Raw genomic sequence first — 72,089 nt, 5'->3', positions numbered from 1 at the left:
CGTCGCGCGGCAGGGCAAGGCTGAGGAGATAGTGACATACTTAGGTATACGTTGCGGCTGTACTGTACTATTAGTTACGGTCGTTGCGACCACAGTGCATCATAGTACACACGCTGTCGGACGTCCAGCAGCAGCTAGGCTGAGCGAACGGCGGTACTCGACGCGAACCCCACAAACAGCCGGTCGTCAAGTGTGAGCGATGCCTTACTTGAGATGCGTGCATGTGGCTAGCTGTGCGTAAGTTTCATTTATAGTCTTAGTCGCGCAGAGAAATCGGCGAGTATCAGGATCGCGCTTTGCACATTCACTTCTCAGCTAGTGGGTATAAAGAATTTGTTTACGAATACTGTGAATTGGAAGCGCCCAGCAGATTTTTGGGCTGCAGTTGCCACTAGGGAAGAGACACACCTGTCCGACGACAACGTTGGCCTTCTCAAGGTATCACTACCGTTGGAAACTGCCTGCGGCAGCCCACCATTTCCCTCATGTTAGCAAGTCTGGTACGGCTACGTGTCGGCTTCAGTGGCGTAGCGTGCGGATATCGGCCCGGTGGAGCGGCGTAGTGAAAACACGCATAGTGAAGAGCTCGATTAGGCCATATATCTGGTGATCTTAGCCTGCGCTGACATCGGATCACCCTTAGCGTGTTAATTCCATCGAAATGCGATCGTCGTGGCTGGGTTAAGCACATACTGCGGGTCAGAGAGCCGAGCGTCTATAATAATTATTGAGCCATTGCGGCGGGGACGTTTTCACGCAGCCGCACAGGAAACGTTACTGCGAATTTCGTCACAAAAATAAGCAGATAAGATTTTCAGGCACCAATGACAATGCAATAAAAAGTGTATCCAGATGCCCACTGTCAGCAACAGGTTAGCTTTCACGCTGATGGCATTTAATGTGCCCTGAATTAGACATAACACGCTGTATGCACATTTAACCGCATGCAGAGTGTCACTTTGTTGTGGCAGATGTATTACCTCGTTAAAATAAAAAAATACTGTCGGTATTATTCTCCTTGGTTTCCGAGCAGGTTGCATAAAAACACATTTTATAAAAGTAGCAACATTGCTCGTCTGATGCAGGTACACATCACACCACAATGTCACAAGTGACACAAAATTTGTCAGGTACAGCATAGTTCCTTTGCTACTGTTTACCAGTTTTGCACTTACAATAGCTTCCGGCACTTTCTTTCAGTGCAGCAAGATGCCTCAGAGGAGAGAAGGGTGAAGAGGTCGGCTAGAGAAATGTCTTCACATATACTATTTGACGCTCAGGAAGTAAAGGAACAGACATGAAGAGTGAATATGATATATGATGCCTAATTACAATGAGCTAGGCGCAGTATAGAAACCATATTCTTGAAGAAATTGTCATTGAATGTAGCATTCATGCACACATTAGCCAGTGCACAAAGCCCGAACCTGTCTCTGAGTGAAGCAAGGGAGCCAGAGGGGGAAACAAGCGTGACTTTAAGGACACCGTAAGTAAAAAGTAACAGCAACAAAAAAAAAAGCAGAAGCATGCACAGGGACAATTTTAAATGAAAAGAGGCATGAATTGCAAGGCTGATGTGGCCTGCAGCACACTATTTTTAGGAGAGACAGCAACGCAATCGGGTGGTGTTCTGAATTTTTTGGCAAAGGTTCATTAATGCCAGGCGATAATACTGGATGATTTGTATTGGCTTTGCCATCCCCTGTGTGCTCTTCCAGCAATGCATCATGTCCAACGTGCAACTGTCTAACATCCACTCTCTACACTCTGACTCAGACATGATCAAATGAACCTCACCTTAATACTGGCATAAATATGGGAATAAAGCATGGAATTTACTTTTTCGATATTTTGATTGCATATCATTGGAAAACTAAATGTGATGGCTTGTTTAAATGAGCGTATGATTTGCAGCTAGTGTATCTTGTATGCATGGTTTTTCCAACAGGTTGCAGTACAGCTTCTGTCCTTTATTTTGGCAAAACATACACACTTTAAGAGACCTGCTACTCACATAACACATTCCCTGTAGCTTTAAACAGCTCGTCGATGACTAACAATTGGTGTATCATTTGCTTTCGGTACTTTTTGTCATTTTTTTACATGCACCTGGCATGAAGCCTTGATTATAAGAAAAACTGAAAATTACAATATACAAAACAATACAAAATTTCTTTACAGTACTCCCCACTCTACAATACACAGCCTAAAATGAAAGGCTGTCACACATTCAAGTAATTACAGTATTGTTGTACTTGTACAGCTCATCGCCATATCTGAAAGGTGGCACGGCCTTGGAGACCAAAGCAGAGAAATTAGTTATACAAAGCAAGGGAACACAAGATAGGGTCAAAAACCCATTCTCCAAGTGTTTGGCCCAAGATAACCCCAGCACCAGCAAAGCAGGCACCCACTGTTTTACCAATGAGTACCCAACACCACTGAGGATTGGTCCCCAAATGCTCAAACCACTAGGCTGCAACTACAGTCAAGGGATGTTATGCGCTTTGCAGTATTACCAGTATCGAATATTATGGAACTCAACGTCATTTAAATGATAGCCGGCACCTGGGACAGAGCAAGTATTCTCTGATTCTGTTATGGACAGGGCAAAGGTAGTTATAGTGTGTGTAAGAATGATTTTACCTGTGCATAAATGCCTGCCACACCTAGAATACTCCCTTTATGCAGTCTACCAAAAAGCAGAAATTTTTGTCTCAGGAAGAAAACCCTCAAGCATTATTTCAGCAAATTACTCAATGTTACGACTATCAGGCAAACCAGCACAGCACCGGAAAACGTCATGCTCTAAAAACAATTGTGGGGACACGCAAACTCAGCATTTACCGCTATGACACAACAGCTTTTATGGCTCCTGTCTGCAGACTCTCGTTCTTGTGAATCGACTTTGCTACTGCTAACACCTAGTCTTTATTATACAATACATATCAGCAGTGTATACCTGTAAGTTATCCAATTATGTGGAAGACCACTTGTCTAGATACCTATAAAGCCCACTCTAACCAAGCTGTACGGATGCTATTCCATGGCCTAAGGGTTGCCTTTGTTATTACGCAAAGATCCTGCAAGGTTTATCACCTCACACATTCATCTCAAAGGTGAAGCCAGAGACGTCACATTGAGTACTCGGCCATGTCGCCTGTCTGAAATGTGCCCAAGATTTTCCACTCACAACGTCGCTTTTTTGTGCAGAAGAGAGGCTTTAACGTTGCTGCATCAAAAAAAAAAGGAAGAAGCCAATGGCTGAACATCTACGCTACATTAGGCTCTGCTGACTCACAAGACATTTGATCACAGTGCCAACAGCCAAGTTATAGATGCAGCTGTGGCAGAGGCTGTACCACAGAAACAACAGATGAATGTGGTGAATATAAAATGAAATCGCTTTGTTCACAAATTGTTGAATACATCATGAAAAAGAATGGCTCACTTATGGATAGTATGACGTCTACTGTGTTCAATAGGATTGTACCTTCAGGAAGTTATCTTTTGAATGCAATCTTAAGAATATATTGTGGTGTTCAATTTAGGCTGTACACATAGCAGACGTGCAAAATATGGAACACATTCTGAGGGATAAATGCAGAGAGGATTGCTGAAGCTGATATAATAGGAAAGCATAGGGATACTAGATAACGTAGAAAACAAATGTGACAATAGGATAGGTGTAAGTGAAACTAGTGCAGCTGTCACTTATGAGAGCAAATAGTTATACAACTCAGTACTAGCACAATGGTACAAAATGTTGAAAAGTGATGATGAAACAAAAGTGTCCTTGAAAGTGCTTCTGCATAAATGAAATGAAAGTGACTGGCATAAAATGTATGCCCCTTTTTTAAAACTCTCAATTTAAAGCTCACAAAGAACAATAAAGATAAGGCTACAAAAGCAACTAACAGAAAACAAAATAATGAAGCAGTTATACCCAGCTACTACAATCATTCGATAAACATCTCGAGTGACGAAGCCATGCTCCAGTGGCTTAGAGCATGAAAATGTGAGCTTTACCAACCCTCTTTTAGCAATAATGTGAGTGCCGGAGCCCGAAGGGCATGTGGCAGCAGCAAGAATGTGTCAAGAAGCAACTGGTCGAGATAGCAGCCTCATAATAGGGGTATGGAAGGTCTACACACAACGCTATCATGGAGGGAGATATTTCATGGAACAAGATATGTTGCAATGCACAAAAGGAGCGAAGCATTTTGTAGAGCTGCAGTAAAAAATTTATGAAGGACAATCTTATCAAAAAGTTTTTATTTCATTCCTGCGCTTGTGCATCATTATTGTGACTATGGGTTACATAGTGTAACATGAAATGTCAAGCAATTTGTCTCGTACACAAATGAATGCATTCTTTCCCCTACGAAGCCACCTTCAAGAACTTTTGCCACTGGGTGCACATGTACAATATCACCTAGTAACAAAACAGAAGTAAATAGTTGCCTCGTAAAAAACGTGAAGAATACAAAAATGTTCATTGATAGCCGAGCCACACAAATGATGCAGAGGTTAAACAGGTTATCTAGGATCTTGCTTAAAATCACCAAAAAGCGTCAGTAATTGCCGTGAAAAGTGAAAATGGTAAATGTTGCAAAAATGGAATCTAAAATCACCAAAATCGGTCGACAAGTTGCCAGGGGTCTCATTTTTCGTGCATACAACAATAAAAAACAATAACCACCAAATAGATGCACAAATTGTCCTAGGGAAAACTAGTTGATCGCTGTTCATCTACATTCAGCATATGAAGGAAGCAATATAAAACAAGCATAAAGGCAACCAAATACAAAGAAGCACAGCTCGCTTCACTCAGTTTGTGGAAAAACACAGTGGGCACCTCACGTTTCACCCTAGTAGCACACAAGATAGGTGTAACGAAATGGACTATGCTATATGTTAAAAGACTGCAGACACATCCACCAGGGTGCGCGTATGTCAAATATTCTCACTGAAGTAGTACATCGCAGACTGCCTGCTTGCCACAAACACCAAAGTGAATTGTGAAGTATTGGTGCACGCACGTTCTACTCAGAATGGCACTTCTGGAGGTAGAAAGAGAACGTTTTTGTACCTTCCTGTGTTTCATTGGCATGAAGCGCTTAATAAAATGCACACTGAATTTAAGCAGAACACAAAAAAGCAAAGTATACAACAAAGCATGACAGCTCTTAGCGAGGGCCACAGCGCTTGTAGAAGAATACACTCAGTATGTCTACATATTGTAGACAAAACATTATAGCACCAAATAAAGCTGAACTTGGTTCTTGCACATGCTATCAACAAAATGTATATCAAAGAGATAGTTATATCCCAAAACCGCAGAAAAAATTAAGACTTGGACAGCTTTTCAGCAGTACGCTATCGAACATGAAGCAGTAAGAATGTGCACGTTGCTCACTTGTGGCATATATCAAAATCATGACAACGAGTGCAAATCTCATGTCATCATCATCATCATCAGCCTGATTATACCCACCGCAGGGCGAAGGCCTCTCCAATATTTCTCCACTTAACCCGGTTCTGTGCTAGCTGCATCCACTTGACCCCTGCGAACTTCTTAATCTCATCCGCCCACCTAGCTTTCTGCCGCTCCCTGCTACGCTTTCTTTCCCTTGGAATCCAGTTTGTTACCCAATGCGACCATTGGTTATCCTCTCTTCGCACTACATGTCCCGCCCATGTCCATTCCTTCTTCTTAATTTCCACTAGAATGTCGGTAACTTGAGTTATTTCTCTGACCCACTCTGCACGCTTTCTTTCTCTTAATGTTACCCCTACCATTTTTCGTTCCATAGCCCTCTGGGTTGTCCTCAACTTAAGTAGAACTCTCTTGGCTAGCCTCCACGTTTCAGCCCCATCGGTGAGTACAGGCAAGATGCAACTGTTGTATACTTTCTTAAGTATACAACAGTTGTCTTAAGCGATACCGGTAAGCTGCTAGTCATAATCTGCGAGTGCTTGCCAAATGCGCTCCATCCCAATCTTATTCTTCTTGTTATTTCCTTTTCATGGTCCGGATCTGCGGTTACTACCTGTCCTAAGTAGACATATTCGCCTGCTACTTCCAGTATTTCCCTACCTAATGTAAACTGCTGTTCCTTCCCGAGGCTGTTGAACATTACCTTAGCTTTCTGCATATTGATTTTCAAGCCTACCTTTCTACTTTTTCTGTCTAGGTCATCAATCATTATTTGCAGTTCATCCCCCGAGTTGCTTAGCAAGCCAATGTCATCAGCAAATCGCAGATTACTAAGGTATTCTCCATCTACCCTTATCCCTAACTGCTCCCATTCCAAGTCTCTGAATACTTCCTCTAAACAAGCTGTAAATAGTACTGGAGAGATTGTGTCTCCTTGCCTAACACCTTTCTTTATGGGAATTTTGATACTTTCTTTATGCAGAACTATGGTTGCTTGCAGCCACTATATATATCTTCCAGCACTTTCACGTACGGCTCGTCTACCCTCTAATTTCGCAATGCCTGCATCACCGCCGAGGTTTCAACTGAGTCAAATGCTCTTTCGTAATCAATGAATGCTATGTATGAGGGCTGGTTATATTCCGAGCATTTTTCTATCACCTGATTGATGGTATGGATATGATCGATAGCAGAGTACCGTTTCCGAAACCCTGCTTGGTCCTTTGCTTGATTGAAGTCTAAGGTTGTCCTGATTCGATTAGCGATTACCTTAGTATATACCTTATACGTAACAGACAGTAATCTGATTGGTCTGTAATTTTTAAGGTCCTTAGAGTCCCCTTTCTTGTGAATGAGGATAATGTTTGCATTCTTCCATGGTTCCGGTACCGTCGATGACACCAGGCACTGCGTATACAGGGTGGCCAGTTTTTCTAGCACGATATCCCCCCCGTCCTTCAGCAAATCTGTAGTTATCTGATCCTCTCCAGCTGATTTCCCCCTTTTCATAGTTGCTAGTGCTTTCTTGACCTCGTCCTTCCTCACTGGTGGAACGTCTGACAGTTTTTCCCTACCACCAATCTCATTACGGTCCTGACTACTTTGGCTACTGTAGAGATCTGTACAGAACTCCTCGGCTACTTTGACTATCTTGTCCATATTAGTGATGACGCTGTCCGCCTTGTCCTTTCCCAGACGGCCACTGACGTCCGACAGACAACCGAACTCGGCCGCAACTCGGCGGCCGATTGCGCGGACATCCGCCGCAATTCCGGCGTACGTACGAAAGCGGATGGTCGAATCCGTTCGCCCAGCGGACAGCCGCCGTACGTCCGCCACTGGATTTGCTTTTACACAGCTATGATATATTTTGTAGTCGTCGTGCTCGTCTGAACTGCGTATAAATCAGTAATGCCGTCAAGTCTGCATTATATAATGCCAGAGCGAATCGATGCGATAGAAAGCGTTTCCATTAAAGTGTTTTTATTTTTTGCTTGTTTTATCGTTGAATTCTTCCATCAAAATTTTTTTATTAAAAGTTAAATGACCATTAAATATTTTTCTATCATGATGCTTCGGTAAAATTTTAATCAGTGGCTGAATAGACGCAGCAAGCAGCAAGCTCAAAAAGAACGAAACCGAACCTATCGTCAAAAATATCTGAAATGAGCCAATCCAATCCACCTGACAAGTTGAAGTTTAGTCATGGAAGATGGCTTCACGTTTCCGTGTTCTGCATTTTCTGCACAGTTACAAATACCTACGGCTGTAATGCACTGCTAGCATTGTTTTTGCTGTGGCTTGGTGCGGCTGGCACACTTTGTTCACCCGCCGATTCCAAAGTAAGTATTTCACCGAACTTTTGTTTCTTTAGTGGAACTTTTCGATGCACCGATGGTGCTGAGCTTTTGGGTAAGGAAACAGCTCTGTACAGCAGCCCAACGGTCGAGTGTTTTAGGCGAGACTGACAGGATGGCTCCGCGCCGACTAAATAAAGTGCAGCCTCAAGTCTGAGGGCCATCTATCTCGGCATTACTGGACGCTGCGCCAGTAAGCCGCGCAACTTCTCTGTCTCTGATAAGGAGTGCCTGCCCGAGCTTTAAAGGAGTTAATTTGTTAACCATGCGCAACGTGCTGAGTTGTAAAAACTATACGAGAAAACTTTTGCACTCAAGCCTATCGTGCGACATGCCTACACTTGTGAAAACGTCGCCTTTTTTTTTTTTTAATGGACAGCCGCTGGTCTTTCTCTCTTGAGCTTTACGGCAACTACAGTTTCTAGAAGGAACGGCTGTAGGTACTAAATAACTAAAGGTTTAGTACTCTTCTTCAGCTTTGACAAACCAGGACAGCACCTTGCGCATGTTGGTTATGCATGTGGGACCGAACCGCGCAGAACAACCGGACAAGAAGATGAGAGAAAAAAAAAAGTCAGCACTTGTCTTTTTCTTGACCCGTTGTTCTGCGCTGTTCTGGCACGAATTTGACATACCGCCGCCGCGATACAGTTGGGCTGTGAGCTCTGGTGCCTGCAACACCTTTTATGTAAAACAGGCATACTGGGAGCCCATGCAAGCCGCGGGCTCACGCAAAAGTGAGATGAAAACAAAATTGTCGTTGCTTTGTCCTTACAGATATTCAAAGGCTCCTCAGAACTTCACTGCATTATTGACAGCGAGATAATGCCAAAGCTACACTAGAGCCATGCAGCACCTTAAGGTGCATGATACTGAGCTTATGTCTCGCACTGAAAGCTCTTACCATGTTCTTAGATTATCATATTAAAGTAGCTTTAAACCCATGCTTGTTAATACTGTGATAGCCATAAATTGAATCTAGGGCATCATGGTCACATACAAGGCTTCTGATAATCGCTGGTCACATGATGTGGGCTATAGCAGAAACCTGTACCTGGTCATCTTACAAGCATTTGTGCAATTGATTCTTTTAATGTGTTGTAAATGTTTTTGTGTTCTGTTTTTGTATGGGAATGCTTTCCTTATTGAAGGCTAACATTTGGCTTGCTACAGCAAAACCTGTACCTAGTCATCCTAAAAACAGCACCGGAGTAGGTGCTTTTAGTGTGTTGTAAAAGTATTTGTGTTCTGCTTCTGTATGGCAATGCTTTTCTCGTTGAAGACTCGCATGAGGCTTCCAAAAATTTTTCAGATGCCATTTGTGTAGCCGATTTCGTAGGCCAACAGGAAGCAGCACTTTGAGCATGGAAAACTGTCATCCACGGGGAAAAAACAGCAACATCCCTTTGCATTCTCATTTCTTTGGTATGGCTAAAAGTGAGTATTGTATCATTATCTATATTATTAATATTGAATCGTGATTGTCAGTGTTGAAGTTGTTTGAGCGTGATGATTTTAAACACACAGGACATCCCTTCGACATTAAGGTTTTAGCTTGTTTACATGTAGGATGTAGAACTGGTTTCAACAAACTTTATGCAGCAAATTCTTTTTACATTGTCCACCATGTTACTTTTTGTCATTGTCCATTGAAGTAAATAACCAGTATTTTACGTTTACACAGTCGTCCACTCTTAGCTTGAATGGGAATGTGTGGCATGCAGTTTGCAAAATAGCAATGCATCCGTCACAGCCATGCATCAAGGCTAAGTGGCTTGTGCGTAGAGGGACCAGCCGCTCCAGCTTCACGTCATCTGCCTCTTTGCTCCGGTGTGCAGACGTGCATTGAGGCAAAGTGGTTTATGTGTAGAGAAACCAGGAGCTTCTTTGTCACATCTGGCTGTTTGTCACGGTGTGCAGATGCGCATCGAGGCAAAATGGCTGATGTGTAGAGGGACCAGGAGCTGCTGCTTAACGTTCTTTGCCTCTTTACTACAGTGCACAGCCGTGCATTGATGCTAAGTGGCTTGTGCATGGAGGGCCCAGGAGCTGCAGCTTCACGTCTGCCTCTTCGCTCAGGTACGCAGGTGCGTATTGAGGCAAAATGGTTTATGCATAGAGGAACCAGGAGCTGTGTGGCGTAGTCTGTATATTTGCTATGGTGCGTATCGAAGTACAATGGGGGGGCTCATGTGTAAAGGTACCATGAGCTGCTGTGTCATGTCGTCTGCCTCTTTACTATGGTGCGCAGGCATGCATCAAGGCAAAGTGGCTTATGCCTAGAAGGACCAGAAGCTGTTGCTTCACATCTGCTATGATGCGCAGCTGCGTATTGTGGGTGGTGGTGGAAAACATTTCCATCAGATACAAATACAGGAGGTTACTCACTAGCTTACCCTGAAGGGGCTTGTCCTGATAAAAACAAGGGCTCCCTAGTTTGGGACCCCAGTGGTGGTAGAGGGACTAGAGGCTGGTACTTCACGCTGTCTGCCTCTTCGCTACGGTGTGCGGCTGCGATGGATGCAGTGGCATCTCAAAAAGTGCATGCCACGCACTCGCATGTTCAGCCTGAGTGACGACTGTGTACCTGCTATAGCTTTGTTATTAATAGAATAAACCTAGGCCAAGTTGGACAAATTATAGCTCACTTCATATGTGGTCAGCAAAGAAAAGCCACTCCAGAAAATCTGATGCATTTACTGTCATAGGATTCTTATTCGTATACATGCTACTGACAAGTCAGATTCTTCACCCTCAGAAATGCCAGAAAAACAACCAAGGGTGTGTCTGTAATAGTCTAGCTTGCTCTTTCTCTGCAGACTTGAGTCAGATGTGTGTTCCATTGCTGTGGGTGGGAGAGGTGTGAATCTTTGATTTTAAGCTTGCAACAGGTATGTTATTGTAGTTTAAAGGCAAAACGGTACTAATAATCGTAGCCCCCCGTGGCCTTTATCCCCTTTTAATAGTGTTGCTAGACACTGAATTATTTATTTACTCTGCACTGTTTCTGTCTATTTAATGTGCGGAGATGTACGTATATTTATATGACTTGGAGTTGTCGACTTTGCACTTAGAAACATTGTAGCGTTATCTGATGTCTTGCTTTCATTTCTTTAATGATTTCTGTAAGGGATCGGTGGGTATGCTAGGCACCATTATTAGTCTGCTCTTTTTGGGTCACCTGTTCAATGCCCAGCTGCGACCGTCTCCCACTTGCCCTCGGACAGGAGGTGGAGAGACGCGCAGAGAGAGGCAGCTACAGCAGCTACAGTGCTTAACGGAAACGTAGGCAGAGAGGGAAAGAAGTCCCCTCTTCCGAGGACTTTGCTGTCGCACTCGAAGACGCGGGACAGGCAGTTTGTTCTCATTGCTGTGTCATGTAGGGGGCTCGTTTTTATTTAAGGAGCTTTACGAACAGTATACAACTAAGGGGTCCTTAGTACTAAGCGTACTAAGGGGTCCTTAGTACGCTGACTGGACCCATCACCCCGAGGCAGCGCAGCTTTGAAACGAGCACCTCTTTTGGAAGAACTGCTTATCGTTCAAAGAAAAAAACACTGTCAGATTGAAGGGTGTAAGGCCCTCTTCCTTGTTGGGGAGCCCATAAAAGTGACAATTATTCAGTGCAGGCGCGCTGAGTGGGGTCTCGTTGAGGATTCCAACCCTGGATGTCAACAATGGTGGGAGATGGCGGCGTTGAAAAAGGGCAAGTGTGTAACAGTGACGGTATGATGCGGAGCGGGAGGATGTGGGTTGGCTCTTCTGATGTGATCCGCAATGGTGCTGACTCGGACGCCAATAATTGCAATAATTGCCCTGTAAAAGGAGCCGCCAAGGGTGCAAGCTTTGGGCAATGGTTGCGCACGTGGGACACCGTTTTGATGGGTTCTAATTTTTTTTTTCTTTTTTTATTTCCTAGGGGAGAGAGTTTGGCATGTGACCTAGTCAGCCAATCATTTCGAGGTCCATTCTCTAAATTCCGTTTGTTGTGAAACGAATTTGTTGTCCCTTTTGCATTGCTTGTATTACGGAGAGGGTGAAGAACCTTATGAAAGTGGAAAGACATGCCAAAATGTTTGTTAGCCAGTCATGTATGAGTTCGTTGTCATTGGGGATGAGAAATGTGGGCGGAGTCCCGAAGTTAATGAAACAGCCCCGCGGCCTGGAGAACTCGTTCTGAGCTAGATTTTGATCTCTTTCCTCTTCAGCATAGATCATGGTCATTGTTTCACCTGTTGTAAATACGTACATTCATGTATAAAGTTTTCAGTTCATCGTCCTCTCCGTGTGCAAGTTGTTGTGGCCGGATGCAGTAAATTCACTATTTTCATTTCTATATAACATGCCTTTGTGAAGATGGTGAGCTCTTTTGTCCAATCCTGTAAGAGAGCAGCAAAGCGCTCCCAAATCTTCCACAAAACTGTGTGATATCTTTAATTCTAACTGCGGCTTGGTGTCACTCAAAACATGTAGTTGAGGTAGATTTCTTCCCCCCCCCCCCCCTCTTTTTGTTCGTTCAAATGAGGACCAGCGGACACTAACTCTTGCTTTTGTAATGCCCTAGGCCCCACCTTAAGGTAGTACTCCAATGTCAATACCATTTTTATAGCTATGGCTGTCCAACAGCACTAATGCCTTTTATACACTTCTTTTACTAATCTCTTACCCAAGTGGTGGCTTATACTGCGGGGGCGAAAGTCTCTGGACAGTATGTCTGGAGATTTTGGACTAGAATCGCGATGTAAACGAATTGTGACCTTATTTCTCTCGCACACATGAAAGAACTAACGTTTAACTTTCACATCGACAATTATGGTCCGAGTTTCCTGGTCGATGTGAAAGTTATGTGCTTTGAGGGCAGTTTGTGTAGTCCACACAATTTTGTCCCCGATATTACATAGGGGCAAATTAGGCGCCTTTAAGGGGCAGTTTCTTTGGCGCCCACTACCTTCCCCATAAAAAAGCTACAGTGTTTCTTGTGAGCAGCTGGCTGCATTTATAAAGACCATTATTTTTTTGTAATTTGTTGTATGTATGTATGTATAACTTTATTAGGGAGCCGGCAAATGACGGGTTAAAGCGTCGTGACGCTGGCCAAGCGTCTACCCGGGGTTAATGCGTAGTCGAGAAATCCATGACATACATGCACAGCTGGTTGCCAGAATTATGCAACCATATTTCAGTAACTAACATCCATGCTGCATGCTGCCGGTAATACATCAGGAGCTTGTGGTGGTCAGCTTTTTGTGTTTTGTGTAACTGTAAGCCTTGCTATTGTAATGTCACATATAGCGCTGTGGGTAAACAAATAACTTTACTTTTAACTCTTGTAGAAGCATGAACACTGCGCAATCACTGCGGCGGGCTATGCTTCCACATTGGGCTTTAGCCACATGTCAAATGTCTATCTTTATTCTGTTGCAGCAGCTTGCAAGTTATCAGATAAGTTACTTCGTCGCAGCTGCTCTAAGGAGACGCTTTCTAGACGCTTGTAGCCTAGATGTTGATGTCGATATACCCCTGACACGCCCAGGGAATGTCTTCGGTAGAGGGTACATGGAAACCAGCGAAATGTGCAGTTTACAGAACAAAAAGGTAACAATTTTAAATGATGTTATTATTGATGACTTCTTTTCAGAGCAGGAACAATGACTTTAGAAATCTGCCCGTTAAACCGCTCAAAATGCAGGTTTCTGCTGCCAATGCGTACCTGTGTAATACTGCAATGCTCTGGCTGTGCTTTATGTTCATATACAGCATCCTTTATGCTTAGTTTCTCTGCATGTGCACTCCATGTCTTGGGCATTGCTGAGGGCGCATAGCAGCAAGCACAACATGCCATGTTTGGTCAGAGTGGCATGTTCAAAGAGATGACATAAAAACATTAAAATACTGAATGCCAGGTTCTGATCAAACTACGTTTGTATCTTGTTATTCTGCATGGGTTTTGCTGTAGTTATATGACCTTTCTATATAGTATGTGACAGTTCTGAATGGAGATGCATGCGTACAGTGCCATCTGGAAAAAGCAATTGAGAGAAATTGGCAGTTGCCCTTGGAGATGTGTAATCAAAGTTCAGCACAGATAACTTGAATTTCATTTTCCCTTCTATTGCAGGAGGAGCCCAACCTGCTCTTTCCATCTTAGGCCTGAAAGACCAGCAACAGCTGATCTAGCAAATGCACAGGATAGTAACTGCTCCCGGAATCCCGGCCTGCGGAGGCCGCCCACAGAGAACTCGATCATCTCCTCGCTAATTCCGAAATATTAGGTTTCAATAAATACCTTTTCCTCCACCACCTCCCCAAGGGAAGAGCTGTCACGGCCAAGGATAATTAAAAAAAATTATTCAAGTAGATTCTTAATACTCCAGTAGGCCTGCATTTTACCATGCCATTCCTTAACATCGATGTTTTTTTAGTGTAGACTATTTATGCATGCAGTTTTTGCAATAAAGCCAAAAAAATGCTTTTTTTACAACCTCGTATGCTGGTATACCTATGCACTTCGCATGTTTTCAGGAATGGTGCATTTGTGTAATGCTCAGCTAGCATATGTGCCTCTGATGGAAGTTTTAATTGCACACTGCTGTTCAATGCTTTGTGTGTGAAAGTAAAGCAAACAGGAAACTTGAACCTGTTGCGTATTCTATTGTCTGCTTTACTCACGAAAAGGCATTGAGCACTAGTATGTGACTGAAATTTCCATGGCACATGCTTGCTGAGCTTTACACAAATGTTGTTGGCAAGTTTTTACACCAATAGCGGGCCCTGCAAGCAAGTTCCGGGAAACGTCCGAATGTCCGCCTCCGGCTGTCCGTCGGACGTCCGTGGGACGCGATCCGGATCCACGAACGATAGTCCGACGGATGTCCGCTGTACGTATATCGAACATAACCGGACTTCCGTCGGATGTCCGAAGGTCCGAAAACGGGCGTCCGTCGGTCGACCGTCGGACGTCTATGGCCATCTGGGTTATCGCATACATCAGGTTTTTGCCTATGCCCAATTTCTTTACCGCTTTAAGGCTTCCCCCGTTCTTTACAGCATGCTCATGAGCAGGTGATCAAATTGTTCCTGTCCAAGTTAATATAAATGTTGCATGTCCTCTTCCTTTTACTTGTTGATGTTCCTGCGGCGATTACCATTTGCAGGTGGTGTCAATGTCATGTGATCTGCACACACTACAAGCTGTAACGATCTTCAAAAAGAGCCTCTGTCCATACTGCATAGCACTTCACATCTGATGTGGCCGTCCAGGGACAAGGCGTGGCCTCCCAGATTATACAAGCCTAGCAGAGAGGTTAATGATGTTGAAGATGGCCCCAGGATTTCTCACCACATGATGACTCAGATCGGAATTGCTGCAACGGCTGCACAAGGTCCACACGATCACCTGCAAATGTTTAGTGCCTGAATTATATGCAAATAAAATTTCAAACACACATTCCACAGGAACATTCAAAATCATCAAAGCTGCAAGCTAAGCTGCGGTAAAGTGTAAACTATGAATGCAAAAAATGGTCAGTGCAAAACCTATACCTAAGTGAACCATTTCCGTAACAGATAAAGACGGCTTGGTGGCGAAAATTGCAGAGTGACGATTAACTTTTTCTTTTTTTTTTTTTGCAGTTAAACGAACGACTTATATCAGACGATTTCACATGTTTTTCCTTTCTCGGTCGTCGAAATCATAACCAAGAAATCTTGACAACTACGAGCACACTCGGGATTTTTTTTTTTTCAGTTCGTGCAGTGTAGAGAAGTTGAAGAAAAATATAATGCGTCGTAGAAATAGGCAGCTAAAAGCAACGTAAAATGCTGATTAAAAATATCGGATTCACTGCATGCGCCCTGTAACTATTCCTTTAATCTTCAATCATTTCCCACCTGCGTACAACTTGAATGCGAATGACGCAGTATGAACAGTCACCGTTGCAGGTTTTCCTATTGCACTTACCTCTGTGATGCTCAACGTGCTGCACCATTTCCAGCAGATTGACTGCGTTGCCTTGCTCGTCGACACCCATCCAGAAGCCCGACACATTTCGTGCCATCCAACATCAGAGGCGTTCACCGCTGGCAATCGCACCCGCAACACTAGCAGCTCAACAGTTCAACACTCCGAGCGCAGGGCGATTCTCGCCTCGGAGCTTGCAAGCCACCACATTACACTCCTCGTCAGCTGCAGCAAATCCTTGATCACCCCTTGCAGACTACGAACGGCACGAAGACCACTCATAAGCGTACCTCCCTCCATGGCCGCCGCCATTGCTGGGTTATCATAACCGCGCAGACCAATGATTTCTTACTATGGGAAGAAAAGGGTTTGCGGTAAGAAAGCAGTTAGCACTACCACGCGGCCGCACGCTTCTGCCCCCATTAGAGATGGTCTCAAGCGTCCTTTATTTCATACACGTCCATAAGTTGCCTTTTTATAGCGTTTAAAAAGCCATACAAGGTGTATATAAAGTTTTCTTTTTACTTTTAATAACAAGCTAAGAAACTACGGTAGGCTAATTGCAGCATAAATCAGCTTGCCTGTCGCCATAGTCTCATTAGCATAATTCGGGTACCTCGGCACTCGGCGAAATTAGGGCGGCCAAACGTCAGCATTTTCGATAATGGCGGCACATAAGTTACGTCATGACGCGTCAATTTGATGTAATCTAAATATGCTTGCGTATCACGTGTTTCAACTGACATAGCTCCAGCCAATAAAATTTGATCATCCGCTCCTTCCCAGTATGTCATTATTTTCATCACACTGATTAATCGCGTGTAAGTGTCCTCCAAACCACCATAAGTAACTTTGCTTCCACTCCAAAACATTCGTATTTGTCATCCAGGCAACAAGAATAGCTCCGGTTAAAATCAATTTTCACGGCTACGTCATTTTAACGTACCCACAGAAAGTGCTTGCCTCAACTGATGGTTTCGCGCCACAAGTTTGAAGCACGTGACTCTTCTCAGAGCCAATCAGAAAGACAATATGGCGCCACCAGGGGAAGGCGAATTTCGAGGATCGGGTCCCAGAGCGAAAACGGACGCCATTACCTGATGTATAAATAAACGGTTTTGCTTGTTATACCGGCTACGTCTACCACAAGCATTAACTTCCTATGCCCCGAAAAAAAATTTTTGCAGCAAAAGCAATTGCAGATATCTTCTTTCCAGTCATCGGGCAACAGTATATCAAATTTTAAAATCAATTTATAACGTCGGCCGACATCCCTTGTTTGATCTTATATGGAATCACCCTTTAGCATCATACCTTCAACTTGTGCTGTAATGCAGGACACTCACGTGTACATGGTAATAAAAAGAAATGCGAGCAAAGATGAGCCTACAGGTGCCGCTGTTTAAATTTCTTGCGCCATGTTTACATTTGGGTTGCAGCAAAAGCCTTCTACGATTGTCCGCAATGCAATAAATCAGGGCATTCGCGTGTTTTTGTTATCAACGCAAAAAGGAACGGCGAGAAGAAATTCAAACAGCGGAGTGCGCGAACGTACCTTTGTTCGTCTTTTTTTTTTCAGCGCGACAGTACCTAAAACATTGCACATGTTGGCAGCTGTGAAGGCTCACATAGTCATCTTGCACTCCTTTCATCATCATCAACAGCCTGACTATACCAACTGCAGGGCGAAGGCCTCTCCCATATTTCTCCACTTAGCCCGGTTCCGTGCTAGCTGCATCCACTTGACCCCTGCAAACTGTTTAATCTCATCCGCCCACCTAACTTTCTGCCGCCCTCTGCTACGCTTTCCTTCCCTTGGAATCCAGTTTGTTACCCTAAGCGACCATCGGTTATCCTCTCTTCGCACTGCATGTCCTGCCCATGCCCATTTATTCTTCTTAATTTCCACTAGAATGTCGGTAACCTGAGTTATTTCTCTGACCCACTCAGCACGCTTTCTATCTCTTAATGTGACCCCCTACCATTTTTCGTTCCATAGCCCTCTGGGTTGTCCCCAATTTAAGTAGAACTCTCTTGATTAGCCTCCACGTTTCATCCCCATAGGTGAGTACAGGTAAGATGCAACTTTTATATACTTTCCACTTTAGCGATACCGGTAAGCTGCTAGTCATAATCTGTGACTGCTTGCCAAATGCGCTCCATCCCAATCTTATTCTCCTTGTTATTTCTTTTTCATGGTCCGGATCTGCGGTGACTATCTGTATTGAGTAGACATATTCGCCTACTATTTCCAGTACTTCGCTACCTAATGTAAACTACTGTTCTTTTCCGAGGCTGTTGAACATTACCTTAGTTTTCTGCATATTGATTTTCAAGCCTACCCGTCTACTTTTCCTGTTTAGGTCACCAATCATTATTTGCAGTTCATCCCCCGAGTTGCTTAGCAAGGCAATGCCATCAGCAAATCGTAGATTACTGAGGTATTCTCCATCTACGCTTATCTCTAACTGCTCCCATTCCAAGTCTCTGAATACTTCCTCTAAGCAAGCTGTGAATAGTACTGGGGAGATTGTGTCTTCTTGCCTAACACCTTTCTTTATGGGAATTATGTAACTTTCTTCATGCAGAACTATGGTTGCTGTGCAGCCACTATATATATCTTCTAGCACTTTCACGTACGGCTCGTCCACCCCCTGATTTCGCAATGCCTGCATCACCGACGAGGTTTCAACTGAGTAAAATGTTTTTTCGTAATCAATGAATGCTATGTATAAGGGCTGGTTATAGTCCGAGCATTTTTCTATCACCTGATTGATGGTATGGATACGATCGATAGTCGAGTACCGTTTCCGAAAACCTGCTTGATCCTTTGCTTGATTGCAGTCTAAGGTTGTCCTGATTCTATTAGCGATTACCTTAGTAAATACTTTATACGTAACAGACAGTAAGCTGATTGGTCTGTAAATTTTAAGGTCCTTAGAGTCCCCTTTCTTATGGATGGGGATAATGTTTGCATTCTTCCATGGTTCCGGTACCGTCGATGACACCAGGCACTGCGTATACATGGTGGCCAGCTTTTCTAACACGATATCCCCCCCGTCCTTCAACAAATGTGTAGTTATCTGATCCTCTCCAGGTGATTTCCCCCTTTTCATAGTTTCTAATGCTTTCTTGACCTCGTCCTTCGTAACTGGTGGAACGTCCGACTGTTTTTCCCTACCGCCAATCCCCTTACGGTCCTGACTACTTTGGCTACTGTGGAGATCTGTATAGAACTCCTCGGCTACTTTGACTATCTTGTCCATATTGCTGAACTCCTTTAAATGGTTTTTACGCGTCGCTCACCGGAGTGCTTTCAGGAAATATTTTATTACTCGTATTTGTCGTAAACCGCAAAGCGGCATATCATTTAAGAAATCATTCATGCGGCCCCGAGTCGAATTATAACCCAGAAAATTGGCAGAAATATAAAGGTACATAACTGCGACCAAAAAAAAATTGTTTCAAGCAGGCGAACGCCCCAATGTGTCAAAATCAAGCGCCGTCCTAGGCGCGCCCATAGAAGCGCCAGCGAAACGAGCGACGAGACAGGCCCCCATGGAGGCCCCCCAGTACCGGTGCTGCCCCTGGCGGCCGCGCCATGCGTAAAAGTCACAGTAAGCGTACCGCCGCTCCTCGCGGCGCCATGGGCGAAACTAAAACCCGCCATGAATAGGTTTGGTTTGGTTTTGGGGTTTAACACCCCAAAGCGACTCAGGCTATGAGAGACGCCGTAGTGGAGGACTCCAGGAATTTCGACCACCTGGGGTTCTTTAACGTGCAGTGACATCGCACAGCACACAGACGCCTAGCTTTTCGCCGCCAGCGAAAAGCGGCCGCCGAGGCCAGGATTCGATCCCGCGTCCTTGGGCACCTAAAATTTTGTCCCTAGATTTCCCCAAAGGCACTGAACGCCATGTTTTCACAAATTACCTAAATGTTGACTATTATGTCCCTAGTTGAGTTGAGTTGAGTTGAGTTGAGGTAAACTGGATTGCGTCAAGCGTGAAATGGACAGTTTGAACATTGATATTGTTACCGGGAAACGCGAGACCAAAGTGATGTGCTCAGTGAGAAAGACGACGATCAAGGAACGCAGGCACGACGAAGCGTTGAAAAAGAGAACGACGCTGAGAGAGCGGATTCTGCACGGCTACCGAAGTCTTGCGTCCAGTTCAGCCCATCGCAGTGCCGTCCCATTAAGTACATCCTCGTAACATCTTGGTGGAGGTCGCGGGTTCGACACAATCTGACGCTGGATCTCCGCAGTGGCCGTCACATCGGAACCGTTACGATGACAACCGACGCGGCTCCATCAACCTCCGCAACTCCAACTGTCGTCGTAGCCCACCCCCGTGACCCTGGCACATTCTGCGGTACAGATGAGGTAGACGTCGAGGACTGGCTTTCGCTTTATGAGCGTGTTAGCCAGCACAACAGGTGGGACGCCACGCTGATGCTGGCCAATGTCATCTTCTACCTTACAGGAACGGCACGCGTGTGGTTCGAAACACACGAAGCAGATATACCCTCTTGGGATGTTTGCAAACAAAAACTCCGTGACCTGTTCGGGAAACCGGTTGGCCGTCAACTCGCCGCCAAGAGGGACCTCGCCACACGTGCCCAGACATCTACCGAGCCTTACATTACGTATATACAAGACGTTCTGGCCCTCTGCAGAAAAGTCGACAAAGACATGACAGAACCTGATAAGGTGGGGCACATCCTCAAAGGCATAGCCGACGATGCCTTCAATCTTCTACTCTGTCGGGACTGCTCTACGGTTGACTCCGTTCTGCAAGTTTGTCGACATTTCGAGCAGGCCAAACACAAACGCATTGCACATCGCTTCAATCGGCTCCCCAACACTGCCCTTAGCTCCACGTGCGAGGATCTGCCGACCCTAAGGCAGCCTTCCAACACTGAAAATGTGACCCGCATCGTGCGTCGTGAACTGGAAGCGCTCGCTCCTGCTGCATCCAACCCGCCCTCTTCGGACAGTAACCTAGCGACGATATCCCTCATTCAAGCCGTCGTTCGTCAAGAGGTTGCTAACTTGGGCGTCCCCTATAGCCACAACGTGGAACCCCCCAGTTCGAGCCCCATCCCTCCCATGGTCGCCCACGCTGCGCCCCGCAACACCTACACGCCACGCTACCGATACCGCAATCCTGAGGAGTGGCGCACCCCTGACGACAGGCCGATCTGTTTCACGTGCTCACGTGTTGGCCACATCTCTCGCCACTGCCGCAGCCGCTGGACATCACCACCTCGACGTTTCCCTTACGTTGACCGCTACTCCGATTACGGTCACCGCCGTTTCACGCCTCGTTATGAGCCGCCCCGCACCGATAACACTCCGCCTCCTCCTGTGTCCAGTCGCTCTCCTTCGCCGCCAGCCCGCCGTTCCCGTTCACCTCTTCCTAACCGCAGTTCCTCGCCGTCCTCTGCCGGCCGCTTCACGGGAAACTAGCCGATGCAGCTCCCGGAGGTGACGCTGCATTGGTACCCCGACCTGGAAATCCTCTGCCCATTTCTTCGCCCTGTAACCTCCTCTCCCTGCTCGTGGATGGTGTTCCCGTCTCTGCCCTCATTGACACTGGTGCCCAAGTCTCGATCATGAGCTCATCATTTTGCCGCCGCCTCAAGAAAGTACAGACCCCCGCCGCTTCGCCCACCGTTCGTGTTGCCGATGGCAGTACTGCTGCCGTCACTGGGCTGTGCACTGCCCGAGTCACCCTTGCCGGTCATCACGTCCCTGTTTTGTTCACCGTCCTCAACCAGTGCCCTCACAATGTGATCCTCGGCCTTGACTTTTTAACGGCCCACTCTGCCCTTATCGACTGTTCCAGCGGCCTTCTTCGTTTGGACTTACCTGTCTGCTCAGAACATCCTCCATCTACACCCCGCCTTCGCTCCACCGAGTTCGCTCGCCTGCCCCCTGACTCTGCTGTTTACCTACCTCTGTCACCTTTCCCGCCTGTGCCTGACGGTGACTATGTTGCTTGCCCTATCACCGAGGTCTTTCTTGACCGCAACGTCGTTCTTCCTCATCTCATCGTACGCGTTACACAGAACAACACCTACCTTCCTATCCTGAACTTCAGTCTGTCACCCCAAGTTCTCCCCGAAGGAATATCCCTTGCTACCTTGTCTCCTCTCACAGACTGCACCATTTGTGCACTCAATCCTGGCCCACATTCAAGCGTCCTTCCAACACCCGTACTCCCCACCACAATTACCGACCCTATTTCCGCAATGATTGCCTCTGACCTCAGCCCCGAACACGCTCAGGACCTGCACAACCTTTTGTTATCCTTCTCCGACATTTTAGACTTTGCTGCCGGTTCTCTGGGCCAAACATCAGTTGTGACTCACCGCATTGACACCGGCGATTCAAAACCTGTACATCGGAGGCCTTATCGTGTGTCCATTTCTGAGCGCCAAGTCATCCAGCAGGAGGTCGACAAGATGTTGGCCAACGATATCATCGAACCTTCGAACAGCCCCTGGGCTTCTCCTGTCGTGCTCGTTAGAAAAAAAGACAACAGTTGGCGCTTTTGCGTCGACTATCGACATCTGAACACGATTACAAGGAAAGATGTTTACCCGCTGCCGCGAATAGACGATGCCTTGGACTGTTTACATGGAGCCCGCTACTTTTCCTCTATCGACCTTCGTAGCGGCTACTGGCAGATTTCTGTTGACGAACAAGACCGCGAGAAGACAGCTTTTGTCACACCCGATGGTCTTTACCAATTTAAGGTTATGCCTTTCGGACTTTGCAACGCCCCTGCTACGTTTGAACGAATGATGGACTCCTTACTCCGCGGCTTCAAATGGACGACTTGTCTATGTTACTTGGATGACGTCATTGTCTTCTCGCCCTCGTTCGAAAGCCATCTTCGTCACCTTTCTTCCATCTTGGCACTTTTCCGCCGTGCCGGACTTCAACTGAACTCAAAGAAGTGCAGTTTTGGTCGCCGCGAACTTAAAGTGCTTGGCCATTTGGTGAATTCCACCGGCGTGCAACCCGATCCTGACAAAATTCGTGCTGTCAGTGCTTTTCCATCTCCCCGTTCACCCCGTGATGTCCGCAGCTTTATAGGACTGCGCTCTTATTTTCGCCGGTTCGTCCCAAACTTTGCCGCTGTTGCTCGTCCTCTCACCAATCTCCTGAAGAAAGGCGTTCCTTTCTCATGGGGACCAGAGCAGGCTAACGCATTCTCCACCCTCATCGCTGTTCTCACCAATCCTCCTGTGTTGGCCCATTTCGACCCGTCTGCCCCGACGGAACTTCGCACCGACGCCAGTGGCCACGGGATTGGTGCCATTCTTGCACAGCGACAACGCGGCCAACACTGCGTGATTGCCTACGCCAGTCGTCTCCTGTCATCAGCGGAACAGAACTATTCGATTACGGAACGGGAGTGCCTGGCTCTCGTCTGGGCCGTTGGAAAATTCAGACCCTACTTGTTTGGCCGACCATTCACTGTAATTACCGATCACCACGCCCTATGTTGGCTCTCTTCCCTCAAGGATCCTGCTGGCCGCCTCGGCCGCTGGGCACTGCGCTTGCAGGAGTATACCTTTTCCGTTGTATACAAATCAGGCCGGCTCCACCAGGATGCAGACTGTCTGTCCCGTTATCCCGTCGATCCCCCTTCCTCTACTGACCACGAGTCGGACCCCTGTGTGTTCTCTATATCGGACTTTTCTCACATAGCCGACGAACAGCGCTTGGACCCAACCCTCAGTTCTCTTATCGACCGCCTCCGCACACACAGCCGTGACTCTTCCCTCGCCCTGTTCTTCCTTCATGGGAATACGCTATACCGCCGCAACATGCGACCTGATGGTGCTGAGCACTTGCTCGTCGTTCCCCAACACCTACGCTCTGCCGTTCTAGAACAAATGCACGACGCCCCTACAGCTGGTCATCTTGGCCTCTCACGCACATACGATCGCGTGCGCCGGCGTTTCTTCTGGCCTGGACTCTACCGCTCTGTCCAACGTTATGTAGCCGCTTGCGACCTCTGTCAACGCCGGAAGAAACCTCCTGTGCTGCCACCTGGACACCTGCAGCCGATTGCTATCCCGACTGAGCCATTTTCTCGTGTTGGCCTTGACCTCCTAGGGCCCTTCCCCGAGTCCTTATCAGGAAACAAATGGATCGCTGTGGCCACCGATTACGCCACGCGGTACGTGATCACTCGCGCCATTCCAACCAGCTGCGCCACCGACGTTGCTGACTTCCTTTTGTACGACGTCATACTACACCATGGTGCTCCCCGTCAACTACTTACCGACCGTGGCCGCTGTTTCCTTTCCCGAGTTGTTGAGGAAATACTTCGTTCTTGCTCCGTTCGGCACAAGTTCACCACTGCGTACCACCCTCAGACGAACGGCCTTACGGAGCGTATTAACCGCACACTCACCGACATGCTCGCAATGTACGTATCCGACAGTCATCGCGACTGGGATATTAGTCTGCCATTTGTCACCTTTGCATATAACTCTTCGCGTCATGACACTGCTGGGTACTCTCCATTCTATCTTCTCTTTGGACGAGACCCCTTACTGCCCTTCGACACTTTGCTTCCCGCCGCTGGCCCCGTCACCACCTATGCCCGCGATACCATCGCCCGAGCCGACGCTGCTCGCCAGATTGCTCGTCACAATCTCACCGTCTCTCAAGAAGCTCAAAAACGCCGCTACGACGCTCACCACCGCGATGTGCACTATCCTCCCGGATCTCTGGTGTTGCTCTGGCTTCCGTGCCGTCGTGTGGGGTTGTGTCAGAAACTTCTGCCCCACTACACGGGTCCTTACCGTGTACTACGCCCTGTGACCGACGTGACCTATGAGATTGCACCGCTCCACCCAAAGTCACCGACTGCTAAACCCACTTCCGAAATTGTACATGTCGCCCGCCTCAAGCCATATTACTCCCCCTCCACACCGCACGACTAATACGCACCGGGACGGTGCCTTTTGCCGAGGGGGGTAGTGTTACCGGGAAACGCGAGACCAAAGTGATGTGCTCAGTGACAAAGACGACGATCAAGGAACGCAGGCACGACGAAGCGTTGAAAAAGAGAACGACGCTGAGAGAGCGGATTCTGCACGGCTACCGAAGTCTTGCGTCCAGTTCAGCCCATCGCAGTGCCGTCCCATTAAGTACATCCCCGTAACAATATCTTGGGTATCAGCGAGCTCAAGTGGACCGGAATGGGAGAATTTAATTCCGGTGACCATTATGTATTTTATTGTGGGCACGAATCCAGGAGAAGGAATGGGGCCGCTCTCATAGTAAACAGAAGAAGGGGCAAAGCAGTGCTAGGGTACAACCCCAAAAACGACCGAATGATTTCACTTCAGATCCAAGGTCACCCTTTCGACATAACAGTTATCCAAGTCTATGCACCAACCACTACTGCTGAAGAAGCTGGCGTTGAGAGATTTTATGCTGACCTGCAATGCCTTTTAGACCGCACTCCATCATCAGACGTCCTTTTTCTCATAGGAGACTGGAATGCTAAGGTGGGGAGTGAAGAAATATCCGGAATTACAGGCAAGTTTGGTCTTGATGACCCAAATGAAGCTGGGCAGAGGCTAGTAGAGTTTTGTCAAGAAAACAACCTGACCATAGGTAATACTCGTTTTCAACAGTACAAGAAGCACCTACACACATGGACTTCACCGAACGGTCTGTACAGGAATCAGATTGATTATATTCTTTGCCGGCATAGATGGAGAAGTGCTATACAAGCAGTAAAAACAAGGCCTGGGGCCGATTGTGGCACCGACCAGCTTCTTGTTGCCAAATTTAAGCTTCGATTGAGGAAAACGCAGAAAACTAGAAGGCCTTTCAGTTATGATCTGGATCAAATTCCATCAGAATATGTTGTGGAAGTGAGGAATCGATTGCAAGAATAAGATCTAGAAGACAGAGAGCCCGAAGAGATGTGGACTGATGTTCGTGATATAATACAAGAAGGTGCTACTAAGGTAGTTCCAAAGCAAAAGAAATGCAAGAAAGCAAACTGGTTATCCGAAGAGGCTTTGCAAATAGCTGAGGAAAGGAGGGTGGCAAAAGTTATGGGGGAAAGAGAAAGATACAAGGTTCTCAATGCGGATTTTCTTAAAATAGCAAGGAGAGATAAGAATGCCTTCTTGAACATACAGTGCCAAGCAGCTGAGGACAACAGCCAACTGAAGAACACAAGAGTTCTGTATAAGACAATCAAAGATATCGAAGGAAGCTTCTGTGCTAAGCTGGGCGTGATAAAGGACAAACGAGGCAGAGACCTCACTGAAGCCTCAGAGATAAAGAAGAGGTGTCAGGAATACACAGAACAACTGTACAAGAAGGACCCGGATGTACAAACCCAAAATAAGACGGTTGTGATTACTGATCTCGAGCCGGGCATCCTGAAGAGTGAAGTTGAATGGGCCTTAGCCAGCCTTGCTAAGAACAAAGCTAGCGGAACTGATGGCATTCCGGTTGAGTTGCTTCAAAACCTCAACCATGACGACGCTGTTAACGTTCTGTATACATTATGTCAGCAAATTTGGACAACCCTGCAGTGGCCACAGGATTGGAGGAGGTCAGTTTACATCCCCATTCCAAAGAAAGGCAGTACCAAAGATTGTTCCAACTACCGCACGATCGCGCTTATTTCGCATGCTAGCAAGGTGATGTTGAAAATCCTCCAAGGTAGGCTGCAGCAGTATGTGGGTCGGGAGCTTCCGGACGTGCAAGCTGAGTTTCGCAAGGGCAGAGGAACTAGAGACCAGATTGCCAACCTTCGCTGGATCACAGAAAAAGCAAGAGTTCCAGAAACCCATCTACTTCTACTTTATTGATTATGCCAAAGCGTTTGACTGCGTAAATCACAGCAGATTGTGGCAAGCTCTCCAAGAGATGGGAGTTTCCATTCACCTCATCTGTCTCCTCAGTACCACAATTTAAACGCTTCAATTCTTCGGCGGTCAGCCTTCTTCACAGTCCAACTCTCGCATCCATACATCACAACTGGAAAGACCATAGCACCAGTTATACGGATCTTGGTTGGCATTGTTGGTTGGTTGATATACGTGTTAGTAGACTATAAACTTGGGCTGACATTGTATATGAAATGCTGCTTGGTAGAGCACTCACTTCATTTCAGTGTTTACATGTGTCTGTGCCATTTTTGTTTTTACTGTCGGCAGTCTTGACGCAGCCGCTTCTTTATTCTGGACAACTTTCGCATCTTGGCTCCCTATATGTATAGTACATGTACACAAGATATATATATATATATATATATATATATATATATATATATATATATATATATATATATATATTGTGAGCCTTCCGTGGATGTTCTTTAATTTGTACATGCCATGATCTTCCTCTTTCATTTGTACATACCATCATCATCGTCCCGCGGCGCCGGCTCCGGCACGCGCCTGGGTTTTGTCACCGGATTAAAACGCTAGACAAGGCATCGCTGGGCTTGCCGTCACGACCTTGCCGTCTAACCTAGCCTTCTTTCACAATATATATATATATATATATATATATATATATATATATATATATATATTGTAAGGGTGCGTTTAAGCTCAGGTCGGTGTTCAGGTCGACCGTTTAACTAGCGCGTCAGTCCCTTGCGTCTTCGTATTTGTCTGCCGCCTTCTTTTTTTAGCACGCGCCGTTCGAAATACGCTCGTCGTCTTTGTCACCGTCGACAATCACCGAGCGTTGGTGTGACACTACAATTATCCCCGGGAGAAAAAAGAGGTAGAAAAGCGCGAATAAAACGACAGGGACGAAGGAAGATAACAAGACGAGCGCTGCCCTTCGTCCCTGTCGTTTTTTTCGCGCTGTTCTACACGATGGAATACCAACATGCCCAAGCTTCTGTTTTAAGAAAAAAGAGGCATCCTGCCGACTCATGGTGCGGACACAACAGGCGGGTCGTAACAGGGCTTGAGGCGGTCAACGTGCACTGTTTCACGCCCGCGGCGACGCATATCCGGTGTCGGTACAAGCGGTTCTATAACGTAGTTCACCGGAGAGGTCTGGCAAATAACCCGATATGGGCCATGGTATTTGGAAGCAAGTTTGGTAGAGAGGCCGGAAGGGGTGGCAGGAACCCAAAGCCACACGAGGGAGTTTGTGCTGTATGAAGGAGCTGGACAAGACGGTGCGCGAAGGAACTGCTGGTGACCTTGGTTCTGAGTTGTAAATGAGCGGGCCAACTGGCGACATTCTTCTGCATATGCTGCTGCTTGAGAGACGGTGGTCGCTTCGGAGGTGTCAGGGCGATAAGGAAGTATCGTGTCCATAGTTGAGGTGGGTTCACGGCCATATAGAAGGAAAAAGGGGGAGAAGCCGGTCGTGCTTTGTATGGCAGCATTATAAGCGTACGTGACGAATGGGAGAAGCCGGTCCCAGTTTGAGTGGTCGGACGTGACATACATGTCCAGCATGTCACTTAAGATGCGGTTAAAACGTTCCGTCATGCCATTTGTCTGCGGATGGTAGGCCGAGGTAGAACGGTGCACAATGCTGCACTGCTGAAGAAGGGCTTCAATGGTCTCGGAAAGAAAAACACGGCCACGGTCACTGAGCAATTCTTTAGGTGAACCGCGGCGCAGAACGAGGTGGTGCAGGACGAAAGACGCAACATCTGGCGCCGACGCAGAAGGTAAAGAAGATGTTTCTGCGTAGCGGGTAAGGTGGTCAACAGCCACGATGACCCAACGGTTACCAGCTGGAGTGACTGGTAGTGGCCCGTAAAGATCAATACCAACACGATCGAATGGTCGGCTGGGGCAGGGCATGGGCTGCGAACGGTGGAGTGGTGTGGAGGGTTTTTGCGACGTTGGCATTCCTGGCATGCGCTAACGTAATGACGCACGAAGCGGTACATACCCTGCCAGTAATAGCGGAGGCGAAGACGAGTGTAAGTTTTCAACACTCCGGCGTAGGCACACTGAGGATCGGCGTGAAAAGCGGCGCATATTTCCGAACGGAGATGCCGAGGAATGACAAGGAGCCACTTGCGTCCGTCGGAAAAGTAATTTCGGCGGTAAAGCATGCCTTCGCGGATGGAAAAATGACGAGCTTGGCGGTGAAGGTTCGTGAAGCTGGGCGCAGAGAAGGTGTAGATAAAAGCGTGAGAAGAGAAGCGATTCAAGGTTCTTGCCTTTGTTCATTGGGCATGTCGGCAATTTCTAGTGAAAATGAGTCACTTATGGTGATAGCTGTCGAGTCAGAGCCACTTTGAAGAGGTGACCTAGACAGGGCGTCGGCATCAGAATGCTTACGGCCAGACCGGTGGGTGACCTGAATGTCGTACTCTTGTAAGCGGAGGGCCCAACGAGCAAGACGGCCGGATGGGTCTTTAATGGTGGACAACCAGCAGAGTGCGTGATGGTCCGTAACAACAGAAAAGGGACGACCGTAGAAATGTGGGCGGAACTTCCCAATGGCCCAAATGATGGCCAAGCACTCCTTTTCGGTTACAGAATAATTCTTTTCGGCCTTTGTTAAGGTACGGCTGGCATAAGCAACAACGTACTCTGGGTTGCCGGGCTTTCGTTGTGCAAGGACAGCGCCGAGACTTACACCGCTGGCATCAGTGTGAATTTCGGTAGGCGCCGCAGGGTCAAATTGGCGGAGAATCGGAGGCGACACTAGAAGGCGCCGAAGTGTCGAAAAGGCCTCGTCACAGTCGGATGTCCAATACGAAAGAATGGCATCACCGGCAAGGAGATCAGTCAGCGGCGAGATGATCGAAGCGAAATTGCGGACGAAGCGACGAAAATACGAGCACAGCCAGATAAAACTACGCAGCTCCTTTAGAAACGTGGGCGTGGAAACTCAGCTACTGCACGGAGTTTCGCAGGATCTGAACGAACACCGTCTTTCGAAACAACGTTTCCCAATATAGGAAGCTGGCGAGCCCCGAAGCAGCACTTTTTCAAATTTAGTTGCAGGCCGGCATCAGTCAAACACTTTGGCACACGCTCGAGACGAAAACACGACAACATCGTCCAGGTAACAGACAGTCATGCCACTTGAGCCCGCACAGAATTGTGTCCATCATGCGCTCGAAGGTGGCCGGCGCGTTGCACAATCCAAACGGCATGGCGTTAAATTCATAGAGACCATCAGGTGTCACAAAGGCGGTTTTTCGTTGATCATCAGCTGCCATGGGTACCTGCCAGTAGCCCGAGCGAAGATCCAGAGATGAAAAGAATTCGGCACCTTGAAGGCAATCGAGAGCGTCATCAATACGTGGAAAGGGGTATACGTCTTTTCACGTTATCTTGTTCAAACGCCTGTAATCAACACAGAACCGTATAGACCCATCCTTTTTCCTCACGAGAACAACTGGAGAAGCCCAAGGGCTGTGCGAAGGCTGGATGACGCCACGCTGAAGCATGTCATTACAGTGCTCGGTGAAAACTTGGCGTTCAGCAGCCGATACCCGATAAGGGCGCTGGTGTACCGGGACGTGCGTACCGGTGTCGATGCAGTGAGTGACTACGGATGTGCGCCCCAAAGATGTCCGAGGAAGGTCGAATGAGGAACGGAAGCGCTGCAGCAAGCTGACGAGCTGGTCTCGTTGATCTGCTGAAAGGCTGGCATCCAGACAGCCAGAAAAAGCTGCAGTGGAGTCGTCATTCTGTACAGAAGCGGGCAAGTCAATAGTATCGAGCTGCAGTGGGGTTGGGTCTTCTGAGACGGCAGATGTCATAGCGTCATCAAAGGACTCGACATGACCAAGACGTTCTCCACGAAGAAGCGTTGACGGACAGGGCGACGGGTTAGAGGCGTATATGGCGCTGTAGCCACCACAGAAAGTCAGAAGGGCGAAAGGCAGGACTAAACAATGGCGACGATTAGCGGCGTGAGTCGGAGTGAACAGAACTGTCGAATCAGAAAAGCCGGTGCAGGAAACGGGCACGAGGACGGTAGAGCAGGCGGGGATGTCAGTATCTTCGGCCACAGTTATCTTATCGACGTGGAGCGGTGTGTCAGACGAGGCGGCCGGTAAAAGCGGAGACAATTCGATGCTGGCTCGGGCGCAATTAATAATCGCATGGTGACTGGTGAGAAAGTCGCAACCCAGAATCAGTTCGTGAGAGCAGTGAGGCAGCACAAGAAATTCGGCGACGTACAAAACACCCTGAATGACAATTCGAGCAGTGCACGCCGCAAGCGGTTGAATGCGATGCGAGCTGGCAGTTCGTAGAAAAAATTTCGAAACAGGCGTCGTAACTTTACGAAGTCGGCGGCAAAGGTTGGCACCTATAACAGACACAGTGGCGCCAGTGTCCACAAGAGCGATAACTGCGACGCCATCAACAAACACTTCGATAACGTTGGCCGGGGAAGACGGGGGACTTGCACAAGTAGAGGAAAACGCAGTTCTTGCCTCCGGAACTGCGGCTGTTAGTTTTCCTCCGGGCCAGCAGGAGAGCGACGGCGCAGCGGCGTGAAGGAACGACGGCGGGGAGACGGCGATCGACGGGAGGAGTGGGAGGAGCGGTCAGGATAAAATGAGTCCGTAGAAGTGCCAGCAGGGACAGGGGGAGGGGAAGGTTCAAAGTTTGAACTGTAGTTGTAACTGTACAGGCGGGGGCCATTGCGGTATGACTGCGTGCGCTGGCGACAAAGCCGGGCGACGTGGCCAGAAACGCCACATGAATAACAGATTGGGCGGTTGTCGGAGGTCCGCCATAGATTGTTGACCGGACGTCGAGGAGGCAGATAAGGGCGGGGCGGAGGTGGTGGCGGTAGTAACGGCGCAACATACGCGACAGGGCAGGGTGGTGATCTGGCGGCGACAGCGGCGTACGTTAACGGGGTTGTCACAGGCGTAATTTGAGAGCGCGGCGGTAAAACTTCTGCAACTTGCTCCTGGATGGTGCGTCGAAGTGCAGAATCTATCGATGGGGTGGTTGCGGCAGAAGCAGGGAGGAGCGATAGTTGGCGAGCCACTTCCTCCCGTATAAAGGTCTTGATCTCGGGAAGGAGGGAAGGTGGTTCAGAAGTGAGACCGCATGTTGTCGGAGGTACGAATAGCCGATCGTTCACGAGAGAACGCCGGGTAGAAGCTCGTTGCCTCTTGAGGACGTTGTAACTCTGACAGAGCTGAACCACTTCGACGACGGTTTGGGGGTTTCTGGTCGTCAACATGTGAAATGCATCGTCGGAGATTCCTTTCAGGATTTTGGTGATCTTGTCAGCTTCGGACATGCAAGGATCAACACGTCTACAAAGATACACAATGTCCTCTATGTAGCTGGTGAACGTTTCATCGGGATTCTGAGCGCGGGCTTCGAGGCGTTGTTCGGCGCGCAGTTTGCGCACAGCGGGGCGGCCGAACACCTCGGAAAAGCTCGTTTTGAAGGCCGACCAGGTGGGTAGGTCGGGTTCGTGGTTGCGGAACCATAAATTTGCTACATCGGTCAGGTAAACTTCGCCAGGCTAACTTCGTGGTGTCGTCCCACTTGTAGGCGCTTACGCGTTCGTAGGAGGATAGCCAATCGTCTACATCTTTGCCACTGAAAGAGCTTGGGTAACGCTGGCGAAGCCCACCAGTGCACAGGATGGTAGGGGAAGCGGTAGGATCAGTCGAGTGTGCAGTGGCGGTCTGGCTTGTTGCCTCAGGCATAGCGGATGGCGGAGCGAGTGTGCGGCTGCGAAGCTCCAGCGTGAGAGGAGGGAATGAAGAGCAGCCTCCACCAAATGTAAGGGTGCGTTGAAGCTCAGGTCGGTGTTCAGGTTGACCGCTTAAGTAGCGCGTCAGTCTCTTGCGTCTTCGTATTTGTCTGCCGTCTTCGTTTTTTAGCACGCGCCTTTCGACATACGCTCGTCGTCTTTGTCACCGTCGACAATCACCGAGCGTTGCGTTGGTGTGACACTATATATATATATATATATATATATATATATATATATATATATATATATATATATATATATATATATATATATATCTTGTGGAAGAAGGCCAGGTCGAGACGGCAAGGTCGAGACGGCAAGGCAACGGATGCCGTGTCTGGCGTTTTATTCCGATGGACAGAACCCAAGCGCGTGCCGGAGCCAGCGCCGCGGAACGACGATGATGGTATGTACAAGAGGAAGAAGAAGTTCATGGTATGTACCAATGAAAGAAGATCCGTGGAGGGCTCACACAATCTGCCCGGGGGGTCGGAAGCGGCCAGCCTGGCCGCTCCTAATCAACCGATGTACCGCGGCGCACAAACGGCTTCAAGCGAGATACATGAACAATTTCAGTTCCACGGTGGCGTCGGTCGGCGGGGGGATCAACAGGTGTGACTTGGTAGTTTACTGGGGACGTTTGGTTGATCACCTTGTAGGGACCAACATAGCGGCGCTGAAATTTATCACTAAGGCCAGGGGTGCGCAGTGGTACATAGAGAAGTACTTCGTCACCAGGACGAAAAGAGACCACGCGATGCTTCGAATCGCAGCGACTCTTGCGGTCTTGCTGGCACGCTTTTGTGTTGAGGCGGGCAAGATGACGGGATCGGGTCACACGGGTATATATATATATATATATATATATATATATATATATATATATATATATATATATATATATATATATATATATATATATATATATATATGTATATATATATATATATATATATATATATATATATATATATATATATATATATATATATATATATATATATATATATATATATATATATATATATATATATTGTTAAGGTTTATTTACAGAGTGGTTCTGCACCTTAGCCTGATGTGCTAACCAACATATGGTGAGCTTCCTCTTCTTTCACTTCTCTTCCGGAGAGCCTCTTTTTGCACTTCCTTGTTCTCTTCTGTTCGCATGCCTGACATTTCCCCCTTCGCAGACGAAGCCCCTGGGCTGTCAGTCAGTCCCGAGCGAGAGTGGCAGCGCTTCATTCTTGTGACATGGACTACCTGTGTTTTCCGAGAGGGGCGACCTTGGGAATATTGGCGAGACGAGACGTAATTCAACTCATTGATGCGTTTGAGCACAATAAATGAGCCTGTGTAGTGCGACAACAGCTTCTGGGACAAACCACGCTTGCGGAGAGGTGTCCAGAGCCACACTAAGTCGCCGGGAAGGTAGGAGACATCCTGATGTCGACGACCGTAGCGCTGCTTAGAGCGGTCCTGCGAGGCCAGAGTGCGTAATCGGGCGACCCGACGAGCCTCTTCAGCGAGGCAGAGGGTGCTCGAAAAAGAAGGCTCGGTGTCGAGAGAGAACGGCAAAATGGTGTCGAGAGAACGTCGAGGCGGATGGGCATAGAGGAGGAAAAATGTACTATAAGAAGTTGTCTCATGCTTCGAGGTGTTATAGGCGTGAGTAATGAAAGGCAGCACGTCATCCCAGTTCTTATGCCGCGAGTCAACATACGTCGCAAGCATGTTCGTCAGTGTCCGGTTTGTACGTTCTACGAGGCCATTTGTCTGGGGATGGTACGGCGTAGAGTGATGCAACTAGCAAGTACAATAGCGCAGAAGCTGTTCCACAACATCTGCTGTAAACTGGCGGCCTCGGTCACTGATAATTACACGAGGAGGCCCATGACGGAGGACGACAGCGTGACGAAGAAAGAACGAGACGTCAGCGGCGGTGGCGGAAGGGATGGCGGCAGTTTCACAGTAACGCGTGAGATGATCAACGGCCAAGCGAGTGCTTTTGGACGAGCAGGGACACGGGCCTATGAGGTCAACACCCACTTGCTTATATGGTGTGGTCGGTGGTATCACCGGATGTAAGTGGCCCGGCGGAGAGGTCGTGGGGAGCTTGAACCACTGGCACTGCACGCAGGAGTTCACGTAACGCTGAGTCGTTCGACGCATATTTGGCCAGTAGAAACGTTCCTTAATGCGGGTAAGAGTCCTGGCAAACCCCAAGTGCCCAGCTGTAACGTCATCGTGCATAGAGTGTAGAACTGAGGAGTAGAGGCCAGCCGGAACGACTAGCAGAAAGCGTGCACCGCCAGACGAGTAATTTTTTTCGATACAGCAAACCATCGCGAATGCAGACAGGGTTCGCAGATGCCGGATCACGAGCTTTTTCAAAAAGTGATACCAAGTCTTGATCTTTTCGTTGCTCTCGCTGGAAAGTGGCAAGTTCCGGAAATTGTACGGAAACGGCGTCAAGATAGTCGTCAAAGTGTCATCGCAGAGGGTAGTTGTGAGAGGCAGCCGCGAGAGGCAGTCAGCGTCAGCGTGTTGGCGGCCACTTTTGTACGACACTGTAAAGTTGAATTCCTGAAGGCGTAATGCCCAGCGGGCCAGCCGACCGCAGGGGTCTCGTAGATTCACCAGCCAGCAAAGCGAATGTTGATCGGTTATGACTGTAAAGGAACGTCCATAAAGGTACGAGCGAAACCGCTGTACGCCAAAAACGACGGCAAGGCACTCTTGCTCCGTCACGGTATGGTTGCGTTCAAACTGGCTAAGGGCGCGACTTGCGTAAGCGACAACGTGTTGGTTTCCGTCATGCCATTGTATGAGCACAGCACCCACGCCGATGCCACTTGCGTCAGTGTGGAGTTCAGTGGGAGCTGTCGGGCTGAAATGACGCAGTATGGGCCGCGAGGTAAGAATTGAAACTTGAGTTGGCGAAACGCAGAATCACATTCAGGAGTACATTTAAAGGGAATATCCTTCTGCAAGAGGCATGTGAGGGGGTAGGCTACGTCAGAAAACTTAGGGATGAAGCGTCGAAAGTAAGAGCAAAGTCCCAGGAAGCTCCTGAGTTCTTTCACAGACTTGGGCTCTTTGACGCAGCTGACAGCTTCAATCTTTTGTGGATCAGGCCTAACACCGTCTTTGTCAACCAAATGCCCAAGCACAACGAACTGGCGTTCACCAAAGCGGCACTTCTTAGAGTTCAGCACGAGACCCGCTTCCTCCATGCAGTTAGACTACAGCTAAACGGCTGTTATGCTCGGCGAAGGTCCTCCCGAAAATCACTACGTCCTCTAGGCAACATATGCAAATTTGCCACTTAAGTCCACGAAAAAATGTGTCCATAAATCTTTCAAAGGTAGCCGGAGCGTTGCATAGGCCAAAAGGCATCACGTTAAATTCATATAACCCATCGGGAGTCACGAATGCCGTCTTCTAATTGTCTTTCGGATGCATCGGTATCTGCCAATATCCGGACCGTAAATCAACAGATGAAAAGTAGGAAGCTGAATGGAGGCCGTCAATGGCATCATCAACACGCGGGAGCGGGTAAACATTCTTCTTGGTGACAGTATTGAGGCGGCGATAGTCGACACAAAGTCGCCAGGTGCCATCTTTCGTTTTCACGAGAATCACAGGGGCGGCCCATGGGCTAGATGATTCCTGAATGATTCCTCTTTGCATCATATCACGGACCTGTTCGTTAATTATATTACGTTCTGAAGGTGAAACACGGTATGGTGTCTGTCTAATCGGGTGTGCAGATCCATTGTCGATCATGTGATGGGTGCGGGAAGGCGGAATCGGTGGTGGCTGATCTCGAGCAAAGTCGAACACGTCTGCATGTTTCATAAGAACCTCCATCAATATTCGGCGGTCGCTGGTGGGTAGCGATTCATTTATCATGGACTGAAACTGGGAATCAGCATGATCGGGACGTCAAGTTGAACGAGCAACGCCGTCTCTGAACGCGGCGATGTGCATAGAAAGGCGTTCTTCAAAGTCGGCAAGTTTCAAACCACGCGGCAATACGGCAGGTTAATTGGTATGGTTGACAGTCCAAAGCGTGGCACGGCCCTCGTTCACTCGAACAACGCTGCGGGACACCAACACACTCTTTTTGGTACCGGAATGGGATGCGGGTTCCACCAGAGCGTCGAAGGCATTGGGAACCGCGCCCGAAGACACACTGGGACGAAGATGGCGGACATCGCCGGAACGACGGTATCCTCGAAGACAGAAAACACTTGGACAGCCCGCGGCGATTCTTCTATGAGAGCTGATCGAAGGCTGGGGCTTATTGATATCTCGCCACTGTTGAAGTAGAGAGTTGCGCCACACTGCTGTAAAAAGTCAACTCCTAGAATAACGTCGTGCGTAGAGCGAGGGAGCACCGTAAATTCAGTTGTAAACTAGTGTCCAGCCATCGCTACATTTACATAACAAATACCAAGCGGAACCAATGATTCTCCCCCTACACCTCGAAATATGACAGTTCTATCCCAACCAAACATAATTTTGCAGCCGAGACGGTTCTTAAAATCTAAGCTCAACACGGAAACTGTAGCACCCGTATCCACTAAGGCCATAACACAAACACCATCCACTAACACTTCCAAGCGGTTCTTCAGCATAACGACCGGTAGAGGAATTGGCAATATCGATGACTTGGCGACCGCACCTCCATCGGCCGCACACGCTAGTTTCCCGGTGGCGGAGAAGAACGGCGGGGACAAGGCGATTGTCGGGAGCGGCGGGCGGGAGGAGTCAGGCTGCCATCAGAAACTGGTGAGTCGTTGTGTGGTGGTACGTAGCGGTAGGAGCCAGTGATGTTAAGTTCGTGTTCGGCAGGTAGAGAAGCAGAAGACGATGATCTGATGATGGTCAGGAGGAGATATAAATTTACAGAAGCAAGTATTATTTACATTGGCAAACTGTAAGTTACAGTAACAAGAGTCACACAGAGAACTGCAACTTAAAAGAAAATAGACTCTCACACAGAGAAGTCACTCTACAAGCCCTTACTTTTCTACCGAGCATTTCGGTTAAAGCCTAGGGACTGTAAATACGGGCTAAGCACGGAGCCTCAATCTTGACTGCCCAACATGGTCCGAGGACCGCTTTTTGATGACAAACATCAACAAAGACTCGAGGGCGGTCACCTTCGGTGATCCGCCCCGAAAATAAAGCAGCCAATCAAATTATTGAAAAACATGCCACAACCCCCGTGGGTTGGGAATAATCTCGGACCCAGGTCCTTAATTACTTCAAATAAAAATACAACATTCAAAACACACACTCTTTCCACTCGCCGGTCCCCAAACCCTCTCACACGGCGCCTGTCTTTGCCTCCCCTCCTCAGCGTGTTTGCGATGCGACCTTGCAGCTGGTGCCTTTGTGAAAGAAACGCCGCGGGGGATCTCGAGACGAGGTCACTCAGCCATCCCGTTCGAGGAAAAGGGAGCGGGGGGCACTGTCCCAGAGCAGTGTACAGTCGCCGTCGCGCGGACCCAAAGTCTCGTGCCACGGCGAGAGATCGCTGAGATTGCTGGACGAGCTGGCCGTAAAGTGGTTCGCAGAAGCGTGCCATTGTTGTTCCCGGCTGCGTTCGCGTCTTGGCGACGCCTCGGGGCGAAAGGACGAAACAAACCAGGCCTCCCGCGCGCCCCGCGAGTTCGCGCCCGAGAAAAGGGGTGACAATGAGAAAAAAAAAAAAAAAACTACAGCGCTCGCTCCTTGGCATCGGCGCGTGGGGGGATCGACCGCCAGCGCGACTCCACGTGCGAGTCGCTTTTCACTGCGGCCTTACACGCCCCTCCCAAGAGGGTAAATGAGCTTGGAATCCTGTCATTTCAGCCTAATACAACAAAGGCCGCAACAACCCGCGAAGAAAACCAAACATGTAAGACAGTTCGCTCGTGAATGAAACACCAAATGAAACTCGCGACACAAGATGGGTATAACCCAAAACAAATCACACATTCGCATCGGCGGACCGGACAGTGTTCGTGAAAGTCCCGCGCGCGAGCAATTGGATGTCCTCACGTCAAGTTCACGCGCACTCCACCGTTCACATCACACATTGCACCGGATACGCGAGAACATTCACGCGTCGTCGAAAGGCCATGGTTCAAGCGTGTGCTTGCTCTACGCCCCAAGTCGCATTGGGGACACGGGTTAACGCGTCGGCGTTACCATTGCTTGACCCTTTCCTGTGGGTCACCATCAGATTGTAGCGCTGTAGGGCCAGCGCCCATCGCCCAAGTTTTGCCCCATGAGGCGTACTAGTAGTGAGATAGGAGAGGGGGTTGGGGTCAGACACCACGTTAATTTCTGCCCCGTACACCCAATGATCAAATTTCTTTAGTGCCCAGATAATGGCGAATGCTTCCCGCTCGATCGTAGACCAGCGGGTCTGCGTTGGCGTGAACCGGTGGCTGGCAAACGCTATCGGCCTTTCCCGTCCCTCGTCTCCCATCTGCGCCAAACAAGCCCTCGCTGCAACGTCGGACGCGTCGGTGAACAGCCAATATGGCCTTTTAATGTCGGGGGTGTTCAGCGATGCAGCTTCGCACAGAGCTGACTTGAGCCTGTCGAGCGCGTTTTGCGCTTCCTGGCTCCACGGAATCGTGTTAGGTACGCCTCGCCTCGTCAAAGACGTGAGTGGTGCGGCCACCTCGGCGTATCCTTCAACGTAATCGCGGTAGTAACCACATAAGCCTAGCAGACTCCGTAGCTGTCTCTTTGTTGCGGGGGGCACGAGCCCACGAATGGCCGATATCTTTTCTGGGTCGGGCCCGTGGGTTCCGCCTCCCACTATGTGTCCTAGGTACTTAATGTGGGCCTGTGCGACCTGACACTTTTCTCGGCTCGCTTTAAGCTTGGCGTCGCGCAGCAAATAAAAAATTATTTCTAAGTGCCGCAAGTGTTCAGTCCACGAGGAAGAGAAAATGGCGATGTCATCGAGGTATGCGGCCGCATAAGCCTGATGTTTCGAGAGGAGGGTGTTCATTATCCGCTGAAAGGCGGCCGCGGCGTTCTTCAGCCCGAACGGCATGACGCGCCAAGCATATTGTCCCTCGTGAGTTACGAAGGCGGTCAGATGTTGGCTCTCCGGAGCTACCGGCACCTGCCAGTATCCGCGTCGCAAGTCGATAAGAGTGATATATACCTAGCGCGGTCCACCCTCATGATGAGCTCTTTAGGGGGTGACATTGGAAAGGCATCCGTGCGCGTCGCTGCGTTTAAAGCGCGATAGTCAACACACATGCGCACCGATCCATCCTTTTTACCCACGCATACAACGGGATGGGCGCACCTCGCTTTCCACCGGATACACCAGCCCGAGGTCTAGCAACTCGTTTACCTGGCGGCTCACCTCACTCCTTAATAACTCCGGCACGTGATATGGGAAAGTGCGTTTGAGCTGGTGGCCTTCGTGTAGCTCTCTTATGTGCCCCGACTCGTGCGACTCCCGGCGTTTCGCTGAACAAATCAGCGTAAGCGGCAAACACCTCCGAGATCTCGAGGCGGTCCTGAGTAGGTAGGTGTGCGAGTTTCTCCGCATTTATCAGACAACCACCACATCCCTCAGGCACAGACCGAGGGGTGTACTCGATTTCACCAAACTCCTCGTCTTCCTCGAAAACTACTCCGACATGGCTGACACGTGCGTAGTAGGGTCGTAGCCTGTTCGCATGCACTATCGCTGTAGCCTTTTTTCCCTTGTCGATCCTGTACGAGTTCTGCCTCTCTTGCGCGGTTACGACGAATGGACCGAGCCATTTGGGGGCCATTTTACTGCCAGGGTCTGTGTCAAAGAGCAATACCTGGTCTCCGACGACAAACGTCTTGCTCCGTGCGCGCCTGTTATACGCCTCCGCGTAACTTCCCTGACGTGCGCTCGACGTCAAACCCGCTACTTCTGCTGCTACTTCTAGCTGCTCGCGTAGCTGTCGCAAAAACTTCGCGGGTTCTTCCCTAAGTGTGTTCGGGAGGGGTTGCTGGCCTGTCCATGTTCGCTGCAGAATTGCTAGCGGTCCGATAGGGTTTCTACCGAATAAGAGCCGGAACGGCGCCACGCCTGTAGTGTCATGGGGGACTTCTCTGTACGCCCAGAGAACGAACGGGACCAGTCTATCCCAGTTCTTGGGATCTTTCTCAATAACATGAAACAACTTGCTCTTCAAAACGCGGTTCCATCTTTCCACTGTCCCGTTGCTCTCCGGATGCTCAGGAGTCAAAAAACGCGGTGCGCATCCCAGTCTTGCTAACATCTCACGCGTCAGCTGCGCCGTAAAGTTCGTTCCCTGATCTGAACAGACTACCTCAGGTATGCCTGTGCGGCTGAAAATCGTAACCAAGGCGTCGCATGTTGCCCTAGCGGTTAGGGATCGCAAGCAGACTACCTCCGGCCACCGCGTGCACAAGTCAACGAGGCAGAGAGCGTACCTATGACCCCTGCTCGACGGAACATCGAGCGGCCCGATTATATCGACATTTACGACCTGAAACGGATGGTCGGGTCTGGTGAGAGGTGTGATGGGAACCCTATCTTTAATTCGCCTGTCTGAGCAGACTTGACAGCCGTGGCATGTCCTGCAGTGTCGCGTTACGTCCCCTTCTAAGCCTGGCCAGAAAAAGCTGTACTTAATTCTGGTCTTTGTCTTCCGTGGCCCCAAATGGCCTCCCCAAAGGGACTCATGCGCAAGGCAGAGTACCTCTTCACGCCTGCTAAGGGGGAGCACAAGCTGCTTCACTTTACTACCGGAGATCGAGTCCCAGTGATACAACAAACCGTCTGAAACAAACATGCCTGCCTTCCCTGCCTTTGCGTCAGCCCACGCTTTCTTTAAGGTTTCGTCTGATACTTGGTCGGATCTGAATACCTGGCGCTGTTTTAGGGCTGCGTCCGCGTCATCCTAGATCGAGATTACATCTTCCTTCTCGCTTTCTTCCAGATCTACTTCACAGGGCTGTTCCGTCGCCACACCCTGCTCACCACTCATTCGTTTGTCTGCCTCAGGCCCCGCCGCTTGCTCCTCGTGTGATGTAGAGCTCAGCTTTGCGCTCTGCTCCGCCAGGGTGACAGACGCGTTAACTGCTTCAGACAGAGGGCAGGCCTTATTCATAACAAGTGCCTCGTAACGACTGTCTATCTCCGAAAGCAGTTCCCAATCCTCCCTGGAGAGCAAACAATCCACTCCCTCCGCCAGCTTATCCGAAAGCGCGCATACAATGTCTACTGCCTCGGGCCCTGCTATGTGTGCGGTGGGCCGCCTGATGCTTACCGCAAGAGTGACAAGTTTTGCGTTAACCGTCTCCCGAAAAGCCGAAACTAGTTTTATCGAGCCGGATGGCTCCCGACATATACTTAGCACGGGGCCTTCCCAAACCACGGTTATCTCGCTACCGGTATCAATTATAGCTGTCGCCGGTATCCCTGCCCACTCGATCTCCACCTGCTGTAGCTTCGATTTGCATACCTCGTCGGATGACTGGGGCGTTTTCATCTCTGCTACTAGGGTTGTCTGGGAGGTTACTGACGCCGGTGTTTCGCATGTCTCTACGTTGGCTACAGCTACCTTTTGAGCTCGAGCGCGTTTCTCCTTCTTTTGCACGTTTTGTGAAGCGCGAGGGCATTCATTGGCTCGGTGGCCAGGTGCGCGGCACTCATAACACTGAATTGGCCGTTTGCTATCATTGTTCGCCGCTTGCGGGGGTCCCTTCGGTTTTTCCGCATACAGAACAATTTGTTTCGCTGCGCGCCCCTTGCCCTTAGCCTGTTCGAACGTTTGGAGAACGTCGGATATTTCATCCGGCTTTAGCCACCTCTCCTCCTCACGAAGACGCACATACTCTAAGCCCTCAGGGCTCAAGCTACCCTTTATGCGATCTGCGATGATCAATGATACCAGGTCGTCTTTGGTTTCTACGTCCCGTGACCGAAGGTAGTACTGAAAGTACGTCTTAGTGCGCGAGGTGAACTGCGCCAAAGTTTCATCGCGGCGTTTCGTCGCACGCTCAAAGCGTTCGAGGTATTCTGAGGGGTTAAGCTTCAGCTCCTTTAAAACGGCTGTTTTTACCGACTCGTAGCTGCCACACTCATCGTCCCCGAGATTACGGAGAAGGCACCTGACACGCTCAGCTAGTGCTGGCATGATTAAGTGAACGCGGCTTTCGTTTGGCACCTTGTACGTCGTGAAAATTCTCTCGACTTCCTCGAACCATAACGGCACGTCCGCGTCACACGGCAGCTTCAGTCCCTTAAGGATTTTAGCGCATTGGGAGACTGGATCGGGCCCCATTCGACGCTGATCGTCAATGTCTGACCTTACAGACGTCTGCCCGCTTCCCGCTATTGCCATTGCAACCGCTGGATCTAGCCCAAGTTTCTGTAACTCTAGGCGTTCCTGTGAAATAATTTTCAATTTTTCCAGCTCAAAATCTAGTTCCATGCGGCGAATTGCAACCGCATCGGATACCGACATTTCCGCTACTTCACGTAGCGCTCCTGCTACCGGCTGAGTTGTCGCTTTCTGCGACTGTTCGCTGCCATCTGTTATATTTCCCCCTGTCTCTCTCTCGCCTACGCTCGCCAGCATGCTCCGTGTTAAAACCATACGCCACTTTACACTTGAGCCATAGCCACTTCAACAAAGCGCAAGAAATCCCGCTTACCCGTGCTGGTGTCGCCAGTTGGGGCCTCCGTCCCTTGGTGCCGCAGCCTCGTCGGAGTCCTTCCCCAGAACGCTGCCTCTGGTTCGGGGCCTGGATCACCTTGCTGCTTCTGGCTGGACGTGCGGACGCTTGTTGCCTAGTGGGTTCCCAGGGCCTGGATGCTCTGGGTGACGCTCGTGGTCGCTGGTTGCCGAACCCTGTCGTGCTGCGCCAGTGATAAGTTCGTGTTCGGCAGGTAGAGAAGCAGAAGACGATGATCTGATGATGCTCAGGAGGAGATATATATTTACAGAAGCAAAATAGTTTACATTGGCAAACTGTAAGTTACAGTAACAAGAGTCACACAGACAACTGCAACTTAAAAGAAAATAGACTCTCACACAGAGAAGTCACTCTACAAGCCCTTACTTTTCTACCGAGCATTTCGGTTAAAGCCTAGGGACTGTAAATACGTGCTAAGCACGGAGCCTCAATCTTGACTGCCCGACATTGTCCGAGGACCGCTTTTTGATGGCAAACATCAACAAAGACCCGAGGGCGGTCACCTTCGGTGATCCGCCCCGAAAATAAAGCAGCCAATCAAATTATTGAAAAACATGCCACAACCCCAGTGGGTTGGGAATAATCTCGGACCCAGGTCCTTAATTACTTCAAATAAAAATACAACATTCAAAACACACACTCTTTCCACTCGCCGGTCCCCAAACCCTCTCACACGGCGCCTGTCTTTGCCTCCCCTCCTCAGCGTGTTTGCGATGCGACCTTGCAGCTGGTGCCTTTGTGAAAGAAACGCCGCGGGGATCTCGAGACGAGGTCACTCAGCCGTCCCGTGCGAGGAAAAGGGAGCGGGGGGCACTGTCCCAGAGCAGTGTACAGTCGCCGTCGCGCGGACCCAATGTCTCGTGCCACGGCAAGAGATCGCTGAGATTGCTGGACGAGCTGGCCGTAAAGTGGTTCGCAGAAGCGTGCCATTGTTGTTCCCGGCTGCGTTCGCGTCTTGGCGACGCCTCGGGGCGAAAGGACGAAACAAACCAGGCCTCCCGCGCGCCCCGCGAGCCCGCGCCCAAGAAAAGGGGTGACAATGAGAAAAAAAAAAAAAAACTACAGCGCTCGCTCCTTGCCCTCGGCGCGTGGGGGGATCGACCGCCAGCGCGACTCCACGTGCGAGTCGCTTTTCACTGCGGCCTTACAGAGCCCGAAGGAGGGGGATAGGTCGGGTCACGGACTTCTGGACTCACGGTAGAACGGCGATTTGACCATTGGCGCTGGTAGCGTGGTGCCGGGCTCCGGCGGCGGCAGAATCTAGATATGTGGCCAAGCATACCACAGCGGTAACAGACGGATGGTTCACGAGCACGGTCCAAATAATAGTCCTCGGTAACAGAATCGAAGCGATCAGCAAAGTCCAGCCGCTGGGGTTGTTGCGGAGGAGGTGGCGCCCTGTAGTGAGTACGAGCTAGGGGAGCAGGGCCATATGAGTCGTTTCGGTGGTAACGGACGGGAGGAGGAGCGGTAGAACCTCGAGAAGAACGCTGGATGGGGGCTGCCTGCAGGGAGCAGCTATCACTGGGGATTGCACTGCAGTTCACATCTTAATGACGGGAGAGCTCATCACGGACAATTTGGCGAATCATGTCGGCCAAATGCGGAGGCTCATGTGAATGCTCGTGAGAATCCACGCTTGCAACAGTGGTCACGTTAGGCAGACGGCCGAATTTCGGGGTTATGCGACGCAGCTTTAAAGTTTCGAACGTACGACAGTGCTTGATCACGGCTATGGGAGAATCTAAGTTTTCTTTTGTAATTAAAAAGTTATATACGTCCACCGCGATGTCCTTTAAGAGGTGGCCAACTCTGTCTTCTTCAGACATGCTCGGATTCACCGCTTTGCAGAGTTTTAGGACCTCTTCTATGTACATTGTGCATGTTTCACCAGGCCCTTGGGCTCGCTGGAATAAAGTCTGCTCAGCGCATTTCCGTTTTGCCGCGGTATCCCCGAAACAATTTCAAATCTCCTCTTCAAAACAATCCCAGCTCTTTAGGGACGATTCATGGTTCTCAAACCATGTCAGGGCTGTGGAGGCCAAGAAAAAAACAACATTTGCCAGCATTACAGTGGCATCCCAGCGATTTTACTTGCTCACCCGCTGGTAAATGGTGAGCCAGTCGTCCACGTCTTCGCCAGCCTTGCCAGAAAAGGTCCGCGGCTCACGGTAATGCTGCCATGCGGGTGCCGCTGGACCTGGCTGCCGTGCATCGCCGTCTTGGATCATTGTGGGTGTCAAAGGGGGGAGCCCAGCGAGTCGTTGGCTCGAACGAGGTGGAGAGGAATCCGTGGTGACCATTGCAGCACCTCCACCACACTGTTAAGGTTCATTTAAAGAGTGGTTCTGCACCTTAGCCTGATGTGCTATCCAACATATGGTGAGCTTCCTCTCCTTTCACTTCTCTTCCGGAGAACCTTTTTTTGCACTTCCTTGTTCTCTTCTGTTCGCATGCCTGACAATATATATATATGCATTATATTCAGTATTTTCGTTTTATTTTTCAGTGCATGAGTATTGTTTCCGCTATGAATAGCAATTTGTTATGTGACTGAAAAGCATTTATAGCAACAATTAAAACATACGAGTGTCAATCTGTGAGGCCACATTGGTGCCATTGTCGTTGGTATCGTTTGGACATGCCACACCCTATAGCCAGTGAATTACCTGTATAGTCATTCCACCAGACTGAAAGTGAATCTGGGTTGCAATACCCGCTTATGTGCTATAATACCCCAGCACTCAACCCAACACTACGTCTCGTAACTGCCACACTTGTTAGCTGCTTAGTGCACCGAGCTACTCTAGCACTTACTGTTAGCACTACACACCCATTTATTTATTTATTTATTTATTTATTTATTTCAAATACCCTAAGGGCCTTTGCGGGTATACATAGGGGGGGGGATTCATCAAATAAACACAAATAATTTACAATATAAGCAAAGAAAAAGCTGTATGCACAAAAAACCATGAACAATTCGTGCACTGACATCTAGATACTATAATCTAAGAAAGAAGACATCTAGAATGGGAGCAGTTAGGAATAAGAGTAGATGGAGAATACCTCAGTAATCTGCGATTTGCTGATGACATTGCCTTACTAAGTACCTCAGTGGATGAATTGCAAAAAATGATTGATGGCCTAGACAGGAAAAGTAAAAATGTAGGCTTGAAAATCAATATGCAGAAGACTAAGGTATTGTTTAATATCCATGGAAGGAACAGCAGTTTACGTTAGGTAGCGAAGCACTGAAAGTAGTAGGTGAATATATCTATTTACGACAGGTAGCAACCGCAGATTCGGACCTTGAAAGGGAAATAACAAGGAGAATAAGACCGGGATGGAGCGCATTTGGCAAGTACTCCCATATTGTGACTAGCAGCTTACCGGTATCGCTCAAGAGGACAGTATACAACAGTTGCATCTTACCTGTACTTACCTATGGGGCTTAAACATGGAAGCTAATAAAGAGGGTTCTACTTAAGTTGAGGACAACGCAGAGGGCTACAATTTTGGGCTTGCCTTAAATTATAGCCTGTCATCACAGCGGTTATAAGACAAGAACGTGGATTAGGCTGTATGTGCACCTCCTCTCTCTTAAAAGGCAGTGCCTGCCAGACAGTATGAAATAAGGAAAACTCTTTAAAGGTACAAAAAAAATCTAGCGCATGATTTGCAGTCGGGTCGTAAAGCTGAATGCTTTTAAAATGGCAGTTTTACTCTGTAGTAGGTATCAAGCAAAATGTTGCATTCAGAAACTGGTGCTCCCTTTCAGAGGATGTCTGCAGCCCTGTGAAAGGCAAGAGTGACCTGAGCCATTTAGATCTTATGCACTATAATAGAAAATTGCGCTCCTACATGCCCCCCCACACCCAATTGGTGGGGTCAACAGTAGGAGCGCACATATCTGTTATAGTGCAGAGGTTCCAGGATTGGGCCAGGTCGCCCTGCTCTTGGCTATGCTTCGAGAGAGAGAGAGCATAGGAATTTGTGGAACATAAAGGAACATTTCACACTGCAAACTGTCCATGTATTCAGATGTGACAGGCAGGTGTGCAAGGACTGCAACGTCCCATGGATCACACATTTCATCAATGGCTGTCAGAAAGATTAGTACAAAGTTATAGACAGGAAAAAAGCTAACCGTCACTAAAACCAAGAAAAGAATAAGAGTATTCATACTTTCTAATTTGCAGTGTTGATCAATGGGGGAAAGAATATTAATTTTTTTTAGCTGGAACTTGATTGATTCGAAAGCAAAAAAAAAACAATTATAGCCAACTGTTAGTAGTATCCGAACCTACAACCTCATAAAGTTTAGCATATGTAGCTGGAAGAGCAAGCGCATATAATTTCCGGGATTCATAACCCATAAGCAACAGAACATTATTTCTTGAAGTGCAATATAGCTTTGGTTTATGGGGTTTAACATCCGAAGGTGACTCGGGCTATGAGAGACGCCATAGCGGAAGTCTCCGAAAATTTCGACCTCTTGGGATTGGTTACCATGCACCGACATCGCGCAACATACAGGCACCTTGCTTTTTGTCTTCATAGAAAAGCAACCGCCATAGTCGGAATTTTATCTCACATACTTAGGTATGCAGTCGAGTGCCCTAACCACTGCACTGCTGCGGCAAGACTGAAATACAAAATATTTGTTTTCCAAACACACTGCAAACACATACCTTAGAGTAAAAAGTCTTCGCCTTATGCAACCTAGACGCTATAAATATGAGCACTCTGAGAGCCTAATAAAAACTGACAGATTCAGTCCATTTCTTGCCACACAGTTGCAATTTATCTCTGACTCAGTGCCTCGGCAGTTGGTACGAGTACACTGCACTAAGCTGGACATTCCCCTGACTGCATACTGCTAAAAGTAAAAACAAAGTGCTGATTATATGAGGGAAAGCAGCCTGCATTACAGTTCAAACTTAAGTAAACTCTGCTGCTTGCTAGCACAGGTCAGTCACCTCCACAGCACATGCTAAAGGAATGAAGTGAGAGAAAGCAACCTATGTAACACAGACATGCAGCTTACTAGCAGATTTCATTATGCCGCAAAACGTGGCCTTTGTCAGAATTACTCGGTATGAAAGGTTCATTGATGAATAACAGATTGTATGACTCGTTGGTTCAGAATACACAGAGGACAAGCTGTCGGGCTAGTTGGTTTTCCGATCAGTTTCAGCTGCACATGACAGGACGAGGACAGAGCATGGAGGAACACACAGGACAAAAAGCCCTGAATCAGACTTAAAAAAAAGGTTTATAAAATGAGGTCATCTAAAGGGCGCCAATGAAATCAAGGATAGAATCAGATAAAACTACAGATGAACGCAATTTGTGCTTGCGAAGAAAACAGGCTGTGCTGGCCCATTTATCCTTGCGCTTCACGATCATGTCTGCTTCCACAATTTTGTGTGTCAGCTTATTATGGCATTTGTTCAGAATGGTGTTCGTTCAAACACTGGGGAACATTTTCCATTGCTGCCACTTGTGAAACTTTAAGCAATGATAAAATTTTAATATCAGTGCTGCACTCTCTAAATTAGTCTTTTATTGATAGATCTGCCACTTTCGCCAATGTATGCCTTGCCAGAAGATAGTGGAATGGATTATATGACGATTTCTGTACAGGCTATGACGGGATTCTTGTATTATATAGTACGACTGTTTCTCTTTCTCGTATCTACCGCAATGAAGCACATAAATGGTATTAAACGTTCACTGTACAGAAATATGCAGTGAGCAGTTAAAAGTGTGACAATAATGCAAACTTTTCACGTGTTTTTGAACAAACGACCCTTCTGAAAAAGTGCCCAAACAAGCTCACACATGAAATAATGGAAGCCGCCATGATCGCAAACTTCAAGGATGAATGCATGAGCACAGCCTCCGTTTTCCTGTCATGTAAGGAGGTTTCTTTCATCACTAGTTTTACCTGATTTTATCCTTGGTTGTCATTGCACAATTTACATGCCCTCACTTTATTTTTTTTTCTTTTAATGTTCCGGTTGAGAGCTTGTTTGTCCTGTATAATCCTCAGTACTCTGTACTCGTCCTGCTACGCGCTGCTGAAAGTGATTATACACAAGAACAGCAGCGCAACGGCGACAGCACAAAGAGAGAAATAACAGAAGCGCATACTACCAATTGTTATGAAAACAAGAAGCCAAACATGTTCCTTCTTACGCAAGCATATGACACACCGCAATGTAGTAAACGCTTTCTATCACTGGTGCGTATAGCTATTCAACAATGAAATTTTTACCTTTCTGCAAATAAAGATGCCAAATACCTTAGTCAAAGCAGTGTCCACCCAAAGAAACAAAGCCAAACAAACACAGCCAAAGCAGTCACACAATGAAACCACAAGCAGTCACGAGCCACACACTTAAACACAAAGCAAAACAGAGTTACCACATGACACTCAGAACATGACAATAAAATGCTCCAAGATATTTTATTTCTGTGCATAGCTAGGGAAGTGTCACCGACACATCTGCTGCCTTTCTTTTTTTTTATCTAAAAGGCGCTAAAATTTAATGCGCCACTTCATGACTGCTGGGCGGACACTGCTTTTGGCTTATTTGGTATATGTTTAATTCTTGGCAAGGAAAAAAATCCATTGTTTATCACCCTTATGCGTAGGTGTTAGAAGGGTTTTGTGAGATAGAAATGTGTCATCTGCTTAGGTGTGAAGGAAGTAGTTTGGCTCCTTGTTTTCATGATAATAGCTGATAGTACGTGCTTGCGAGTTCTCTCTCTCGCTGTACTACAGTCGGTGTGCCATTGTTCCTGTGTGTAGTGTTTGTAATCGGCATCTAGCCGAATGTTACCACTCTGTTGGCCACTATGGAATAAAAACATGGCGGCTTACCCAACAGGCTCGCTTCATCTGCGTCTCGCCCAATCTAATCAATTGGACCCCATCACAGTCTCCGGGAACACTAAGATGTTGTCAGAAGAGCTCTTTTATCTAATGTGAGTACCACTACATTGAGCGTCAGTCCGTCTAATCACCCATCAGCAACAGGCGGCTACCGGCAATCGTGGCCATGGCACATATGTGATCCCCGCCTTCCCAAGTTTTGACCTGCGTGCTACCGAAGACAACAATATTGGTCACGAATGGACGAAGTGGATAGAAAGGTTCGATAACCTTCTTTTCGCTTGCGATGTCTCGGCAGATGCACGCAAAAAAATCGCTCCTCCTGCACTACGTCGGTGAAGAAGTCTACGACATATATCGCTCGCTCCCCGAGAGTGCTGCGCAAGGTGCGACGGCTACAAGCACGACCCAAACCACGCAGAGTACATCGATGCCAGAATACGATGCCGCTCGAGCGAAACGGAATGCATATTTTGCGCCGCGAGTAAACTCAACATTTGCTATCTATAAATTTCGTCAAGCTCAGCAAAACGATGGTGAGTCACTGGATGCCTCCTACGCGCGCCTCCGGCAGCTTTCTCGCCACTGTAACTTCGAAAACGTTGACTCTGAAGTCAAGAACAAAATCATTCTCGCCACAACGTCGTATCGCCTCAGAAAGTATGCCATGCTTCATTCCCTCACGTTACCGGACTTACTTAAGCAAGGAAGAATGCTTGAAGATGTCGAACGGGATGTGTTCGAAATCGAAAAGCACGTCGATAACAATGCGACGGTGTTCGCAGTACACAAGTAAGGACAACACCATGGTCAACACCCAAGAAATGAACGACAGATGTCACGGCAGGCCTACACACCGCAGCGCCCTCGTGTCTCGTCAGCAGATTGTCGTTACTGTGGCGGCAAGTGGCCTCACCAAGGCGGTCGATCCAGTTGTGCTGCATGGGGGCAAGACTTGCAAGGCATATAACATGGTTGGTCATTTTGCACGATTCTGTCGCTCAACCAGGAGTACATGCAGTGGACTGTGACAACGACTCAGACACACAGTTAGCCTGCAGTAAGAAGAGTGCAAGTACTAGAGAGCCTGCCACCACCTGTGACACCAGTCCAAGCAGCGACGAGTACGTTTTTGTTGCCATGACTTCCCCTCAAACAAGTTCATCTCCAAAGGCTATTGTCACTGTCAAAAATAATGTGCCAGTCACTTTCGTAATCGACACGGGTGCTACAGTGTCAATTGTTGGCGAAAATGACTTCAAGAGCTGTCGCCTAAATGTGAATCTTCAAGAAACATCCATCAGAGTGTTCCCATACAAATCAACGTCTCCACTTGAACTTTTGGGCAAAGTCTCTGTTACAATGAGATGCAAAGATAAGTGCATTGAAGAAGACATTTTTGTCATTCCAGGAAACTGTGCACCACTATTAAGCTTCACAGCAGCAACCAACCTGGGGCTTGTCCAGATCACGTACCAAGTTTCTGACAATCCAGGTGACAAGTCAGTCATGGAAGCATTCCCCAAATTGTTCAGTGGATCGAGTTGGAAAACTCAAAAACCAGCCAGCACATCCACGTTTTTGTGAACGACTCAGTCCCACCTGTTGCACAACCACACAGACGTATTCCGTTTGCCTTACGTGATGCTACAGAAGAAGAACTTGAACGTCTCCTGTCAGAAGACATCATAGAGCCAGCCATCGGACCTATACCGTGGGTGTCCCCTGTGGTTATTGTGCCCAAACCACATCAGCCTGATGAAATTCGAATCTGCATTGACATGCGTGTTGTGAACAGTGCCATTCAACGTGAACGACATTTGTGTGCGACAGTGGATGACACCATTGTTGCCTTAAATGGATCAACTGCATTCTCCAATCTTGACCTGAAGAATGGATATCACCAGTTGGAACTTGACACTTCTTCAACACAGCTCACAACTTTCTCGACACATTTTGGCTTGTTTCGCTACAAACGTCCCAACTTTGGCATCAGCAGTGTGGCTGAAATCTTTCAAAACACCATCCGCCAAGTGCTCAATGGCGTCCCCAACGTCCTGAATGTTAGTGACGACATCCTTGTTTTTGGACAAACAAAACCGGAGCATGACGCCTCATTGAAAGCAGTTCTGCAGCGACTCCAAGAAGCTGGACTGACACTCAACGGAAAAAAGTATCACTTTCATCAACGAGAACTGAACTTCTTTGGACTTATTTTCTCAACTGATAGCGTTCGTCCTGATCCCAAGAAGATAGCAGCCTTCCTACAAATCAAAACACCAGAGTCGCAGCAAGACGTGCCCTGCTAGGCATGATCAACTACTCAGGCAGATTCCTATGCAAGTAGAGCGCTCACACCTGTTGAAAGCCGCTATTTCCAAATAAAACGTGAAATGTTCGCAGCTGTATGGGCAATGGAACACTTTCGCCTTTGTCTTTGTGGAATTCCCTTTCTTTTGCTGACTGATCACAAGCCTTCAGTGAGCATACTGGGAAACCCAAGATCATCACCATCTGCCCGAATTGAGCGCCTCGCTCTACGCATTCAACACTACAAGTTTGATGTACAGCACACCGTAGGAAGTAGCAACCCTTCCGGTTACCTTTCCAGACATCCGGTTCCTGAGATCAAAATACATGCCCGCATCGACAAAGTACCCAACGAGTACGTTAACTTCATCCAGTGCCACAGCATCCCAAATGCCTTCTCAGTTCAAGAAGTTGCTGAAGAAACTAAAGCAGACCAGCAGCTACAATTACTTCTCAGTGCTATCCAGCACCCCACACCTAGAAGCTGGGTCTCAGCTGAACTGAAGCCATTTGCCTCCATACAGACTGAACTAACAACAACACCTGAGGGCATCGTCCTTCGAGGAATGCGCCTAGTTCTTCCCACTAGCCTGCAGAAGCAAGCAGTACTGCTCGCCCACAAGAGTCATCAAGGAATTGTCAAAACGATACATATGCTGAGAGAAAAAGTTCGGTTTCCGGTCATGGATAAACTAGTACACACATTAATTAAAGCTGCCTACTACCATGTCAAGCAGTCGTTCCCCAAGCAAAGCAAGAACCCCTTGCCATCACTGAACCACCCAATGGTCCCTGGGAGGAAGTTTCGGTTGACTTTTGTGGTCTGTTCCCGGATGGAAAGTACGCTATGGTGGCAATAGATGACTTCTCGCGATACCCAGTAGTACAAGTCACACATTCCACAAGTGCGAACAATGTGCTTCCCTTGCTGCGACGAGTGTTTTGCCAGTTCGGAATCCCTGCACAGGTAAAACCTGACAATGGACCACAATTTCAAGGCAGAGAGTTTGCTGCACTCTCGAAAGAGTTAGGATTTCGACACCATCGGATCACACCTTTGTGGCCTCAAGCTAATGGTGAAGCTGAACGGTTCATGAGAACATTTAAAAAGCATGTTCACACAAGTCAGCTTGAGAACACAGATTGGAAAGTAGAGCTTGACACTTTCCTGTTGTCATACAGATCTTCCAAACACCTTACAACAGGAAGATCACCATATGAACTGCTGTTTGGCAGACCAATGAGGAATCTTCTGCCGTGCTACCCTGAAGCTCCATCGCACAATGAAGACTTAACAAGGTTGAAAACAAACACGCTCGAGAAAACGGCATACAACAAAAATCACGCTGACGCACGAAAACATGCTCAACCACATCGCTTCTCTATCGGTCAACGAGTCCTGTACAAGCAAGAGAGACACGACAAGTTCAATCTATACTATGATCCAGACCCTCATATAATTGTAAGCATTCATCGATCACAAATCAAGGCATCGAGAGGAAAAAAGAGTAATAACGCACAACTCAAGTTTTTTCAAGGATGTCTCTGGCCTTAAACAAGCATCAGCCACAACCCCACTCGACCGCGATGACATCATATATCCCCCACCTGTAGTGAACCAGCCTGCACCTCCTATATTGCACCCGCCTACATCACCTGCACTGCACCAGAGTTCTCCAACACGGCGCTATCCACAGAGAAACAGAAAACCTCCACGTCATCTGTCTGACTTTGAGACCTGACTTTGTGACTGTATGCCAGTGAGAGACCTTTCTACAGTGGTCTGTGACAGTGTGTGCACATCTATTTAACTTTCCCCAAGGAGGGTAGTGTAGTGTTTGTAATCGGCATCTGGCCGAATGTTACCACTCTGTTGGCCATTATGAAATAAAAACATGGCGGCTTAATAACAGGCTCGCTTAATCGTGTCTCGCCCAATCTAATCAATCAGACCCCATCACAGTCTCCGGGAACACTAAGCTGTGTTCATTGAAAAATGATGCAGCAGGGCACAGACAGCATATCTGAAAAATCAGCTTTAAAGGAGTAAGGAAGAGTGATCTGCTCACAATCCAGGGACCTGTAACTACAATGTTGCCATAAAGCCCTCCTATCTGGTTCAGCATTTGGCCCTGTGGGCTGTAACATATATGCCAAGGCTGCACCAATCCATGGCATCATCTCAATATGTTCTACGTACCAAGGTAAGGATTTCAGTGGAGAGTATAAGTAAAGCGTGCAAATCTAACAGAACCTTTAAACTTTCCGGTTTCATTCTGCTGCACAGTGCAACATACTGTGCAGTACATGTTCAGTAACTCTGCAAGCCAAAGGAATCGAGTCAATATCATGCGAAAGTAATCAATATCTTTATTGCATTTTCAGCCTACCTGTTCTCTCCATGACGGCACCAATCCACGACGCAGGCAGTATATATCTACAAAAAAAATCAGAATTAAACAGATAGAAAAGTTACGCACCATTGCAAAGCGCTGGTTGTTTTGACATTATACTTTAGGCGCCTTCCGCTTAATCACAACTACGAACCTACATATCATTCACAATTCACACCTAAGGACGAATTTTTGTTTAACTACTGTAGTGTGGTAACCTTCATTGTTATAGCCACTGACATACATAGCGTGCTGTCGCTCTTGAGAACGAATAACTTGGTCGTTGTCTTTGTGATTCGGTACGCCTGAGGCTCCACTGCGAATTCATCCTGAGCAGCTGAATCCATCTGCGTGGACTGAATAAACACACCCTTACGATTGGTGCAGGTGCTGCTGGGTACGTTCCCGTCCACCCTAGAACTAAGAAGCCGTACATTGCCATCTGCTTCCACCGTGCCGGATGATACTACCTCGACATCGTCGCCCCTCCCAACTACGGTCCTGTGTTCTAGAGCTCTACGGCAGCGTGACCCACGCCTCTTCAGTGGCATGGCCGATCAAGACGTCGACGATTGGTTGTCGGCGTACGAGCGTATCAGTAGTTACAACAGATGGGACGACACTACCAAACTAAGTAACGTAATCTTTTATCTGACTGACGTGGCGAACCTCTGGTTTCGCATCCATGAGGCAGGCCTGCCATCTTGGTCTGCATTTAAGAAGAATTTTGCGGAAGTGTTCGGCCGCCCTGCAGTTCGCAAGCTCCGAGCAGAACAACGCTTGCGCGAGCGCACTCAGCAGGCCGAAGAGTCGTTCACCAATTATATAGAAGACATCGTTGACCTCTGCAAGCGTGTTGACCCCCTAATGTCCGAAGCGGATAAGATCGAAAACATCCTGAAGGGCATATCTGAGGACGCGTGCCAGATGCTGTGGGTGGAAAGTCCTGCCAAGGTCAGTGACGTCATCAAACTTTGCCAGAGCTACGACGAGCTTCGTATAAAGCGCGCTTCTACCCGGCGGTCCAGTGTTAGAGACGACGCCATCTCTGCACTAGCGCTGGGCGGTTCTACTCCATCAGAGGAGAGCCCTTTGCTTCAACAAATTAAAGCCTTCGTTCGAGAAGAGGTCGCCCGCCAGCTATCACTGGTCCCTCAGTTACAGGATACTGGCCGCCTTGTTCATGACATGGCTCCGTCTTTGGCCCCTACCATACGGCGTGCAGTGCAAGATCACATCGCTGATGTTTTTCCGCCCAGCTCCATGCTCCCGCCTAGCCCTGTGCTGCCGCCCAGCCCCGTGCCGGCGCAAGTAACGGCACCACTGACTTACGCCCAAGTTGCTGCCAGGCCGCTAATGCCATCAGCACCTCTTTCCTACCAGGCCGCTCCTTCCAACCTTCCTTCACCTTTGCCTGGGTCTGCATTCCATGCCCCTATTCTAGGGGTACGCCAACCCCCTACGAATCCTTGGCGCAACGCGGACAACCGGCCAATCTGCTACTCTTGTGGGCTGCCGGGCCATGTCGCACGCCTTTGCCGCCAACGTCTTCCACCTTCTCGACCTGGCCTCTGGAACTACTCCTACGATACGGACCAGCCCTCGCCGAGAACTCCGCCCGGTTCCAACTTTGTATCTCGTGGCAATCAAACGTATACCACTCGCCTATCATCTTCCCCTCGTCGCCGTTCCCCGTCCGCGACATTCCGTTTCCAGCCCAGATGAGAGCAGACGCTGACGTGATCGTCGCCGTCACGCGACGTCAGTTCCTTCGTTTTCGGTTGCCGTGGCAACAGCTACGCGTTCCAAAATGCATATGGCGTCACGCATGTTCGTCGTCTGCCTCGGACTGGAGGAATGAGGTTCATTTGGCGTCGGCCTGCTAGCAACGATGAACGACACGCACACGACGCAAACAGCGTGCATGCAGCTATTGATGGGTCTCACAAAGTGAGTATGTTATTAAAGCGTGTGCTTTTCGGCTCGAACCGAGTTTTTGTGTAAGCGAGATTTGAGAAATGCCAGTCTCTTACGCTGACAACATAAATACATGCGGGAATAACCAACTAGTGTGCGTTAGGACCTTTCTAAATCAATAACTCTAGTGGCAAACATTGTCCCGTTTCTGGGAGTCATTCCCGCACAAAATTTATGTTGTCAAAGTAAAAACTCGCATTTCTCAAATCTCTAGCAACGTTTTTTTGACTGCTTCTCACCTTACGAGGCTCCGTGAGGATTGCTAGCATGCTGTTTGTGATGCGCACATCGTTGCTGGCACGCCGACGCCAAATGGGCCCCATCCTCCAGCCGAGGCAACTGACACGACCACGAGCAATGCCCTGAGCGCGACGGGCAGAACCACAGAACTGGGCAGAACACTGTAGCGACGGCGAACATGCGTGAAGCCATATGCATTTTGGAGCGTATCTGTTGCCACGGCAACTAGCGGCAACCGAGAACGAAGGAACTGACGTAATGTGACATCTTGGAGATGGCGACGATGATGATAGTGTCTGCTCTCATCTGGGCTGGAAACGGAATGTCGCCTCGAGGACTGGTGGCGCAACAGAGAAGCCTGGTAAATTTCTTCTGTCTCTCTCTTTCTTACTTCTTCGGACTATTTGACTGAACATTTAGCATAGAATTTTCTCTCACTCCTCAATTTTTTCTACCCGTTTCTCCTGGCCTCATCCAGAACTTTGTGATCCCCCGATACAAAGGGGAATGGCCGCATCAGCATCAGCATCATCATCACATTACGTCAGTTCCTTCGTTCTCGGTTGCCGCTGGTTGCCGTGGCAACAGATACACTCCAAAATGCATATGGCGTCACGCATGTTCGCTGTCGTTGCTACAGTGTTCTGCCCGTCGCGCTCACGGCACTGCTCACGGTCGCGAGTCAGTTACCTCGGCTAGAGGATGGGGCTAATTTGGCGTCGGCGTGCCAGCAACGATGCGCGCATCACAAACAGCATGCTAGCAACCCTCAGGGAGCCTCGTAAGGTGAGAAGCAGTCACAGAAACGTTGCTAGAGATTTGAGAAATGCGAGTTTTTACTTTGACCACATAAATTTTGTGCGGGAATGACCACGATAGTGTACGTCAGAAGCTTCCGATAATTCCTGCAACAAACATTGCTTTCGATGCGCCTACAGTTCGTTATTCCGCTACGTACTTCGATTTTAATTAAGAGCATCATAAGAAACAGTTTGCTTCCCTTATGCCGCCATCGAGGGGGCAGACTCCCGTGAGGTAGTCGGAATTGTGCATATTTAAATAATCTGTTTTGTGCGGCATCATAAACAAAATTTCCTGACGTTCTAGCCATGCTTCAGAGGATATACTGGGCTTTGCCGAGGACGTGCAACATTATCGAGAAAGGTACTAAAATGAGCAAAGAGGTATGTGTGCCGCGCAGTACTGCTGCAATAGTTCAGCATTGCTTTACCTTCGTATTTTATGTATTATCAATAGCTGCTGGCCAGGGGCAGCGCAACAATTCTGCTCGCGCTGGTTGGGGTATCAAGGGATATTAATGAACAGCTTCGGTGTTGCAGAAACAGTGGTCAGTGTCGACTCTCATTCGGTCGCTTTGTGTATGCTCACAGTTAAGGACGGGTAGATAGAGTTCAAGGTCGCTACACTTGTATCGATTGCCGGTTTTTCTAATACGCATGAGAACGTTGTCGGTTTTAAACGTTAATTGCTTGCTTCTGCAACACTGCTAATGTTTTGCTACAGATAGTAAGAATAAGCAGGAACCGCGGTTCTCAATGCACGCAATTTATGTAGCCATTAATTATTGCATACCATGGCAGTAGTGTGTGATGTGGTTTGCTGCTGTTCATGCAATGACACATGCTCTCTCATTGCAGGAGACTGAGGGCACTTTGGTGGCAGCACTTTACCATCCATTCCATTGCATTTGATTGCACCATGGGGGTGTGGAGCGAATTGTAGGAAAGAAAGGGTGCTGCATCATATTTTAATGCAGTAGCATCGAAGGCCCTGTTATACAGAAAATCTGGTATTGGCATTGTTAGTTAAAAATCATGGGCAAGGCTCTGGCTGGTGGTAGTTGGCTGGTGACATGGTCGTGCGCTGATTGGTTGTTGGGTTGTGTGTTATGAGGCAACATGGCACGGCTGAATTGGCAGGTGCTGCCAACTCTCGCTTTTGCCTTTGAGGTCGGAGGAACTAGTTTTTCAAGTTCCTTTGATCCCAAGTTAGGCACGCACCCCCCTTAGATCACACCGGCATGCTCGTATGGCTTATTTAAAATGGGGACTTATGTCTACTTCGGGTTATCTGTCAAATGATGGCATACCTCCCAACCCTTCCGATTTGCACAGAAGACGTTTGATGACACGATCATTGCTTTAAATCTTCCGAGAAAAGGTTTATGCCTGCTTAAGAAGGCTGTGTTGGTTTGGACTCGTGGCGACGTCCTTGTAGGCAGCAGTTTCGGCGGCAGCTAGTAGCGGTGCGCAGCTGAAGGGCGGCCACTTAGCGCACTTGGCGGGGAAGGGTTATTTCTGCAGCTTTGCCCAAACCCGTGAAAAGGGACTCCGCAGTCACCGAACCCAACCGGTACTCTCAAACAGGCACGGGAAACCAAGGTGACCATCTGCTGGTACATGTCTGAGGGAATGACCTGCAGGAAGATAAAAAAAAAAGAAAAAAAAAGAAACCAGCATGAAGCGACACAATCAAAACATTAATACTGGAACAGTGTGCATCATTAGGTCATTTGACATGACATACTGAATTCAAAAGAAGCAAAATACAGGATACAGCACACAACCTAAAGGAAAAATTACTTGTCATAACCTGCTGTGCGAAAGCTGAATGCAGCAAAGTAGAAGCCATTTCATTAAGTAATGGAGTGGGCAACGAGCACAAAAAATTAAAGCAGCTGTATTTTTATTCCAGTAATTATTTCCCGCAAATAAACTTCTTTTTTATTTCCCTCGATAAATTAAATGACCACGGTAATGCACTGCCCTTTGAAGCATCGTCCTTCTAGCCATTTAGTTTTCATAGTTTGCAATGGATAGTTCTTTTTGTGGCTAGGATATCTGTAGTTTCATGAAACAACCTGACCAATTAATAGTTTTTGTAATTAAGAAGATTTTTCTTCTTAAAGGGGTCGTGAAACGAAAATGTAGCAGCCCAGTTGCAATTTTCCTTGCTGCAGTAAACATTAGGTATGCCTATTCCAAAATATCTCGTCGAAATATTGCTTCTGCATTTAATAATACCATTCTGAAATCAAAGCATTTTTGCGTTCCTGAAGCGACCATGCGACCCTGTAGGCCGGAATTAGAAGTACTCGCCTACGTCATGTTTAGCCGTTTGGAAACGCAGATATAATCATTATTTCCCATACAATAATAGGTTGCTGTTAAAGTTAGCAAATAAAAATATATTATATCAATTATTCGCTCACGCAAACGCATTTCTTCAACAATACTGTCACGTGACGCGCGGTCGGCCGCGGCGGCGGAGCAGGACGGGTGGTAAAGCTCACTTTACGGGTGGTGTCTGCTTCTCGCTGCGCTCTGGAACAGAGCGAGAGGTGACGCTCAAGTTCAGATTTTCGGTAACGACGGCTATACCTCGCTCCGCCGGGTACTCCAAATGACAATGGTTCCAATCTAATTCGTTGTTGTTATTTTCTTTTTTTGTGAACATTCGTGATGGAGCACAACGTCTTGAGCAGTCTCATACCACCGGTACAACTTGGTTGTGCGGCCGCTGCTGTAATTTTTTTTTTATTATAATTCTTGGCGTCATTAAAGATACGATCTAAATACGGTTCCAGGTCAAAGAAATCGACAAGTGTGTTCAATCCGAGTGGTGGGTGGAGTGTTTCAGGAGCTGGCGCCGCGGCGCGTACTCGTATATTAGTTGCTCGCCTCCGCGCTGCATCACTGAGAATAGCGTGTCGAGCTTCGCTTCCTTTATTTCGGCCGGATGACCTGAACTATGGCACTACACGGAAAGCCGGAAACCGAAAAAAAAAAAAAAAGGTTGCTACAATGTACTTGGGTGGCCCTTTCACCCTACGCGTTGTCGCAGCTTTGCTCCCCCACCTTCCCGACGCCTCTCTCGTAACCTTTCTCAAAAAAGAGGAAGCATACTTCCTACAACGTCTACAGTGCTCAGACTTCGCCTATTTTTCCTGTCCCCGTTAGGTTCTGGGTTTAGGCGTGTTGTGCGGGTTTGAGTGCTCGCTATGCCAACCGTGTACGTCGCGATCGATTGCAGCACGGCTTCCCCGAGTGGAAGTAACGTTCGCTTTCACAAGTTTTGGCACACCGATTGGGTTCATGTGTTCGTACTACTTTCTACTGGAAGTCCTAAATGAACCTCGGCGTCATTCGAAGCCTCGGCATGGACCGGAAACGAAGAAAGCTCACCTCAAACGATGCGTCGTACCGACGCAAAACCGCTGGCCCAGTGCATTGGCAAAAAAAAAAAGTGTAGGTCGCGTGATAAAGGCAGTAAACGTAGTTCGATTTGTAGCCTTACAGATATGCTTATTTGAGAACTACTCGACTCGCAGAAGCCACCAGTTCTATTTGATTGTTTCCTGCCAGATTGACCTCATAGTAATATGCGCATTTTGGATTTTTTTTTTTATTTTGAACGATACCGTGAGGCCAGCACAACAGGTGCCCCTACCAGCATATCGTACCACCCAGAACAGGCACCTTGGTTCCACTTCGATCACGTTCTTTCCACAGCACTCATCTAATCCCATATAGAACCTGATGAAGACTCCAAAGAGGAAGATCATGTTGAGCAGAGCTCAGAATCCTTCACATCATTTAAAAGACATTTCTAGGGTAAAAATTGTTCACCTCAAAAGCTCATACGCCCCATGTCCTTGCATTACGATGGTGTGATTACCAGATCAACCATCCAGGAGAAATGCATTCACGCAAGTGTTATTGATTGAAAAGGCGGATAGATTGGCTTAAAAGTTTAATATCTGACCTGCTACAGAAAGAGAAGAACAAAGAGGGTCGTGACTTGATTAAAATATATACAGAATCCTTCACATCATTTAAAAGACATTTCTAGGGTAAAAATTGTTCACCTCAAAAGCTCATACGCCCCATGTCCTTGCATTACGATGGTGTGATTACCAGATCAACCATCCAGGAGAAATGCATTCAAGCAAGTGTTATTGATTGGAAAGGCGGATAGATTGGCTTAAAAGTTTAATATCTGACCTGCTACAGAAAGAGAAGAACAAAGAGGGTCATGACTTTATTAAAATATATACAGGTATAGTAACTTGCACCACAGTCACGAGTCAAGTGCTGTGTCATGCAAGAAGCAGCAGAAAGCCTGCACTGCCTGTAGAGCTTTCCATTTCTGGCCAACCGGCCAATAAGTCCTCTGAGAGAGGCCTGTTGCCAAAACACTTCAAAGAAGTAACTCGAGTTCGAAGGGAACAAAATGTAGCGCACCAAGACAAGGACAGAGAAAGAAGACACACACAGCGCTAACTTCCAACTAATGTTTATTCAAGGAAGAAAGCATGGTTTTATACCACCGCGTATCACATGCGCCAAAGAACATGCGCTAGCAAGTCATGTCACTCAGATACGCAATCTCCTTTGGCAACAACGCGACAGAAGGGATACTAATACAATCATCTTTCAAAAGAGTAATCCATTCAGCTTCAACTATTTCACGCGTTAACCGGTTTTTGTGTACTTTTAAAACCATACTTTTTTTCAGGAGAGGAATACAATTGCAAACACGGCAATGAGCCGACAAACCTTTACCACAATTGCAATTGCAATTGCAATTGTATTCCTCTCCTGAAAAAAAGTATGGTTTTAAAAGTACACAAAAAAAGGTTAACGCGTGAAATAGTTGAAGCTGAATGGATTACTCTTTTGAAAGGTGATTGTATTAGTATCCCTTCTGTCGCGTTGTTGCCAAAGGAGATTGCGTATCTGAGTGACATGACTTGCTAGCGCATGTTCTTTGGCGCATGTGATACGCGGTGGTATAAAACCATGCTTTCTTCCTTGAATAAACATTAGTTGGAAGTTAGCGCTGTGTGTGTCTTCTTTCTCTGTCCTTGTCTTGGTGCGCTACATTTTGTTCCCTTCGATCATGTACCAACAAGCCCAAGTATCTACCCTTCTAACTCGAGTTATTGTTTTGCACGCATATACTGGGAGACACCACTAGTACACGCTCCAGAGTCTCCGTAATGTCACATGTGGAACATTCTGTGCAGTCCGCCTGTCCAATTAAGTATAAATATTTGTGTGTGAAACCACATTTAGATGCAGTCTATGGAGAAAGCATGCATAATGGCATATAATTGGCAAGTCGGTATGGATCCACTAAAGCACTACCTTGTGGCCTTGAGCACAAGTAGATATAAGGAACTCAGTGATGTGTAGTGCCAAAGGCTGGTAAGGGTGTGGTGTTGAAAACTTCAAAAAATTTGTAATGCAGGCTTTGAAACTGTGAATTCACACCACTTCTAAAGTGGTTTCCCACAGATGTGGAAAGCCTCTTACCAAGGGGCTACAAGCTCAGCAGCGGTTTGTGGAGAATTATGCCCTTAAAAAAAAGATGAGTCATGTTCTGAGCGGCATCACCACAATTGTAGGCGACGCTTGCGGTGATACAGATCTGTGTATACATGGATATAGTTCTAATATTCTCACCAGATGTACGTCAGATTAAGTTGCTTGAATCTACTAATTGGTACCATGGATTTCTTCAGTATCCCAAGAACATGCAAACGCACCAAAGGTTGAGTCATTACACACACCGGTTGGGTGGGGTGATATGGGAAGTCGTAGCGTGATAGCATTTGTGATTAATGGCAGCGGAGTGCACGTGAAAAACTGCTGCTCAGCTGCTCGTCATCAGTGGGTGGCAATGGTGTTGTGCAAGTAGTCGTAAATACACACAAAGTGGTTCGTGTGACAATTATGCAGACATTGGGCAGGCACGTGACATTCTGAAGTAACAGCTCAAAACGTGGATGGGAGCACAAGACGAGAAGACGACACAATGTCTCATCGTCTTGTGCTCCCGTCCACATTTTGCGCTGTTACCTCAGGATGGAAAACCAACAAGCCCAACCTGCTATTCTGGCTAACATGCCATTGTTTGAGGTGCATTGCGGCAGCCAAGGTTTATCGCAAGCACCTGCACTTCTATGTACATGTTAAAGAGTACTGGGAGTGGTGCTCATATGGGTGTGTACCATTTTCCTGGCTCGGGCAATCAGATTGCAGGCGGGCTAGCACACACAGCCCAAAGCACATGTAGTAGAAGTTTGGACTGTCGAACCGCGAAGTCTTCAGTTCAATTCCTTCCCTTATATTTTTCAATTTGTATGAGTATCATACAGTCTGTGCTTGTATGGTTAAATTGCGAGGGTGTACATATCACCTGCGCTCCTGACCAACCTCACTCTGCATAAGTATTCACCAAGCAGTTTTCGTTCCATCAAAAGGCTTTCACAATATTCAGCGACACAAGCAGCTACTCAGACAGCATCAGTGTAGCATTCTTGGAGCTTCGCAAATCTGTGGTTACATTGTTTACTAGCAAAACATGCACGGTATGTAGATATGTGTACTATGACGCATAAGATGCCGTGACAATGTGGACTGCCCTTACCTCTACAGCTGCCCTTTAATCCTGTTACATTTTAGCCTGCGGTGAATTCAGCAGCAAGGTTTCACAATTAAATCATCCCAACTTTATATTTCTAGACTTGACCCCAGCACCGACAAAGTTCATTGTATTACCAGCATTTTGGTGGCATATTCAACCAGCAGGCCAATTAACTCAACGTCATGCAGGTTCTAGTGCAGATGTTTTCATGCAAACTACGGGTATCATCAACGAAGGAGGCTTTACTATACATACCTTTTCAGCACGCTGTTTTATGACTGGTTAAAGTCTGGTACATTTCAAAGTATAAGGCACATATTATTGTATGCATGTCTACAGATTGCAGATTATGCTGGCTTGCTTCTGAATGAGACTGCAAAATGCTGAAAACAGTGGCCACCTTTCAAAGCAGCTTTTGCAGAAAACGGTTTGATTTTTCTATTCCCCATGAGCCACTATTTTTCGAGGCCCTGTAAAGGTGAACGCGGCAACTAGAAAATCTAGGTTTGTCAGTGCCACAAGGACCACCACTTTGTAGTACATTTGGGCATTATCTAATGTTACCAAATGAGTGTTAGAGACATGTTGCTTTCAAAATAATTTATTGGTTGGCCGCAGGTTCATCAGTGCATACAAAATTTTTAGGCTAGAAGGAAGTTGACCTAGAGCAAGACATCTTTTATTCACGCTTCTTTGCTGTCTTCCTCTCTCCTAAATATACAAATGTGTATATGCAGCTTCACAATCATGATGTGTTGAGGTCAGTGCTAAATAAAAAAAAATGCATCCGACAAAGGTATAGTTAGAGATTGAGTACACAAAATTCATTCTAAGTGAGCCTATATATGTCTTGTAGATTCCAAGGGAAGGCAAGTATAGCAGGGGGCAGCAGAAACTCAGGCAGGCAGATAAAAAGTTTGCGGGGATCAGATGGATGCAGCTGACAGAGGATCGGGTTGTTTGGATAGATATGGGAGAGACATCTATACAAGCAGGCATATACACAACTGCACAATTATGATGCATTTGCGGTCAGTGCTAAAAAAAATTCCACCCATCAAAGGTATAGGTGGGGAGTGAGCACACAAAATTCATTCTAAGTGAGCCTATATATGTCTTGTAGATTCCAGGGGAAGGCAAGCGTAGCAGGGGGCGGCAGAAATTCGGGCAGACAGATGAGATTAGGAAGTCTGCGGGGATCATATGGATGCAGCTGATGTATCTGCGGTCAGTTCCAAAAGAAGAAAAATTCTACCCGTCAAAGGTAAAGGAAGGGAGTGAGTACGCAAAATTCATTCTAAGTGAGCCTATATATGTCTTTTAGATTCCAAGGGAAGGCAAGTTTAGCAGGGGGCGGCAGAAACTCGGGCAAGCAGATGAAATTAGGAAGTTTGCGAGAATCATGCACCTGGCACAGGATCGGGTTATTCGAATAGATATGGGAGAAGCATTTGCCCAGCAGTGGGTGCAGTCAGGCTAGTGATACCAACAAGACTAACAACTGGATGAGTTGGTACTGATTCATCTTAAAACCAGCCAGAAGACGAAACACGTGAGAGGAGCACAAGACAAAGTTTGACTAACAACTGAAATGTTACTGAAGGAAAGAGGCAAAAGAAGACTCGCACAGAAATGCACGTGCACGAAAAACCCCCAAAGGAGTGAAAGCGTGGAAAGCAGAAAGGGTCTAAAAAATCAAAATCTAAAAAAAGCAAATTCCTTATGGTCAAGAATCACTCGTTACAAAAGGGAAGCCACAGATCCAAGTCCAAAGGCACACTATACTGCAAAGGCTAAGGACGTGTGTGTGGCTAAGAAATCGGTCAACAGTCTTTTGGGGCCTTTTTTACATGTGCATCTCTGTGCAAGTCTTCTTTTGCTTCTATCCTTTCGTAAAATTCCAGTTATTAGTCCAGCTGTCCTGCAATTCTCTCTTCTCATATTTTCCGGCTTGTTTCAGAATGAATAAGGTGATGACTCTACAAACCTTGCACAAACTGGAAACCAGTGTAACTGTCAGATGGAAACCTTTCCCTTATTTGGCTTGCATTACAAATAGGGAGGACTTTACTGTGATGTCTGCCGAGGCATCCCCAAAGCCAGTGCGCAAGCTGGCTGTAGCAGATGTAGTGGTGCCTCCTGTTGACAAGAGAAAAAGCAATATTCACTTTTCAGCATAGCAAAATGAAAATATGATTTAGGTCTTTTACAAATTTGAAAGTTATTCATGCATCTGTACAATTAATTCCCGTCTAACAGAAGCTGTACAGTGTAACTTTCACTGTCAATTTATTCTCCCTGGAAGTATGGCAAACTTTGAATTCTGCTGCAGGTGATTGAGAGAGAATGAGACCCACCCAGTATTAGAACTCCAGTGCAATCACAATTTGCTACTGCAGCAAAATAATGCCTGAAGGCAATGCAGCTTTTGACTGACAAAACCTGGTAGTCGTCTTACACCCTCTATTCTAGTGTTGTGGCCGATGTCAATGTCCACGCTTATATCATCCGCATAGCACGAAGATGTTAAGTATGCGACTTATACATTAAGCAGCTCTGTGCATGGAGTCATTCTATTCGAAGGAGCCATAAACTACAAGTGCACTTCTGTCAACAGCTCTCAGTTGTTTTCCCACAACACGGCACGTGCCAAACTTTCTGCAAGTGCCGCAAAACTACTCTATAACTTCATTTGCTAACTGTAAAATTTCCAACACTTACTCAAACTGTGGAAGTTTAGGTGTACTGGCCTTTGGGAGAACGTCTTTCTTTTTTTTTTTTGTTGTTACATTTCAGCACATGTAAAATGTCAGTGTCAAAGCATTTTGGAGAGGTTTACTGTGTGCAGGTGTTGATGATGGTATCAGTGAAGTCAATTTTTTTAATTATATTTGCACACTATACAACACTCACCTAATGCAAGTGGGTAAAAAAAAACTAGCAAATAAAACTTTGAGTGCTGGTATGGTGATTGTTCTGGCAGCAAGTGGGGACAGGCTATAACAAGAGTTGTCGGGCTAGTTAGTGATCGTCTGCAGAAGCCAGTCCTGCTCTGTGTGTTTTTCTTTTCTGTGTCGTTTTTTAGTGCATTTTCCCACGGCTTCTGCACGAGACAGGCTACTTCACTGCATGCAATTTCACTTAGCACAGAGTCCTCCGAAATGAGATTGCTTTTGTACTTATTTACTGCATTTCTTGTGGCATTCCTTATGTATTTATGTTTTGAAGTGCTGCACATGCTGAAGGTCATACCTGGCTAATAAAACAAGCAAATGTGTCCGGACAGCGTCCCCCCCCCCCCCCCTCGTTACTTCACATCAATGTGCATGCCCTTTCCATTTAGCAAGTTCACACTATCAGATGATGCGTGTTTTCTCATTTACTCATGCATGGAATTAAGCAAACCAGTAATTTGCATGGTGAAACGTCATGCTCATGCGCTTCTACGAAAACAAGAAAAATATGAAAACCAGCATGTGTTCGCGATAACGTGGCGCAATATCAACACTGTAGACAGTGTAGATGATCGCAGGTAAGTAACGTTAAAGGGGAAGCTTTATTTTATTAACACTGCCTTCCGCAATAGATTTCATTACAGCATTTCTTGCTCGAGAAAATGAAAAACAGGTGCCGCTTGTTCAAGTTATGTCGCCTTTCGCTCAAGGTTCTTACCTTGTGTTCTCGACTAGCAGTCCATGATCAAGAAGCATTTGGAGTAAATGCGGATGATCTGTAACACCCAGACGGCTGCTTCAACTACGTAGTCGCCGCCGGGATCTCGCCAGATGCTCTCAAGAGCAGTCGGCATCGGCACGCACCGCCCGCAGCTGCACCTGTTCGAAAGCTTCGGTTAGCGATTGCGCACTCTCGCAACGGTCAAACGTAGGCTAGGCTGCAAGACTCGGACATACATACCAATGCGTAGTTCTGAAACGGCTGGGATCGGGATGCTGACGGTCGGGGCTTCTGCAAGCCGGAGCTGTGCCGCGGTTACCGCGGCCTCTCGACACAAGTGTTACTGTACCGGTCGCTCGCAGGGTCCATCTTCGCCGACCTGGCACCCCAAAAAGTTGCGTCGGCGTAAGGCTCAAAGCCCACGATGTAACCATGTTTTAACAGTAGCGACTATATTCTAGTTCACTATAGCAGCACAGCGACGCTGGAACCCACGGAGGAACCTAGGCGTCGGCCATATTAAAAAACCCTGTGTGAGCGTAGAGTAGGGCACAATTAGAACCTCTAAAATACACCGAGCTTGGTCAACTTTGGCTCAGCAGGCTCCGGCAACGAGAGCTTCTCATTGGCTTAGCGCTATGACGTATCTGTTGAGTTGAGGAGGACGCGCGCCAGGAAACCGAAATTCTGTTTTTGTCGCTATTAAATCAACGCGGGCGATGAAACGAATCGAGGTATATTATATGATGCAGGACAAGGATTCCATTTAACTAAGCCGTGCAAAATTTCCGGAAAACGTTTCACGACCCCTTTAAATGCAATTTCTACACATTCAGTATTTGTCTATACAACAGATCCAGTGGAATGGTTATCTTCTAGTCAAAAATATGTTTCGGCAAAGTAATACAGGAACCTTTTGAATGTGCATCAGAAAACGAGTATTCAGTCTGGCTTGCTTATGAAGTCGCAACAAACATTTTAGGTGATGCCCACTTTGAAGTGATACGCTTAATTATTGCACCAACATGACCTTAAAAAGTGAGACTACAATCCACCCATAGGACCAATCAACTCTTAAGCAGTTGGTATGACTTTGCGGGACTGAATCTCTAGCCTACGTTCGTCACACGGCTCCAAGACTTAAGTCGGCATTTCGTATAGCTATATGCACTAGCAAAGACTAGAGAGCAATTAGGATATCTAACTATTCTGATCAGGAAGCATGCAATTTATTCATTTAAGGCAGTTAGGCCTGTCATGAAAGCAGGGCAACACTGAGCATTACCTAGCACCACACCTTTTAAAGAGATCAAATACTGAACTTTAAGTGCCCAATTTTTTGAGCAATGAAAAGCTTGCTTTCAAAGGTGGTCGATTGATTCAACAGTTTTATAAGGTGTTTTGCATTTTTCGCAGATTTGCGAGCAGTTGGCAGTTTAAGCAGCATTTACACTTTGCCTTCAGAGTCCGGCAGGAATGATTAAGATGAGAATCATCGTCTCTATTCACCCTGTTTACATTTCATAGTCTTTAGGTACTGAACATACGTCATGTTCTACCAGAGCAGCATTAGCATGGAGAAAGCAAATTCGGCCTGCTCGAAGGAGGGATTTTGGTTGGAAGTATCCCTGTACTAGTTCACTTCATCTCGAAAAAATTGCCTGTGGTTTAGCTCTGGTTAAACTGGGTTGAATTGTGTTAGCAATACCTCCATGGCTGCGCTTATGGTTCAGCATGTAGTGTACCTCCTTCTCTAGTCTTTCTTTTTTTCAGTCCGTGTCCGTGGTCCTGGCAGGAGCTGCCAACGTGGGTCTCTCATTTCACATGGGACAGTTATGTCAGAATCAGCCTGCTAGGACCCTGGCATTCACATTACCCCTATAGGCCACTAAGGCACGTTCATACGGCTTGCTTAAATCGGGGCTTTATATGGGGGCTAGCAGGAGCTGCCAACTTTGGTCTCTCAAGGTCAAACGTGGCCCTTGCCGGGACGACGTGACGGGCTGAAACCTGGCGCAGTATTGCTAACGCAATAATAAAGCTCAGCTTTCGTGGATGTTCCAGCTGATGAAAGTATCTATTGCAGTTGGACAGGCAGCAATTTTTCACATGTACCTATTTCCATTACGGGCACTGGCGACTCTGTAACTACACAAATTTGAATTTCAAACTTCCAGTACCTAGTCTTGATCGTCCTTCAGCCATCCCTTCCCAAATTTTCTGCACAAACTTCACAGGTTCTAGTAATGTGAGACAAAAAGCTTGAAAGCAGATTAGACTATTGCATTAGAAGTGCCGCAAAAACCAATTCAAGGTGTAATGGACAACTAATATTCGCCACCTTGACATCGCAGTGACCACGCTCTTGCAGCGAACTTTTCCTTCAGAAATGAATATCATTTTAAGAAACAGCGACTGTTCTAAACAAAAACTGTAGGACCACCGAACACCACCCATAAAGAATCCAACAAGACTTACAAATCACTAAAACCCTACCTCCTTCAATGGAACATTTTTGCCTGCTAAACAGGATTAAAACAAATTAAAGTTAGTGGGAAAAGCACTAACTAGGTAACATTGGTCAACACTAACAGCCCTTTAAGTGGTATTTTTTGGATCACCTCCTAAGCCATGCATGCTTGTTCTCTAACTTGTCTTGGAAGGCGTTCAATTTTGGACCACATCTGTCCGAGGACAAGTGGGATCGTTATACGGCCACAGCTATGCTCTAACTAAACTGGCAGTACATTGATAGCTGAACTGAACGATTAGCAGATTAAATAATTTCATGACTGCCCAGCCACAAATTTCAAAGATCGTGCCCATATTGTACTCTCTAATGATGCCGGTACGTGGCTGCGACCAAAATCAATTTGGTTGAGCTAACTATTGGCACTTCTACCTTGCATAGAAAATACTACTCCTTCACATTTCACAGTTATATGAAAAGCTTATTGGGGCTAGGACTAGCAGGTATCTTTGATGGATAATTTTATTATGCAAATTTAGAGCAAAGAATGTGAACATCTGGCAAGAAATGTAATGCTTATGAATTATATAAATTTAATTATCAAATCTCAAAATGCTGCAAATGCACAGGTATCATCATAAGACACAAAAAAAACAACAGTCTGCTATTTCCGTACTAAGAGAGCATGATTACAAAGAACACACGAGAAAATGTGCTTGTTTTACTATGAGGCATTCATTTGCTGAATGCTGATAATGTATCTCCTTTCATATTGGAAGTAACTGTACATGCATTAAGACTGCAGACGGCTGCTGAAAGCAGGTGGTGCTTCTTCTCTTCACTTGAACAGTGATGCTTGTTTGACACAATGTCCCTACAGTAACTGAAAGGCCTCTGATAGTCAGATGCAAAACCGCGCTCCTGCCGCTCCCTCTCGCTCCTTGGCCGCCCCCACAGATGCTAGGTATTGCTTTCTAAGAGAATTTTCCGTTTCTACTACTAATACTGCTCTTGAAAGGCACCAGTATCGCGACCTTGTGCGTAGAAGGGTGGGAATGGCTGTCGCCAAAGTAGCCGCGCAAGCTTGCTTCAGTGTACTTGGGAACAGGCATTACAAAACATCACCAAAGTTCTATCCGGTACCGTATTTTATCATTTACAGTAGCAACAATATTCAAGTAAACTCTGGTCAAAACTGAACCGCAGCGATCTCTACGAGGCTGAAACGCTTGGAACTCACCCGAGTGCTTCCTTGAAGGCGCAACATACCGTTACCGTTACCAAAGTACCGTTACCACTGTACTTATGCCAATCCTTAGTTTTCAATTAATTATGCGCAAAACATTCCGAAGCAACTTTACCTTACATTAAACCTGCGGCGAAGATGTGTACGCGGTCTAATCACTTAAAGTGGACACAAGCTACGGACCACGGTGCTACACACATGA

General features: G+C 47.3%; 1 long non-coding RNA gene and 1 pseudogene across 1 annotated transcript; one reads left to right on the top strand and one right to left on the bottom strand.

Annotated features, from left to right (window-relative positions):
* Nucleotides 1-49,087: 49,087 nt before the first annotated feature.
* Nucleotides 49,088-50,920, top strand: LOC146209974 (uncharacterized; annotated as a pseudogene).
* A 15,463-nt stretch (nt 50,921-66,383) lies between these two features.
* On the bottom strand, nt 66,384-68,755 carry LOC146209973 (uncharacterized). The gene is made up of 3 exons (XR_014703493.1): nt 68,412-68,755; nt 68,169-68,329; nt 66,384-66,635 (listed from the first exon to the last, which is right to left on the bottom strand). It is a non-coding gene; the product is annotated as an uncharacterized LOC146209973 (long non-coding RNA).
* Nucleotides 68,756-72,089: the final 3,334 nt, after the last annotated feature.

This window comes from Amblyomma maculatum, chromosome 1, assembly GCF_055883805.1.
Source record: "Amblyomma maculatum isolate TAMU_Amacu chromosome 1, ASM5588380v1, whole genome shotgun sequence".
In the NCBI taxonomy this organism is placed as follows: Eukaryota; Metazoa; Arthropoda; class Arachnida; order Ixodida; family Ixodidae; genus Amblyomma; species Amblyomma maculatum.
The sequence above is the reverse complement of the archived record's forward strand: the minus strand, read 5'-3'. Positions and strand labels throughout refer to the sequence as shown.